This window comes from Sinohyriopsis cumingii, chromosome 17, assembly GCF_028554795.1.
Source record: "Sinohyriopsis cumingii isolate HCF-2022 chromosome 17, ASM2855479v2, whole genome shotgun sequence".
Taxonomy (NCBI): Eukaryota; Metazoa; Mollusca; class Bivalvia; order Unionida; family Unionidae; genus Sinohyriopsis; species Sinohyriopsis cumingii.
The window spans coordinates 2,560,093-2,632,181 of record NC_142977.1 but is presented as its reverse complement, the minus strand read 5'-3'; the positions used below and the strand labels follow the sequence as shown (position 1 = coordinate 2,632,181).

The 72,089-nt window shown below is 39.3% G+C and overlaps 1 protein-coding gene across 2 annotated transcripts; it reads left to right on the top strand.

The window, feature by feature from the left end:
- The first annotated feature begins 40,384 nt into the window (after positions 1-40,384).
- On the top strand, positions 40,385-69,923 carry LOC149777654 (uncharacterized). 2 transcript variants are annotated; one of them, XM_089938714.1, is made up of 9 exons: positions 40,385-40,596; positions 42,228-42,394; positions 47,757-48,832; positions 57,853-59,438; positions 60,537-61,014; positions 63,465-63,577; positions 65,365-65,442; positions 67,329-67,547; positions 69,844-69,923. In XM_089938714.1, exons 2-9 carry the CDS (start codon positions 42,387-42,389, stop codon positions 69,901-69,903), a joined length of 3,618 nt encoding a protein of 1,205 aa, XP_089794840.1. In that variant the 5' UTR covers positions 40,385-40,596; positions 42,228-42,386; the 3' UTR covers positions 69,904-69,923. The 2 variants fall into 2 exon arrangements, with proteins under 2 accessions (XP_089794840.1, XP_089794841.1); XM_089938715.1 differs by lacking the exon at positions 42,228-42,394 and having other exon boundaries at positions 40,386-40,596.
- The last annotated feature ends 2,166 nt before the right edge of the window (positions 69,924-72,089 follow it).

Sequence of the window (72,089 nt, the reverse complement as noted above, 5' to 3'; positions counted from 1 at the left end):
ATTTTAGGCTTCTTTACAAGTAAAGACCGTGTCATTTAAACGTCGAAACATATTATTGGTATCTCTGCTTAGTTTATCAAATATACAAAACTGGGATTTCATGAGCTGCCTCGTGATACAGCTCAAACAATTTGTCTCTGGAAACATTTTGCCGTATTATTTTCGTGATATATTCTGCAATTCAATATTGTCAATTCCGTTAAACAATATAAAACAGCTCGTCTCTCTTCTGATAAAACGATCGACGTTACAAAAACCCTGGGCAAGATAAATTGCGTCACATCTTCGACGAGAATGAAAAATAAGACTTGATCTTATCCATTTCAGCATTGCTCAACGGGATATCATCAGAAACGACAATCTTATTTTCGTCCGAGTCTAGCTTTTCAACAGAAACACGATCTTGAAGTATCCTGATAAATAATCTTCGCCAGGACCAAGTTTATATTTTTTATTTTTCATTGTACTCGTTCAGTAACTCATATTTGTCCTGCTGATGACGGATCGTATAGTTGGGCAACAAGTTCGTGACCAAGTTAATGTTACCAGATCCAGTACGACCAACTATCAGGTAATGACAATACGGTAGCTAGTAGTTGTGTTTATTTTTTTATTATTCGATCGGTATCAAAGTATTTTATGCTCATCAAATAACATTTCCATAAAATGTTGTCAGCAGCAATTATAATAACATGAGCTACTACGTAACATTTGGTACGTTAGTAAGTTGTTCATCTGCTGAAACAACTGCAACAACAACAGATGTTGATCGAACAAACTATCTTAAGACATCCAGTGGAATAATGACCAGCAACCTTATCATGTTAGGACAACGAGCGTTATATCTAGAAACAACATATCCTCCTGTCAACGTAAATAACACACAAGCAGTAAGTTTTGCACAATTACAGCAATTCCATCAGTGATATCAGATCTAACAAATAAAAACTACGTCAAAGATAACATGGTAACGAGTAACAAAATCAGGTGATGACATGACAGGTATGTTGAACATAGGCTCGAATCAAATCGCAATGACTTCAAGTCGCCCCATTTTGATGTTACACGTAAACTGTACTCGGACACTGAAATAAGCTCATCATCAGCGAGTGCAGTTACTTCTATACATGCCAATTATCTAAAAAAAAAAATCCAGCGGTACAGTTACAGTTATAGGTGATATGGTCGATAATAAGATAACGTCCAAGTATGTACCCGTTTCTATATCCTATCTTACCAATAAACAGTGTGTGGATAGTGTTACCCGGTCTCAAGTTATTGGTGGTAGAAACAAATGTGCAACAAAATGTGTCAGTCACATTCCACATCTAACCTGCTGACAACAACATATCTAGTTTTGACGGACTCTCTAACTGGCGATAATGCTGCACTAAACACAGTATCAGAAAATGAGCATAGGACTGAGTTATATGATGATGTCGAACGAGTTCTATTTTATCAAGAGCTTAACTGTGAAATCTGTTATTGACGAAGATCATGAAATAAATAATAGTTCTAAACATATTGCGTTGAAAAACTATACAAAAGAAGTCGTAAGGTTTCTGACAGAATCAAAATACAAAAATATCAAAGAGCTAGATTGCTGGACAACTAAATCTACCCGCCATAGATAAAGGGGAGTCTGATATTCTCGGTCCGTTGAGTTTTGCAATAGTTTGTGCAATTCTCAGGCAGCGTCTAGTACTTAAACATTTTAAACTGGGGCACTTATCTAGTTAGTTATATCGACGAAATAGAAAATATTTATCGTGATAGAGTCAATGATATTACTGAAGCGACCTCCATTTTCAACTTCAGTTGTAACAGATATCAGACATAATGATATCTCATCTAAAGTGTATAATAAATAAAGAGTTTCTTGCCGATCCTGCCAATAAAAAAGTTACTGCTCTGATCGATAATATTTCAGCTGACAAATATTTTTAATACAGCGATTGAAATAATTACAGAAACTGCTTCATAATTAAGAAAAAATAAATAATAGACTTCAATCAAATTTCATCTGGCTTCCAAGACGATCTGGTCAAATACTTCAGGTACTATCGTAAAATACTTTATTGTATCCGATGTGCCAGAAAATATTACAGCATAATTATAAGCGTGTTAAACGACATCCAGATTGTGTCAACAACCGCAGGAATATTATCAGCAGGAGGAACAGCAAATCCATTATTGCTGATAGTGCCAGAAGCAGGTATTGTGTTATCAGCGATCAACAAAAAATACAGCCAAAGTATGAGAGCAAGAACGCGTATTGTACAGCAACAGCGACTTATAATAAATACTGAATAAACTTCGAGCTTATCTCAGACGTGAAAAGGTTAGTTATGTTAGATCTGATACAAGAGCTACGAGTCAAAGACGATTTAATTGTTGATATGATACCACAGAGAGCTGTAAAATATGAAAAACGGTATTCGTTAAATTGTGTGAGAAATATGAAACATAATGGAAGATATTAAGGTAGAGGATACCACGCTAAAGATGAAGATAATTCTCTTCCAGGGTAAGGATATGCCAATTGTGCTTAACAAGGAAAAGTATAGCACGTACTTAACAAATAGAAACAAGATAAAGTTGTATCTTCTTTGTAATGGTTATTCGGAATATTTTGATAAACTTGCTTTGATAAAAAAAGGGCTTGTTAAAACTGTTGATAATCTTTATAATACAATATCGCAAAAATACACACAGTTTTCAGTTGATGATTAGTTAAATAAAATGATACGTTAATAAAACAATAGTTTCTCATGGAAACTTTATCTAAAGGTTAGAACTAGGTTCTCTTATCAGCGATAAAATAAATATGTACTTGTTCATGTCATGATGACGAGAGTTGAAAAAGCTAAAACGTTAAAAATGTATCGATAAATCTCTAGCAATTTTGTGTAAAATATATACTATTCTCTAGCAATTTTGTCTGAAATATATGAGTAGTCTTATATAAGGGGTGTTTCTGGATCAAACCATATTTTTGTTTGACGAAGGCGATGATTTAATGGCATGTCCCCGACGAGTAAACGGTTACGAAATAGACGTTGTTGCCTCAACAAAATTGTTTTCGTAGTTGTTTAGACTAACTTGAGGGGGCCATGGACGGGGTAATCATGCTTTTCGTCCTAATACAAAATAGGGGTTGGGGCCAGAACATCCCTTATATAAGACTACTCCAGCTTCAAAAAGAGGGATGAATGAAATACCAAATGTATCAAAAGTAAAAAGGCTATCGACTCTTTTTATTTCCTTTTTTTAAAAGTGACCTTTGAAAATGACCATGCGGAGGTAGTAGTATTTTATACATTCAGATCTGAAGTAAGGCCAATGTGTATACTCTACAACCCATAGTATACCCATCAATCATATACCAAATTAATGGGTACCAAAAGCTATTTCGCAATACCTGAGATATTTTAAACTAAGTTCATTTTTAAATAGCCATTAGAACCAGAGAGGAAAGCCGGGGAAATCCTCTCTTTCATAATATAACCGCCTATGCAAAATCCGAAACTATAGAGCGCTACCGAAATCAAGAAAGACCCAAAGGATATAACCCGGTGCATAGAAACACCGAAACGCACCGAAACGCCATAACGCATTGAAAGCACCGATACGCAATATTGTATATACCATAGCTGGAAATTGTGACATTTGCGACATTTTTTAAAGAATATTTTTATACTATTTATAGTGTCTAATACATTTTTTACGTAAATTTAATGCTCAAACTATTACTAATAAATGCGTATTAGCAATGATTTATTAATAATGACGGGATGTATGAACTTTGTGAAAATCAGCAATTTCATTTGCCATACAGTGTAAGTGTAACTATCAAGAATTATGCGCTGACAATTAGTTTAATGATAAAAATACAAAGATACATGGAAAATGGCATGTCAAATAATTTCCGTATTTATTTTTGAATTTACATCACAGCAAAAAAAAATGTTGGCCCGTGATTCAAAGTAGTCATATATTCCATATCGATTGTTCAATAATAATAATAAGAAGAAGAAGAAAAGAAAGTACACGCAGGTTTCCTTTTATGACAGCTTTTCTTCAATACCCATATGTATTCCCTTCTTTGTCAATGGCATCATACGATAGTTTTAAACTCACTTTCATAACCACATACCCTGCAAATCCAATGTTTGATTGCTGTGAAAGTAGTATCCTTACATGCCCGCATTTCTCGTTCATATTTTTATCAGTTTTAAATTTCATATTAATAGGACTTATATCATAATTGTTTGATAGGTTATATGACACTTTGGATATAAAAGGTATAAACTAGTAAATTGTCCTTTGGTATATATAGTATGGCAACATGTTAATTACTTGGTATATTGTAATGAACGATACATACATACATATATACATACATACATACATACATACGTACGTACGTCCGTGCATACATACATATGTCTAATTTGTATAATAATTTATAAATCTATTAATAATATCAACAATTATCGATAATACAGGAATATTACATTCTAATATCAAATTCTACACAAATAACTTACACTACAACAATATGTCACATCATGGCTGTCAAATATAGTTAACAGTATAATGTAGTATGCAATTCTAGAATAATAACCGCAAAAAAACACCGAACTATACAAGTATGTATAAATAGATATTCACTTTTCAACAAGAAACCTTACAACACAACACAATTGTTCACAATGGCTTTCAAAGTTAATAGTACCATATAGGATGCAATCCTAGGATAGCAGCAAAAGATAAAAACCAAACTTTAAAAACATACATACTATAAGAATATGTATACATAAATATTCACTTTTCAGCAAGAAACCTTACATCACAACACAAGTGCACACAATCACTACCAAAGTTGATAGTACTGTTATTATATGATTTGTATCATAACCTTCTTCTCATTTCTTGTTATGAAAAGGTATTACTCATAAGTTAAAAAATGTCTTTGCACATGGTGAGAGAGAGAGAGAGAGAGAGAAAGAGAGAGAGAGAACGAGAGAGAGAGAGGGTGGGGAGAAGGAGTTAAGGCTCTCTTAACAAGGGTGTCACCCATAACGGTATAGATACAGCTACATCTTGGGGAATGGCGTACGGAATCGCTGTAAGGAAACGACAGCTGTTCTGACTCGAGGAACGAACTTTTTATTTAAATAATTGATATATAAAATACTACATTCTAGAGATACATCTATAAAGGACAAAGTAGATGTATACCTTTTGAACTCCTTCGTAGTATTGGGGCATCCGCTTAATTGGGCCAAAGTGTTCTAGTCCCGATGTGTCCCAATTAACAGGAATCCACTGTACACGAAATACCTATAAGATTACACTTTCCTTCGAGCTTACCACCTTCATACATTTGTATAATTTCTGCCCTTTAGAATGTAATACAGATAGTTAAATCTCGATTAACTTAATGATAGCCAATGAGTATAAAATTCAATAGTTGCGATCAATGCAACAATCATTTTAAGAAATGTATTTTACTAAATTTAAAATAGAATACTAATTTGGAATAGCTTACTAAACATTATTAATTATTACTTAAAGAATCTTTTATTTCCAAATTAAATCTAAATATGAAGTTGGTAGCAAATTCATCTTTCCAATAATACATACCACAAATACAATCAAACATTCCATTATATAATAATATAAAATATAACGAACTAACAAAATATTGGAAAAATATGAACTTTACCGTTGAAATCTCAAATATTAAAAAGTGCCCATTCTTTAAAGAAGTTTGCGAACACAGACGATTCTTACTGTAAGGAAAAGACATAGCTGTTCTGATTCGAGGAACGAACTAATTCTGCGTAAGTCTGCTCTCTATTTATACGCAGTTTTTGTTTTACTTACATTTTGGATCAGAACAAGGCTCTCGACCTTTCACACGGAAACCGTGTGAATCATCTCGCTTAACTAGTCCATTATTGATTTAATAATTTGCCTGTTCAGCAGCTTCCCACCAAATCTAAATTGCTGACCTTTAGATACAAGAGAAATGTATTTTATGGATTTATGCACCTACTCTTCAAGCGCGATCTTTATTAAATAGCACAAACATATAAAATTAATCTCAATAAATTTTAGTGGAAAATTACTTTCAATATAATTTAATGAAAAATTATTTTTAATACAATTTAGAGAAAATTTCAATCTTAATACTTTTACTCAAAAAGTCTGTCCTAATAGTACCATATATAGGATGCAGTCCTAGAATAGCAGCAGCACATAAACACCGAACTTTAAAAACGTGCATGCTATAAGAACATGTATATATAAATATTCACTTTTCAACAAGAAACCTTATGAAACAACAAAACTGCATACATAAGCTGTAAAAGTTATCAGTAGAATTTAGGATGCATTCCTAGAATAGCAGCACACATTTATTCATAATTTCCATGCCTTTGTTTTCCTAGTGTAGATCACAAGACAACAAAAGGCTGGATAGAAAGGAATGTTGAAACGCAATGTTACAGCTCCTTATTAAACATGTGGCAGTCACCAATCCTCATAAGAACAGGCGATTTTATTGGACATTCAAGTCAAAAAAATAGTCACATAGAAATCGAAAATACATGCTTTAAGACAAGTCCAATTATAGAACTGTACGTGTAACGCAAAGTTCAAACATTTTGATTTAATACTACATATAGGGCCAAATTTTGTGATTTCAGTTGAATATATATTTATATTGTATCGACAACTGTTACATTAATGTTTGGTGCAACTGAACATCTGTAAGAAAATTACATGAAAGCAATCGAGCTTCTTTCCACTGTTGGTCCAAACAAGCTTAAGTTAGTAGACACATAAATGCAACGAGCAGAAGATGTATTTTATTTAAACGACTTGGTGGACCAACATTTCAAAGGCTTGAGACGTCTGTTAATATGGACTGGTGAATACCGACTCGTTGACAGTCACATTCACATTTCAAATTTTAAAGACGGAATTGGTGGCACAAACTACCGAACAAAGTCAAAACTGTACAAAAAATTCAGAAGCTTCATTATTACAGACAGTAAATACGTGAGTAGTGAATAGGGGCACATTAGCGACAATGGGAATTAGCATTACAGACCGCCCCCCCCCCCCCGGGTCAGATTAGCGACAATGGAAATTTAACATGGCGAAAAATCGTGGGTCAGATTAACGACAAGGGAAATTAACATGGGAATAAATCGTGGGTCACTCTAGCGACAAGGGGAATTTAACATGGAACTATAGTGTGGGTCTGTCTAGCGACAAGGGAAATTAACATGGGGAATAGAGTTTGGGCTTTTGGGATTTTTTTTTTTAAAAAAATTTTAAAAAAGGGGTAGGCAATTGAAAAGTCATTCTCTTTTCGAGAAATACGCATGGCCCTGAAAAGGGTCCTTGGGTTTTTCTTCTTCTTCTAACTTCTTAACTTCTTCCACCATCCTCTTATTTTGTCCATCATTCCTTTCTTCTTCTTCTTTTCTGTTTCCGGCATCCAGTCCGGGTGACCCATGGACCGGAACTTCTCTTGGATTTTCATCCAGTTTGCGTTTAGTTTTTCTAGTTCTTCCTTTTTTTTATTTTCTTCTTCTTTTCTTTCCTTTGACCACTTTTCTTTGATCTTCTTGACCTCTTCGGTCAGCACATTCCTCATTACTTCTTCCGCTTTCTTAAGTTTGTCTAACCCCCACTTCGCGAAAGACCAATCTGTCCATTCTACAATGTCTTCTAGAAAGCACCTTGCACTCGTCACATGAACTATCGCTTCTTTTAACTTACCCACTTTCACATACGGTGGGTTAATTAAACCTCTGATTCTCTTCTCCTCATCCTCTATCATTTCTTTTACAATATTTACGGATAAGTGGAGACTGGTTACTTGTCTTGAGACGAAGTCTTTTGTCACTGCATACCTCCATTCCTGTTCAACCCTTTCTGCTATACTCAATCCATCCACCATCCAATACCAACTTCCCATAAGATCGTTGTATAAAGCTGAAGCTGCTGGCATCTTCTTGTTTGCTTATTCCGTAGAATGGGCTCCAATGGCCAACACTGTTAGTTTTATACTGAAAGCGCGGACGTGATGGAAAACATCCACTAGAAACATAAAATTGATCTTACCTAGATCATGACCAAACAACGCGCGGACGTGAAGGAAAACATCCCTACTTTTCTCATTTCATATAATAAAACCCGAACTATACTCTCCACATACGCTAATAAACATTAAAGAAACCCATAATCTACTATTCACACCAATTTGCATGATCAGTTACAAACACAAACACAAACACACAAACACATACCCTCACACTATTAAAAAAAGAGTTAGTGTTTATATTCACACTACTCTACCTACACACATTGGCAAATAGATAGTTATTTCTTTTCTTGAGTATTGTGTAGCCCTGAAAAGGGCTGTTTTTTTGGAACTTCATGGACACCTGGTTAATGGTGGCACCTTCCAGGCCTGGCGCCACATACACATCTTGTTCCCCAGTTACTTTTTACTTTTTTGGGGGAGAGAGCAGAGGCAGGATATGTGGCTTCAGAATCCCAATTTTCTGTTTCTGGGATTCTGAAATTTCTTCTTCTCTCCTTTTTCTCCTCGTCTTCTTTATATCTTCTCTCCTCCTCTTCTTTATATCTTCTCTCCTCCTCTTCTTTGTTTCTTCTTTCCTCCTCCTCTCTTATCCTTCCTTCTTTCACAATGGCCTCCGCGGCCAGTTCGTTCAACAGGCGCCTGGCATATTCCAGATGCACATGAAGTTCCAACAGTTTCGCCAATCTCGTGTTCATTTTTGGTGTTGATCAATCAACAAGGTAGTTAGACAGCCGAACGAGTTTCAATTTATAGTGAAAGCGCGGACGTGAAGGAAAACATCCCCCATAAAAACATAAAATTGATCTTACCTAGATCATGACCAAAAAAACAATGCGCGGACCTAAAAGAAACACTCACTCACTTTTTAATGCTACCCATCACTATTTTAAAATTTTTATAAATCACTTCAATAGACTATCCACATACGCAAAGCAATCCAATCTAACCCCAAATATACACCTCAAACACCAAAAAAGAAAAGACATCATTTTAATCTACTATCCATACCAACGTACGTGAGCACTTACAAGCACAAACACACAAACACACAAACACATACATTCACATTTTTTAAAAAAAGAGTTAGTGTTTATATTCACACTACTCTACCTACACATTGGCAAATCGATAGTTATTTCTTTTCTAGAGTATTGGGGTAGCCCTGAAAAGGGCTGTTTTTTGTTGTTTTTTTTTTTTGCTATGGCAATCTTTTTTAGTTTCTAAGAATGCGATGTCCTCTGAGGATAGACTTTCTGGCGATAGGTCTGCTTCCTCGGAAAGAGAAGAAGAACTCTTTGGTGTCGATACGGCAATCGACGAAGCCTCTGTTAGGTTCAGGTTCCTGCTGCTGCTGTTGTTGTTGTTGCTGCTGTTGCTGCTGTTGTTGCTGTCTCTGAAGTCTGTACTTCTCTGTCCATTCTTCTTTCTCCCTGTTCACTTCTTCTCTGAAGAGCTCTTCTATCAGGTCTTCAGTGACTTTTAACATTCTCACATTCTCTATTTCTTCTGGCTTCGGTATCAGACTGTGTCTGACCCTATGCAAATTCACGTAGGCTTCGTTTAGCTTAGCTAGTTTGGAGCACATCTTCGTAGGAGGATCAGTCGACAATGGATGGTTAGACTGGAAACAACCCCGGTTCTTAAAGTCAAAGCGCGGACGTGAAGGAAAACAGCCCCCACGGTTTTCGAGCCGCAACGTTCAATGAGTGTCATGAGAGGGATAGAGAAAAGTCAAAGAGCATTAATCAAACATTCTTATAGCTAAACAAAAGACAAAGGCATTTTTCAAAACACAACATTTTTTATTCAAAAATCACTTAACACTAAACAACAACTCTAACATTTTTTAACAATAATCCAAATCATAACATCAAACATTTTCTCAAATTGACAAACATTTTTTTCTCAATTGACAGTCTACTTTGAACAGGGCTGACAACGTTGTGAATGAAATTGTGATTTCCACTGTTGGAAATCATTAGGCCATTGATGGACACTACGTTTCCTAGCTTGAGACAAAAGATAAGCATAATGGTCACAAAACCATCGATCTACTTTCACATCGTTTCTTGAAGAAGAACGAGGATCAAAATGAGTCACTAAATGTTCTAAGGAATAGCCCAGGCTGCGATGATGCAGAAAATACACACAGTACTGTCCACACACCAAGGAAACTGTGCCTTGTAATTTCACATTATTGAATCGGGTGGTTTGAGCATTTCTTCTCATAAAGTCAATGATATCGTCTTCCAAAGGGGGCAATCCATACGAATCGAAATATTCCACACATCCTTCTTGAGGAAAGTAAACGGCTACCCAGTGGGTTCCTGGGAGATGACTGTCGTCCGTGTTGATCACGTAAGCTAGATGGTCTTGAGGTTTGCGATGAGGGAGTTCATCTTTAGCACAGACGACAGGATTCCAAGAAGCCGTATACGAACTGTGGTTCAAAAGGTAATAAAGTTCCCAGGTATCCATTAATTTGTGTGTTTTTTTTCTTCTTCTTCACAGGTAATAATAAGTCGTCAATTCGATCCTGACTTTTTGCTTGAAAATGTCTGACAAATAACCGTTTCTTCGTTTCGTCTCCTCACTTTGATTCAGGAGAGCTTCGATACGATGGATCTCTTGAGTGGTTAATGGTGGACAAGAATGTTCACGCAAGTCTTTATACCACTGGTGCAACACGTCTTTGTCCGAGATGAGACTCCAAGCTTCGTCCAGATACTCGTCCAATTTTTTTTCTTGACTCAACATCAGGCATTTATCGTGTTGAATTTGACTGGGATGATCGTTTTGACATCCATAGCAATTTTTCTTGATCAATTCCGTCATTTTTTCTACCAAGTGTTTGACAAAACAGGAGACTAAATGGGCTTCTTGTTCTGGCCATCTTGACTTCATCATGATCACTTCTTCTTTTTCCACGGTCTCCTCACATTCCATCTCCAAAGTTTCTCCACTAGGTAAAGAGGGATAACAGTCTTCCATGACTTCTAATAGTCTAGAATGACTTCTCTCAAACTGTTGATTTCTATGGTATTATCGAATTCTGCATACAGCAGAACGTTCACCGTCTCTGGTAGAGCACTCGAAAACTGAATTTCCGCACGAATCTGGCCATATTTTATAGGGTGGAAATGTCCCTCGTCGCTGCCTTGGTCTGAAGTGAAATCGAAAGCCCACAAAGCATAGCCTCCTACATAGTCATCGTACGTAATGCCGTGACTGGTGTTGGTTCCTAACTGTCCGGTGGCTTCGTACAGGGACAAGTACGATCTCAAATAATTCTTTGCGGCACCAAAGTTAGGCTCAAAGTGTCGGGTACACAAGGTCTTGCCGTCGCGACTGACTTCGATCTTGGACACATTGTAATGTTGAAACTCAAAAGGATTTTGATCGTGGACTCCATTGAAGGCTGAATTCCTGACGATACTAACAATCAAACGTTTGGGTAACTGTCCTTGGAACAGATGATCTTCGATCATAGATCGCTGTCCAGTGGGAATGGTGAACGTTTTCACTTCCACACGTCTTATCGGATACTTGGCGGTCGTTCTGCTTAACGTCTGACTGACGTAGTTTCCCACTTTAGGTAACACTTCCACACGACGCACGTAAAAACGGGCTTCTTGAATGATAGTTTTGTATTCATTGGCATGGGCCATCAAATGGAAAGCGACACTGCTACGATTCAGTCTCAGGCGGATATCCACCCCGTTGAGCAAATACTTTTCTTGTAACCACATGTCAAAATGCAAACGATCCATCAGTTCTAAACTTCGCCCTTGCAGAATTTTCTGTCGTCGAGCCATATATCCCGCATTGTGAGGATTGTCATCTTCTGGTGCAATAGCTCGGTCGTTAAACTTGTCTATACCTGTCGTGTCAGGTTTCCATACTACGCAAGCATCCAGATGACTGTTCTTGGCTTCTTTTCCATACGTCAAGAGATTTTCCAGGTAGGCGCGATAAGGGTAAGTATCCATGCTGCTGCTGACCAGTTTGTTATTCAAGTACAAGTCCACTTCGCTCAACAAGGAATGCATGAAATTGTTGACAGGAGCTACTCTAGCAACGTCTGCAGGATTAGTGTTGTCCACCGCTTTGACCACTTTGACTTTCAAGTACAGGTAACTGCTATTCAGATCGATGTAATCTTCGGGCTGTCCTTTGATTTCAAACTCGATGGGGGCGGAATCGGTCAATGAGGAGACAGGGTGAAATTCCACCCACTGGGATTCTTGCATCGTCATCATGGTGGGGGGCATGGCAAACAGATCCAGTTCCGTCTTGGAACAAGCGCAAGACTCTCGGTGCATCATTTTTTTGTCTCTTTCTCAATAATCGAAAACGTCTAAGTCTCGAACGGTTCTTCTTTTCTTGGCCTTTCTAGCTTGAAGTCCTGTGAAAGGGTGTTTTCTTCGTCGTCTCTTTCTGCCTTGTCCTTGCTGAATGCCTGACTCGGTAGCGTGCAGGGCATTTATAGGTGTGTCTCGTCGGCCCAAAATGTCTTTGCCCGTTTGCAGCAATACCGTTTTGCCAGCCCTCATGAAGTCTTCTTTAGGGTTTTGTTTGTCGATGATGACATTTTGGAGAAATTCTTTGCCTTGCGTCAGTGCCGCATCTTTCAAGGCGTGCAATCCGCGTGTCACCATCGGTTTCAACACCGGAGCCACCGAACGAAAGGCCGATTTCAGCATATCTCCTAAACCGTGTCCTCGCTGTCGAGCAACCCCTCGGTACACTGGATACATGACTTAATAGTCGTGAGAAAACCGTTTTCGAAAATGGAGTTTCACCGTGACTTTTCCTTTGGTGAATGAAATATTTTGTCCCAAATCTCCTTTTATAGTAATGTTGACCGTGTCCAAATACGACTTGCTGACGGGAAAATAGTGAGGATGGACAAATTCGCGGTGGACATGGTAAGTGTTTCCACCTTCCTCGTCAGCGTTCGTGGCAGAATCCACTTTGAAAGGAGTGACACGCAGTAACGGCACGGAGGTGTGTCCCACCACGTTGTACTCCACCACATCGGAATACACGAACATCAAATTCAGTCCTTGATTCAGTTCTACTGGGGTACGAAATAACTTGCTAAAAGACTCGTTGTCGTAAACGATGGGTAATTCGTTTTTCTTCATCATGGCCATTCTCATGTTCATGTCTCCACCCAACATGTCAAACAATTCAGGACAAAATAAAATGGACATGATTTTACTCCGTTCAAATTTCAACGAGAAGCGACGAGCTGCTTTGTGGTACTCCATGGTGACACTTTTGTTGACATGCTCCAAAGCTTTCCGAAACACGCCATTAAACCTGGTGGCTATGGTGTTGACCAAATGTTGACCACTAAAATAATAGCCTGGGGGAATGAACAAGTGATAGGTGGTGTAATTTTGTATACGAGTTTTCTTGTCATATTTGACATTCTTATCCAACTCCTGTTGCAATTGCTCGTCATGAACTTCCACATCAAAAAAATTTTGATTGGGAAGGACATTGAGGACTTGGGTCGGGTGAATCATTTCTACTAAAGCCACTTCCCAATGGGCTTCGTGATCTAAGGGGATGGCCTGAGGTAATTTGGCCGTGTAACAGCACAACGTGTTGTGGGGAAACACCTCCATGGAACTGTCACTGGGTAAGTTTAAGTAAAATTGGTTTTGGTGACTCATAATTCAAAAGTTCTGTGGCTGTCCGAGGGGTTACTGGACGTTAGAGGCGTGTCTCAGCCCAAAATGGGGTTTTGGTTGTTGTTGTTGAAGTGGTGACTGGCACTGGCACTGGACACAAGGTTCCCGTTGGAAGAGAATTTCAGGCAGGGATTGGGAAGCGGGTAACCGATGCAGCTGCTCAATAAAATGGTCCACAACTGTTTGTCTCCTTGTTGCAAACTCAAATTGGCGATGGCTGCCCCGATGACACAATACACCACGAAGATTTGGCAGAAAAAGACGATTTGCGTTTTAGGCACCCGTTCTCCACACCACACCCACAAGGGTTGTTTTTGTAAATCTTGCACAGAAGAACTAGATGAAGAAGGAGTGGTCGACGTAGCTGCGTCTATGTGAAAGGGCATGATGGTCACTTCTTTTTATAGTCGATGACTTGCGAAGCGTCGATCCAAGAATCAAAACTGGGTGGATATCCTTTCCAACGTACTTTGACTTCTTTGACACGTCGTTTGCCCACTTTACGGGTTCTGCGTTCGAGAATGCTTTCGATGTCGTACACGTCGTCTTCTTTTTTGGTGACACGTTGTAACTCGGGTAAATAAAACGTTCCTTTGAGCACTTCTCCGTTCATGTCTTCCAATTTATAGACGGTAGGATGACGGCCATGCACTCGTCCAGTGACGCGAAACAATTCGGTCGTCCAGTTAGGTAAGTAACCTTTGTCGAAAGTGCGTTTGGTTTTGCCAATGCGCACCCAATCTCCTACGAACAAGTCTCCACTTTTCTTGGGGACAGCTCTCGTCGGGGACGTACCAAACAGGCGCTCAAACACCAACACTTCGTTCTCGGGAGTCACGTCTTGCGGGGCACGTCCGATGCTTTGATGGTAAGATTGGTTGTACGCTTGCACCAGGTGCTGTAAGATGTCGATGTACTTCAGAGTGTGGTGATGCGTAAAATATTTCCACATGCGTTCTTTCAAAGTGCGTTGAAAACGTTCCACGATGCTGGCTTTGGTTTCGGGATTCTCGGTGGTAAAAAAAACGAATGTCACGTTTCTTTAATTCTTTTTGGAAAGCTTGGTTCAGAAATTCGGTGCCTTTGTCCGTTTGCCATCGAAGAGGGTGACGACCGCTTTGTTTCAACACCCGTTGCAGGGCTCGCACTAACTCGCTGCTCGATTTGGAAGTCAAGGGCACGACCCAGGCAAATTTGGAAAAGACGTCGATGACACAAAACAAATATTTGTAGCCACGATTGTAGCTGGCCAAATGAGAGACATCGGCTAAATTGGCTTGCCATTGATGATCGATGCCTTCCACTCGGGTGCGACTTCTGGCAAACTTGCGTCGAATTGGTTTGTGTAAAGTGTAGGTAGAATGTTCTTGTAACCATCGTTGCACTTGAGGTAAACGGAGACTTTTCAGTCGACTTTTGGCAGCACGATACAATTTTTGAACTCCTGCGTAACCTGCAGGATGGGAGGGATCGTAGTAAATGCTGGCTAAGACTTTTTCCATTTTTTTTTATTTTTTTGTGTTGGTTGGTGTGTTAATAAGGCACCCACTCTTGGAAGATGCTACTCTTTTTCTCTTGGGGTATTTTTTTTGGATTCCAATGCTTTGCGTGTGCGACCGGCAATAGGTGTTGAAGAGGAGAAGGATGTCTGAGCGGGGGATATCGGTTCTTGTTTCACTTCTGTCTTCACTTTCTTTCTCTCTTGTGATGAAGAAGGGGTGGCCATCATCTTTTTAATCCATCCAATTCTGGAGGTAGGTGGTGTTGTTAACTTGCGTACTTTTTCTGGTGGAGTTTGAAACCCTTCTTCTTCTTCTTTTCCTTTTTCTGTCTTGGTCACTGGTACTGATGGTACTGGTACTGGTACTGGTGATGGTGCTGGACTTTTCATCAAGGTCTTAAAATCTTTCAAAGTGGGTAGAGCTGATTCGTCTAAAGCTTTCTGGTGAAAGAGTTGCAGTCGTTGCAAAAGTTGACCGTACTTTTGCGATTTTTCTGTTTCGGACAAATCTTGGCGATCCATCAAGGACTGCAATTCGTGTTGTAACTGGGACATCTCGCTCAAACTGGGATTGGGAGGTAAATGCGGGATGCGTTGTTCTTGCCACCGATGGTATTCCATCCATCGTTTGTAAGGTACTAAAGCTAGTTTTCGTCCTTCCATGGGGTTGTCAGGGGTCGATTCTGAGATCTTGGGACTTCCGAGGGCCTTTTTATCTTACTCCCACCAGTCCTCCCAACATGGTTCCCAAGACTCCTTTCAGTATAGGGCCTAACAAGAGGGGTAAAATGCCTCCACGTTGCACTAACATCTTCTTTTTTTTGACGAATGGGAATTTTCTTTCGAACCATTTGGCGAAGAACGTGACGATGTTTGCTTAAACATTGTTTCTGGTGTTTGGACAAAGGGATCGTGCCTTTCAAAACGTTCAAACAACATTCGCACACGGTATCGATGACCTCTTTGGAGGCTGATTGAATGTGTTTTTTTCGTAGAGGTGGAGAAGCTTTGGACAGGACAGATAACATGTCCCCATGTTTGACTAAACGTGGTGGTAGTCCCTTCCTTTTCTTTCCTTGGGGTTTTCTGGAGGGTGACATCTTTGAGTCTTCAGGCGCACCAAAAAACACTGATACCCCCGACTTGGTCACACACCTTTTTTATACTGGAACGCGTCGCCACTGATTGTCTTTACTTCGTATCAGTTTGAGGACAGGCATGACACGTCGTGCAGGGGAACGTAACGGACTAAATCGAGCCAGTTCTTGCTTGGACAAATCCAGTAAACTTTGTAACATGCCCGATCTTTCATGGACTTTGATTTTGGGAGAAGGTACTTTGTGAGCAGCAGCCACTGCCGCTAAATTGGAGGGTCCTGCCACTGGGGAAGTTCTTTTTGGGGTTATCAACGGAGAAGTTCTTGGTGTGATCAGCGTCTCCAAGTACTCTTCAGTTCTTGGTGTCATCAACGGAGAAGTGGATGAACATGAGGCTGCCGGTGACCGTGTCACTGCCGTGGCAGGTCGTGGTTTGCGAGTGTAAGGTTGCGTCCTGGCCGAAGAAGTACCTCTCTTGCGACTAGTTTTCTTCTGTGGACTTTTCTTTTTTTGGGGGCTTCTTTTCTTTTTCCGGGGTGGTGACTGGTCAGAGGAGGGTCCCGCCACTGGAGAAGTTTTTCTTTTTCTTCTTGGGGACCTGGTCTTTTTCTTTTTCTTCTTGGGGCTTCGTTGGACTTTTTTCTTGGGGTTAACTTTGGGGGCATTAGGATCCCATCTTTAGAGAGAGCGAATGATGACCCCTCCTAGAGTACCGCTCCCTCCAGGTTTCAAAATGATTTGTTTTTTGGTTTGAGTGTCGATGCGGAGATCGGCCAGTTGGACCAAAGCGACTTTGTTTCGATCGAAAAAGCGTTTGGTTTGATGAGGAATCTGAATGATTCCTTGGAGTATTTGACGTGCCGTCACCGTGAACCATCGTAAGACTTCTTTGAGACTAACTTCTAAGACACGAGCTCGTATTTGTGGATTTTTTTGTCGACTGAAGCCATACAAGGCACGAATCAATTTGACGGGAAGATGCGACTGAAGGGACGTCATGTTTACACTGTGTGTGTGTGTGTGTGTGTGTGTGTGAGAGAGACAGATGAAAAAGGGTCTGAGGTTTTGGTAGATTTTTTTATGTGGAGTGAAATTAAGTCGAGGACGGAGACGTGTACAGGACAGGCCCTCCGTCTTGGCACCAGTGGTGAAACAAGTGGGTATGAAATCGCAAATCCTCGGGGGTGGTAGGTTTCAAATCGACGAGTAAATAGGCGTTTGGCGTTTGAGTGGCATCGTCGTACGCCTGAGTCAGCCAAGGCGTTCCTAACTGTTTGGCTAAGACTTGCACTTGCGATTTATCTCGAGGGCTTTTAAACAAGACCACGTAATGCGCATTGAGACTGATGGTGCGATGGGCTTTACTTTGTTGGAACAAATTTTGGGTGATGTAAACGACACTGGCATTACGGTGATGCCCTTTACGCGTGAACCACAGTTTAATTTCTTCTTCGTCTTCCCCTAACATGTCGTCGAAAATGACCAAATGGGTTTGACGGGAGTCAGAGACGATGCCGTCGTCTTCTTTAGGAATGCCTTCCACAAACACGATGGAATCGCCTTGACTTTCTCGCAAGAGGCCGTACGCCGATTGCCACTCTTTGTAACACCACACGATCCGTTGAGGTGACCGATCGATCAAATGATGTTTATGTTCGATCAAACTTTTGACGAATTCGGTTTTGCCTGAACCGCTAGGTCCAGCAATGAGCATGTTAAAGGGATGGCGAAGATACAAAGCCTCCCAACTGGCACGATCTAAGTGTTCGTCGATGACTTTGACAGTAGAGGAAGAGGGAGCAGAGACAGCAGAGGTAGCCATAGTGTGAGGAATGTCACTTGTGACACGAAAACAAACAAGACAAGAGTTTATATACTTTTTTCAGAACACGTTTATTGACTGTTTCAAACATGAATACGAAAGACAAAAATACATAAAAGCCAAAGACTTAAGTACAAGAATAAAAGGCACATGATAACCATTAACGTGAAATAAACACAAGTGTATGTACAACAACATGTTTTGGGTAATGTTCTAACCAGTTCTATAGTAGTAGGGGGTAGTAAGGTCACACAAGTGTCCTCCCGAAAGGGTCTTTCAGGCTTGTCCACGACAGTCCCGTCCTGGGTGTCGGGTTCTTCTGGCACCGTCACTAACACAGGTTAAAAAGTAACTTTTTTCCTTGAACAACTCTCGTGCATACTGGGCCACTTCTTGGGTCCAGGCCTCAAAATCCCATTCTTTCCAGGCACGAACATCTGTCCAATGGGGATGTAAGTCTCAAGCTACACACACATCGTCATACACGTCTTGGGTAGCTAAAAGTTGACGAAACCTTTTTTCCTGTTGAGGTCGAGAAGTATCCAGATGAAACCGCAAGGCTTTGAGCAAAAGGAGTTTTTCGTGACCATTTAAGGCCATTGAGGTGGTAAGTACTGATCGTAAAGAGTCCACAAAGAATCGGCTGGTAAACGAAATCCCAGAAAACAAGTCACTAAGACACACACCACTTGTCGACCCAAATTGAATGGATACAGTTCTTGTAATAATCGATGGTAATGATCCACGGTTTGAATATGGTCATTGAGTTCCTTCCACGGAATCTGTTCAATGACATGTGACATAAGTCGTGGCGTGGCAGCCTGTTTTTATATTCTCTTTTTTTCGGATGCAATACACGTACTTTCTAGCCAGAGATCTTCGTTCTCCAGTAGGGAATTTAAATGTTACATACTGTAACCGAAACGTCAGAGTTCGTTTAGAAGTTTCGTCTTCCGCTAAGCAGATTCCACGTAACAAATGTTGGTAATCCTTTAACTCGTCTTCCTCAATACGTTGCAGTAAGTGAATGTCGAAGTAACCAAAATTATGAACATGTACATCATTGGCGACCTCAAAGTTTTGAGCAATGTCTGACCACTGAAACAATTTCTGACGAATCAGTTTTCTTATACCATTCAGGTACCAGTGGTTAAAGATCTGGTGACGTAACGGATGCAATTGTTCTTTACGTTTGACTTGTATTTTCACCAGCTCTCGGTAAATCCTTTCTCTCAACTCCTCAGGCAAGCCCAAAATGTTCTCTTGTAAAGTATCCATAAGTATATACACTGTTTTTGGAATCGTTGGGTGGTGTCTAATAGCCTCGTTTAACTTTGTGCCTAATGTAATATCCACTCATAATCAGTCTTCTTGTACTTTGGAACAGAGCATAATTTAAAAACGGTTGAATAACTTTGCGTTTGCGTTTCACTTGTATTTTGATCAGTTCTCGGTAAATGCGTTCTCTCAACTCCACAGGCAAAGCACGAATGTTCTCTTGTAAAGTATCCATGAATAGGTCATACTAAATCCTCTTTGGTCTGACACAAGACATGTACTGTTTGCACAGACATGGTTTCAATTCATTGTTGAATCTAAATCGTTTAGTCACTAATTTACACGTTACAATTCGTTCAGAAGTTTCCTCTTTCACCAAGTTGACATTGCGTCCAAGATGTTGGTAATTCGTTAACTCTTCCTCTGGAATTCGATGCAGTACGTTTACAATGTAGTAGATAGAATCGTCCATACCAAACCATTCCTTTTTAAAACCAGGGGGTCGTTGATCAATGTCTGTCCAATGGAACACTTTCAACTCAATCAGTCCTTGTATAGCATTCAGGTACCAGTGGTTCAAACACCGCTGACGTAACGGATGCAATTGTTCTTTACGTTTCACTTGTATTTTCACCAGCTCTCGGTAAATGCGTTCTCTCAACTCCACAGGCAAAGCACGAATGTTCTCTTGTAAAGTATCCATGAACAGAATATGGTAAGTTACTTCAATGTCTCAGTCCCATTAAGGGTAAGTAATGACAATTCGGTGACCATCGAGCATGTTCTACGTAGGCCGAATCTTGCGGTTCCCAGTGGTGAAGTGACACACCGCAACTGAAGCACTTGACTTTATCTCCTTCGCCCAAGTAGAACAATCCGGCTCTGGCTAATTCTTCGGGGGTCGGTCCTCCCAGATACTTAGGCCATTTTCCTTTGAACGATTGAAGACGATTTTCAAAGTCGCAGTATTCAGACAAACGCACAGGGAACGAATATTCGTCTTACACAGGTTCGTTTCGATGAGGGTTGGGTGACAAGAACAGGAGTTTGCTCAGGGCTGGATGACATCCGTAGAGGGGTAGACGTGAAGGTGAACATTCCCCTTTAAAACGAAACCCAGTAAAATGTCCAAGAGGACGAGCGGCATCGCTTTCGCATCCCTCAGGTTTGACACGCACAGCATCACTTTCCATGATAGGGGTCGTAAGAACAAAGTTCCCATGATGCTTTACGGCATCGCTAAGGTCACAACGTACAGCATCGTACCCATCGCAAGGCTCACAATCGCATTCCACTTCAGAAGCCTCACACTTGAATTGTGCCTTTCTAAACAACTTGTTTTGTGTTTCTCTGAAAGTATTCATCTTGTTCGCTCGGTCTTGGTAGTCACAATGAACTATCGATCTTGCCTAGGGTTCCTTTTTATATACAGACCAATACCGACGTGTCCATACGGTAATGTGAAATGATTGGGAAGTCGCACTCGCTTCTGGTACACGATTTGATAGACTTTTTCCAAGGGCCGACTGACGATGTGATGAGTGGGTAAACGTACAATCTTGTTCGGTTGATAGGTGGTCACTTTAAAGTTTCCATCCTCTCCCGATTACAAGGCTTCTTTCAATACCCTAAAATTTACCACACGACTGGTACGATAATTCAGAGTCAGTCCTTTCACTTTGCACGTCGTGTGCACTTCTCCTTGTTTGTCCCGGTATTCGTAGCCGTAATTTTTGGGACCGCCACTGACGAAACTTAGAATCTTGTCGTCGGGATGCTCGTCTGTCCAGGCTCCTAAACGATCTCCTTCGATGTCAGGGTGCTGTTGACTCGGGTGATGGATGTAAATGCAACTGTCCGTGTTAAAGTACCGGACGCGTTCTCCTAACAGTTCTAAAGCTTCGTACAATTTTAAGCGAGCATGGGCTGTCACGTAAGCCGCAATGATGACATTTCCAAAAGGGTCGTCTTGTACAAAGTCCAGATCTTCTTCGTAATTCACCAAAATCAAATCCTCTCGAACGACGTCCACGTGTTTCATGTATTTGGTTTTGTAGTGAATCATCTGGAAGTAGCGGGAAGGTTCTGTCAAATATTCCATCTTGGGTAAACACGGTCGTTGTGCCATTTTACCCCACAAGCAATTTAACATCACTTTGGCAAACGATCGCCTGCCTTCGTTTTTCTCGATGTGGTCTAAAGTGATGCCTTCTTGTTCGTAGTATTTCTCTTTGAATTGTATTTGGTCTTCGGGAGTGTGACACCAGGACGGATAGCCGCTGGCTTCTTGCTTCAGTTTCAAAAAGGCATCCACGTAGTCAGCGAAAATGCCTTTCTGACTGGGGTCACCCTTGTGGTATTGTTGTGTCTTGGGAAAGTGGCAAATTTCGTACACTTCTAACAGTTGGTATCCCATGTCCAGAGCTTTGAACAATTCTACGCTGACCCAGGTTCCCGTCAAGACACGTTCTTCCTGGCTGTGATGGCAAGGCTGGTCTTGGTTGCACGTTTCGGCACAAGTACGGCACAAGGGAAACATCAGTTTGCCTTGACAATGGTGAGGTAAGACGGGATGGTATAGGTTCGTGGGAGGCAAAACTTTACACTTGATCAAGCCTTCGTATTGTCGAATGTTTTTCAGGTCGATGTGTTCCGTTAACAATTGCGGGTGCCCTACAGGAAAGCGACAATATTTGCACACTTAGGGATACAGCGAACACACGTCCAAGTATTTGATTTCTTCTCCTTTCTCTTCGTCGGCTTGGTACAGCAAACAGGTGGCATTGGTCCTTCCCCCGTACAAACTATCCCTCGGGTTCAGCGGGTCCATGAACTGGTAACTTTCCACGAGGCGTTTAAACTCGGGATCGGTTTTCATACGGTGATCGTACTCGTGTTCCCACATTTCCACCACTTGGTATCCTTCCTGTTCCAACTTTAGGCGTCGCTGACAAGTGTCCTGGTACAAGTCTTCCATGGTTCGTTGTAAAAACTGATTTTTAGTGCTACGGTCAGGGTAACAGACGGGACATCCGTGAAATAAGCAACCGTTAAACTCGTACACGATCTTAGGGTTTTCTAAGTCCCAGCCATCTACCGAATACGTTCCGATGGCCTTTACACCCCCTCCGTTGCGGCATGCTGAATCCATTTGTCTTTCTTGTCGCACAAGTAATGTAACCAACGTAGGGCATTGACCGAGTATTGACGTTTGACAAAGTTGGTCGTTTGAGGGCTGATGACAGCCACGGTGTTTTCAGGCATGAATCGTTGTCGATACACTAAGGAACACGCTTTGGCAATGGTGCAAGCTTCTTTCAAAGGATCGACCCCTCCGTGTTCCATGAACAGTTCTCGAAATTTTCCACAGCAACGCCGTAAAATGTCCACGTCGGAACGACAATACTTTAGCATTTCTTCCTGAAAGTCGAAAGGGTCCGAGGCGTGAGTCTGGTACCAAGCGTAGAAAGCTTCTCGTTGTTCGGTACGCATGTTGTCGGGGTCGTAATAGTGAGCCTCAGGTAAATGGGGTAGAACGGCGTGTTGATTGGCTTCCGTATTGAAAAAGTGAGGAAAGTAACCTTTAGCCTTTTCTGTCATTCCAAACGTTTTAGGCATTCGACTCAAAGGCATGGCCAAGTAACTCATCGAATCTTTAAACTGCACTTGTCCCACTTGCATGAAAATGATTTTGGCTCCGTTCAAAGTCACTTTAGGACGCTCGGTGCCTTGTTCCGTATAGTATCTCAAAAGAAACTGTCCATCGTATCCGGAGAAATTGTGAGCCATCACCGTGGCATGACGATGACAATCTCCGTAACGTTCGATGTCCTCTTGACTCCACGTCTTGTCGATGGGGTCTAAAACCCATTGGGCAAAATCGGCTAGCGTGTTCGGTCCCCGAAAGATTTTTTCACGTCCTCCGGGAATCTTGCTGCAGTGAGGGCAGTGACTGAAAATAGGTTCTTGAATGCACTTCTCGCACGCTCGATGAGCCACGCAGAAATTAGGAATGTGAATGCCAGTCTCTTGCATGCATTCGAAATCGAAAAAGATGAAATTGCCTTTCTTCTTGTGACCGTCCTCTTTCTCTGGTGGGGGTTGGTATTTTTGCACGTAGCATTGGTGTTCCAAGTCCACGATGTGGTGACAAATGTGACATTTTTTCTTTCCTCGACATACGTGTGCCTTGGCAGCATTGGTACATATGCCTTGTCCACAGGTAGGGCACAATCTCAGCAGTTGACAAGCACATTTCTTCTGTGAACCTTGCGTCTTCAAATGTTGTTGGTAACAGGCAGGGCTGACAAACGTGCGCAGACAAGTTGAACAAGGCACTGGTTCTTCGCTCAGACAGGGTGGAGAGGCCAAACATCCTGGGCATTTCATTCCACAATGCTTGTGTTGCTCTCGATTGTTATGACCATAATCACATTTCTCACAGTAATAACCGTATCCCAGGAATCCGGTGATGGTGGTAATGGTATCGAAATGGTCATCGTGATAATAAACATGAATGTATTTTCCATCCTTAAAATCTTGGCCTCGAAACAACAGAGGCCCGCGCATTTCTTGAGGGTGCACTTTCAAGGTGTATCGTGGAGCTAGGGCATCTTGCAATTTTTGCATCTCAGGAATGCCACAGGGTGTGTCTTTGGACAGGCCAGCTTGTTGCAACAGGAGTTCTGCTTCATTTCGTTGTTTGGCTCGATCGGAATGTTGAATAGTTTTCCAGGTTCTTTTCCATTCTACCGTGTCGTTCTTGTTGGCATAGGTTCGTCCCACCACGATGGCACGGGCTAAACACATCTGGTCATGAGTGTTATTAATTCGGACGAAACTCTTTTTGGTGTTGCGAAGGTCGTCCACCAATAACATCTTTTTGCGTCCAGTCCCTTGAGGAGGAGAGACGTGGGTCATGTCCAGTGTGGCTTTTCCATCGGTGATGTCAAACTGATCATTAGATTGTTGTACGTGTTTTATCTTGTCCATGACTTTGGAAGTGGTCAATTCTGCAGGGGTGCTAAACTCGATCCAAACAGGGGATTTCAAACCGTCGTGTTGTATGGAAAGTCTCAAGCGATCGTCTTCTTTGGGTTGACATTGTCGCTTGAGTGCAGTGAGCAAAGAATCCCACACCCCAGTGATGAACACTTCTGCTTTCTCTAACGGCACTTCAGCCTTTAAATCTTTAAACTTCACCGTGTATTTGTAAGCCGTGGTTCTAAATTTTCTAGAGGAGCGCTTTTCCGTCTCTCGAATGGAATAGTATTTTTCAGGGTTGACTAAGGGTGGTGAACTTGGTTTAGAGGGTTTGGATTCTGGTTCACTCATGTCCTCTTCAAAATCACTGGATGAATTTGTGCCAAGATTTCAGCCCTGGTACGAGGCGATAGATCACGTTTCTGCCTCTTACTTTCTTCTTCTTTCTTCTCAAATGAATAGGATCGTTTCATCTTGAGTACAAAACGTCAAATGACTCAAGTTTAAACACCTAGACTAATTTATAGTCATGGCAGACCAGCGTATATAAAAGGGTGTGTGTCTTGTCCTTTTCACTATTCATTTCACTCTCAAGCTGAGCACAACGATGGAAGAGACTAACCAAATCGAACGTTTCGTCAGAGCTTTGCGAGGGGTCATTAGAAAATTCTCTTCAGACCAGCCCACGGACTACTCTCCTTCCTTTCGAGATAAAAGTCAAGATACTTGCTATATCTGTCAGAAGAAAGGGCATTGGTCTTCAGAGTGTCCAGACCGTCAAAAAAGAAAAAAAACAGGGACTAAAAAAGACAAAAGTCAAGATACCTGTTATTATTGTAAAGAAAAAGGACATTGGTCTCCAGATTGCCCAAAAAAGAAACAAGAGGAGTCAGAAGAAAAGAAGGATTCTTCGGAAGAAAAGAGGGATTCTTCAGAGGAAGAAGAGGAAGAAAGAAGACAATTCTATTTACAAGAGGCAAAGAAACAGGAGAAGAAAAGAAGAAGGGAAGAAAATGAGGAAAAGACGGTGAAGAAATTTAAAAAACAGAGAGACTAAACAAGGAGAAAGAAGAAGTCAATGAACATTTTTAAAGTGTTATGTTGTGAATTTTGAACTGGATTGTAACAATGGATAAAAGAATAAATTAATGATATAAGGTAAGTGTCTTTGAGTTTTGATTTTAAAATAAGAAGCTACACTCACGCACTCATACAAAGACACGTACTATAGGGGTAAAATGGGTGGGGTTTTTTTTGAGTTATTGGCAAATTGAAATTGTATTTCTTTTCGATAAATGTGGGTGGCCCTGAAAAGGGCCTTTTTATTTTGGTGTAAGGGGTGAGTTTAAGCAATCAACTTTAACTGCCTTAAGCCTTTGCCACGGCCAAGGCCTACTTCTGGACTGCGTAATGTTGATGATGATGATGATTGGGTTGAAATCACTAAGGGTGGTACGGTAGGTTTGGTTACAGGGTTAACGTGTTTAGCTCGGGAAGGTCGTATTCTCTTCGGTCGTAATAAAGAAGTCTGATACATTTGTTTCAGACTTCTTAACTCCGCTAAAATGTCCAAGAGTACCGTGACCGTTTGATTTTCACCCTCTTGTTTCTTTGCTGCAACTTCTTCTTGCTGTTGCTGCTGTTGTTTTTTTTCTTACCTCTTCTTGCTGCTGTTGCTGTAGGAGAAAAGCTTGTTCCGCTTCCTTTTGTCGTTGTATAAATTTCTCCAATTCTTCTTTCTGTCTCTGTCTAAAATTCTCCACTTGCGGTAATGAAGAAGGTAAGTAGTATATGGGGCCACCCTAGCGACAATGGGAATTAGCATTACAAAACCCCTTGGGCCACTCTAGCGACAAGGGAAATTTAACATGGAGAAAAACCCTGGGTCACTCTAGTGACAAGGGGAATTGAACATGGAAATTGAACATGGGAATGTCACCTGGGGATCAGTGGGAATTAAACATTGGTAACGTCATAGGTTTATAGGGTCAAAACCTTTTATAGGGTGAAATGTATTTGTAGGGACAAAGGGTTGATAGGGACAAACATAGACATACAGAAACAAACAAATACACATTGAAACACACAGAAAAGAGGACAGAAATATTCTAAAGAAAGACTCACAGATAGAATAGAGACTCGATAAAGAAAAGTCTGTTGTATGGGTTCAAAACATTTATTCAAGTACATATATACATGGGCTCTCTGGCCTGTGCTTTGGTCTAAGCACTATCCATTAAATACATAAACATTTGAACATAAAAGAAACATATTTACGAGTTGTTTAGTTATTGACTCTAGTAAACTAATGTTTAAAATTAACGTTCACTCCTTTCTAAAATCACCTCATATGCAACGAATTTACATTAAATGTTCGTTTATAAGAACAAGTCAAAACAAAACAAGTAACAAACAATCAAATAAGAGAAAGTTCGTGTTTGTCTCTCTATCCGTTACACACGTTGTTTAATATCTGGTCAGCTACCACTTGTGTCCCAGCATAGATGTTTCCGATCTCGTATTCCCTGTCAGTCGTAAATCTGCTGTTACGTCCATCGTGCTAGGTACACTTATCGGTAAGCAGATCAAGAGCAGTGATCGTCTTCTTCCCATGGAGGTGCAACATATGCCATATGAATAGTCACTTTTCCATCGGTGATGTCAATTTTTTCTCTCACCGACCGCACGTCTTCAATAGCCCTCAAAAGTTTGGAAGAAGTTATTTCTGCAGGTGTGATAATTCCGAGACATACAGGCGAGTTCAAACTGTCGTGATACATAGATAGGCTCAAACGACCTTCATCTTTGACTTGGCAATGACATTTGAATTCCTCTAACAGTGAGTCAAGTAGATCCGTAATGAAACCTGATACTTCCTCGGCTGGAACGTCAGACGCGAAGTCTTTAAATTTCATCGTGTAGGTGTAAGTTGTCGTTCTAAATTTTCTCGAGGTCGCTGTCTGGGTCATTTGGATGCTAAAATACTCCTTTAGGTCTATTGAATCCTTTCCCTTCTTGAACGCACTTTGCTGTGACGGTATGGTGGTGAAAGAGGTCAATGATGTTTGTTCCTTCTCTTTTTTATTCTGCGTAGAGTTATTCATCTTTCTCGTCGCTTGTCCTCGCAATGAAGTGTCGTTCTTGGAAGTAGTCCCTTTTTATACTGGGTGATATCAGCATGTCCATAAGGTAAAGTTTTGTGGTCTGGAAGTTTCACTGGTTGCACGTAGTTTGTCATGGCATTAGTACATAACAACTAAGATGTGGTATTGCATTGGTGATGTGATCGTGAGGCATTGGTAGTGACAATGAACTATTGGTCTTGGACGTTGTCCCTTTTTATATGCTGACCAATATCGATGTGACCGTACGGCAACGTAAAGTGATTGGGAAGTCTCACTCGCTTCTGGTACACGATTTGATAGATTTTTTTCCAGGGGTCGACTGACGATGTGGTGAGTGGGTAAACGTACAATCTTGTTCGGTTGGTGAGTGGTCACTTTAAAGTTTCCATCCTCTCCCGATTGCAAGGCTTCTTTCAATACCCCAAAGTTGACCACTCGACTGGTACGATAATTCAGAGTCAGTCCTTTCACTTTGCACTCCGTGTGCACTTCTCCTTGTTTGTCCCGGTATTCGTAGCCGTAATTTTTAGGACCTCCACTCGCGAAACTTAGAATCTTGTCGTCGGGATGTTCGTCTGTCCAGGCTCCTAAACGGTTTTCTTCGATGTTAGGGTGTTGCTGACCCGGTCGATCGATGTAGATGCAGCTGTCCGTGTCAAAGTACAGGACGCGTTCCCCTAACAGTTCTAAAGCTTCGTACAATTTTAAGCGAGCATGAGCTGTCACGTAAGCCGCAATGATGACATTTCCAAAAGGGTCGTCTTGTACAAAGTCCAGATCTTCTTCGTAATTGACCAAGATCAAATTCTCTCGAACGACGTCCACGTGTTTCATGTATTTGGTTTTGTCGTGAATCATCTGGAAGTAGCGGGAAGGTTCTGTCAAATATTCCGTCTTGGGTAAACACGGTCGTTGTGCCATTTTACCCCACAAGCAATTTAACATCACTTTGGCAAACGATCGCCTGCCTTCGTTTTTCTCGATGTGGTCTAAAGAGATGCCTTCTTGTTCATAGTATTTCTCTTTGAATTGTATTTGGTCTTCGGGAGTGTGACACCAGGAAGGATAGCCGCTGGCTTCTTGTTTCAGTTTCAAAAAGGCATCCACGTAGTCAGCGAAAATGCCTTTCTGACTGGGATCACCCTTGTGGTATTGTTGTGTCTTGGGAAAGTGGCAAATTTCGTACACTTCTAACAGTTGGTATCCCATGTCCAGAGCTTTGAACAATTCTACGCTGACCCAGGTTCCCGTCAAGGCACGTTCTTCCTGGGTGTGCTGACAAGGTTGGTCTTGGTTGCACGTTTCGGCACAAGTACGGCACAATGGAAACATCAGTTTGCCTTGACAATGGTGAGGTAAGACGGGATGGTATAGGTTCGTGGGAGGCAAAACTTTACACTTGATCAAGCCTTCGTATTGTCGAATGTTTTTCAGGTCGATGTGTTCCGTTAACAATTGCGGGTGCCCTACAGGAAAGCGACAATATTTGCACACTTAGGGATACAGCGAACACACGTCCAAGTATTTGATTTCTTCTCCTTTCTCTTCGTCGGCTTGGTACAGCAAACAGGTGACATTGGTCCTTCCTCCGTACAAACTATCCCTCGGGTTCAGCGGGTCCATGAACTGGTAACTTTCCACGAGGCGTTTAAACTCGGGATCGGTTTTCATACGGTGATCGTACTCGTGTTCCCACATTTCCACCACTTGGTATCCTTCCTGTTCCAACTTTAGGCGTCGCTGACAAGTGTCCTGGTACAAGTCTTCCATGGTTCGTTGTAAAAACTGATTTTTAGTGCTACGGTCAGGGTAACAGACGGGACATCCGTGAAATAAGCAACCGTTAAACTCGTACACGATCTTAGGGTTTTCTAAGTCCCAGCCATCTACGGAATACGTTCCGATGGTCTTTTCACCCCCTCCGTTGCGGCATGCTGAATCCATTTGTCTTTCTTGTCGCACAAGTAATGTAACCAACGTAGGGCATTGACCGAGTATTGACGTTTGACAAAGTTGGTCGTTTGAGGGCTGATGACAGCCACGGTGTTTTCAGGCATGAATCGTTGTCGATACACTAAGGAACACGCTTTGGCAATGGTGCAAGCTTCTTTCAAAGGATCGACCCCTCCGTGTTCCATGAACAGTTCTCGAAATTTTCCACAGCAACGCCGTAAAATGTCCACGTCGGAACGACAATACTTTAGCATTTCTTCCTGAAAGTCGAAAGGGTCTGAGGCGTGAGCCTGGTACCAAGCGTAGAAATCTTCTCGTTGTTCGGTACGCATGTTGTCGGGGTCATAATAGTGAGCCTCAGGTAAATGGGGTAGAACGGCGTGTTGATTGGCTTCCGTATTGAAAAAGTGTGGAAAGTACCCTTTAGCAATTTCTGTCATTCCAAACGTTTTAGGCATTCGACTCAAAGGCATGGCCAAATAGCTCATCGAATCTTTAAACTGTACTTGTCCCACTTGCTTGAAAATGATTTTGGCTCCGTTCAAAGTCACTTTAGGACGTTCGGTGCCATGTTCCGTATAGTATCTGAGAAGAAACTGTCCATCGTATCCGGAGAAATTGTGAGCCATCACCGTGGCATGACGATGACAATCTCCGTAACGTTCGATGTCCTCTTGGCTCCACGTCTTGTCGATGGGGTCTAAGACCCATCGAGCGAAATCGGCTAGCGTGTTCGGTCCCCGAAAGATTTTTTCACGTCCTCCAGGAATCTTGCTGCAGTGAGGGCAATGACTGAAGATAGGTTCTTGAATGCACTTCTCGCACGCTCGATGAGCCACGAAGAAATTAGGAATGTGAATGCCAGTCTCTTGCATGCATTCGAAATCGAAAAAGATGAAATTGCTTTTCTTCTTGTGACCATCCTCTTTCTCTGGTTGGGGTTGGTATTTTTGCACGTAGCATTGGTGTTTCAAGTCCACGATGTGATGACAAATGTGACATTTCTTTTTTCCTGAACATACGTGTGCCTTGGTACTATTGGTACGTATGCCTTGTCCACACGTAGGGCACAATCTCAGGAGTTGACAAGCACATTTCTGCTGTGAACCTTGCGTCTTCAGATGTTGTTGGTAACAGGCAGGGCTGAAAAACGTGCGCAGACAAGCAGGACAATGCAATGGTTTTTGCCCTTCGCTCAGACAGGGTGGAGAGGCCAAACATCCTCGGCATTTCGATCCACAATGTTTGTGTTGCTCTCGATTATTATAACCACGGTCACATTTCTCACAGTAATATCTGTATCCCAGGAATCCGGGGATGGCGGTAATGGTATCGAAATGTTCATCGTGATAATAGACATGAATGTATTTTCCGTCCTTAAAGTCTTGGCCTCGAAACAACAGAGGTCCGCGCACTTCTTGAGGGTGCACTTTCAAGGTGTATCGTGGAGCTAGGGCATCTTGCAATTTTTGCATCTCAGGAATGCCACAGGGTGTGTCTTTGGACAGTCCGGCTTGTTGTAACAGGAGTTCTGCTTCATTTCGTTGTTTGGCTCGATCGCATCGTTGAATAGTTTTCCAGGTTCTTTTCCATTCTACCGTGTCGTTCTTGTTGGCATAGGTTCGTCCCACCACGATGGCACGGACTAAACACATCTGGTCTTGAGGGTTGTTAATTCGGACGAGACTTGTTTTGGTGTTGCGAAGGTCGTCCACCAATAAGACCTTTTTGCGTCCAGTCCCTTGAGGAGGAGAGACGTGGGCCATTTTCAGTGTGGCTTTACCATCGGTGATGTCAAACTGATCATTAGATTGTTGTACGTGTTGAATCTTGTCCATGACTTTGGAAGGGGTTAGTTCTGCGGGTCTGCTAAACTCGATCCAAACAGGGGATTTCAAGCTGTCGTGATCTATGGATAGTGTCAAGAAATCGTCTTCTTTGGGTTGACGTTGTTGCTTTAGTGTGGTGAGCAAAGAATCCCACATCTCGGTGATAAACCCTTCTGCTTTCTCCAATGGTACGTCGGACTTGAAATCTTTAAACTTCACCGTGTAGGTGTAAGTCGTGGTTCTAAATTTTCTAGAGGGTCGCTTTTCCGTCTCTCGAATGTGATAGTACTTTTCAGGGTTAACTGGTGGACTTTGGTTTGGAGTGGGCTCTCTATGTCTGGTCGCAGACGTGGAAGGTGTTGGTTCAGGTTTGCTCATGTCTTCGTTTTGAGCGAACACTTCTTTTCGTGTGTGAGGCGATACGTCACTTCGCTGCCTCTTACGTTCTTCTTCTCTCTCACTGAAATCGTGCGATCGTTTCATCTCGATTTCTGATTCAGAAATGATTTAACCAAGTTCATTCTCTCCATATATACCCTCTCTACCTCTTGTTGTCACAATGACTTGGTATATTTCACAAGGGCAAGTGAAAGCCAAGGATATAGGAGCCCAACGACAGCGGTGCGTCTTAAACACCTCATGCATCTTGATGACCCTTCGATTCAAACCCTACCACGAAAGAAAAAAGTTGCAAGAAAAAAACCCAGACAGTTGGTGTCTTCAAGAGAGCTAGAGACGCCGGCACTGTGTCGCTGGGACACGTACGTACTCCAGAAAACTACGCCACTCGACAACGTTGTCTCCTTCTCTCAGTCACTTCTACTTTGTCGCTGAATACATTCTACCAACCCTGTTTTAACACACGTTTCTTCATCTGATATTTTTAAAAAATATACTAAACGCATTTTTAAAAGAACTACCCTTTTTCGACAGCAGTGACGGCGTCTCCTGCTGCTGTTACCACTGTTGCTGCACAAAGATGATCTTTCCTTAAGATCAAAATATGAGACAGAGCAAGTAAGTTGTGAAATTGAGCGGAGGTGTCTAAACAACAACTGTCAAGCCCCTATGTTCCATTTCTGTTTGTGATAATAACTTGTGATACTTCACATTTTCTAAAGTGGAAATCTTTACAAACCGTACAAAAGTTATGTGACTTTGGCTTCTGACAGTTGTACAGACTCTTCACTTTATGAGTGTCACGAGAAAATAGTGTATCCAAGTTTTACCATTTTCCAAAACACCCACACACTTGCAACGTGACCAGAATCTGTACTTCTTTATTTGTGGATATCCAACAGACCCGTCCCAGCATATATAGCTGGTTAAGAACTGTAGGAATATCACCTCATTTTTATCAGAAATATCAAAGCTTTTATGTGTATCTTCCCTGTTCCACCCTTTATTAGTGCTTAGGTATATTCCCTAAACAACACAAACAATTTGGAACAAAATTAAATTTTGAATTAAGGTTTCTCTCTGTTTATACATTTTTTTTTCAAGTTGTTGGTACATGGCATATGACATCCAAATAGTTTCTCAAACTGAGAGGCATTTCTACACATGTCATTGCCTTTGTTAAATTCGGTTTTGTTGGTTAGTCATCGTTAATCTTTAATTCTATTTTTATGATGTATTTCTTTTTTGCTAGAAGATTTAATTTATTTATGTTGTTTAGTCTGCTGCTGCAAAAAAGAAAATGCATGTATCTATAGCAAAGTGTTTCAGTTTGTTCAGTTTTTTATTTCAAGCTCTACAAAAGGTACCAAGTTTGTCTTGCAAGGGGATTGAAACTTTAAGTTACGCGGACGTGAAGGAAAACATACCTTTGTTACTACAATTTGCTGTCTTTGTGTTCGTTCTAATCATGCTTGCCTTATATCTTTTTGTTTTAGGATCATATTTCTTCTGATGTAAATACATACATCAATGGATAGACAGCTTGGGTTATCATCCTTGAGGTTCACTGTACTTTTAGTTTCTTTACTTCATACAAACCCCAAAATCACAAGCTTGAAGGGAAAAAAATAACAAAAAACTGACACCTGGTACTGTAACACATCTGTCTCTGTTGATGTGAGTGTGCTTGACAAAATGTTTGAGTAAGATTAAAAATGTTTGTCAGTTTCAAAACTCGAACCAGTACTGTGGCCGTTTAATATTTTCATGTGGCAAGAAGAAATGGTACAATACGCAACAAAGGGATTGTACATTTACACTCCAATCTGTCTGCACTGCAATGGTAACAACGCTCTTGCGTTGACATTATTTTGCCACACTACCTAAGAAAAAACAATTCATCACTCATCATAAACGATTTCATTGGCTATGCATACTTTCTTACCACTTTCGCTTCGAATTGACTTCAGTACCTTTTCGCACAGTGACAAGATCGGACGTGTTTTTTGCTTTTTTTTTTATTCTGCGGCTGGTCGCTACACTACTTGCTCTGAATTTACAACCAAACATTGTGTTACGCATTGTAAGTGACTTCATTGGGCCAACCGATATTTTACACTTCTGTCTCAATTCATATGAGTGTGCTTGTCAAAATGTTTGAGTAAGATTAAAAATGTTTGTCAGTTTCAAAACGCGAACCAGTACTGTGGCCGTTTAGTATTTGATCTGGCAAGAAGAAATGGTACAATACGCAGCAAAGGGTTTGTACGTTTACACTCTCCAATCTGTCTGCACTGCAATGGTAACAACGCTCTTGCGTTGGCATTATTTTGCCACACTACCTAAGAAAAAAAAACAATGCATCACTCATCATAAACGATTTCATTGGCTATACTTATTTTCTTACCGCTTTCGCTTCGAATTGACTTCAGTACCGTTTCGCACAGTGACAAGATCGGACGTGTTTTTTTTTTTTTTATTCTGCGGCTGGTCGCTACTCTACTTGCCCTGAATTTACAACCAAACAATGTGTTGCACATTGTAAGTGACTTCATTGGTCAGTCGATATTTTCCACTGCCTTAGCTTCAAATTGGTTTCACTTGTTATTCGCACCGCGAGATAATCAGACGCGTATTTTTTTCCCTTCAAGCTAGTGATTTTGGGGTTTGTATGAAGTAAAGAAACTAAAAGTACAGTGAACCTCAAGGATGATAACCCAAGCTGTCTGTCCATTGATGTATGTATTTACATCAGAAGAAATATGATCCTAAAACAAAAAGATATAAGGCAAGCATGATTAGAACGAACACAAAGACAGCAAATTGTAGTAACAAAGGTATGTTTTCCTTCACGTCCGCGTAACTTAAAGTTTCAATCCCCTTGCAATACAAACTTGGTACTTTTTGTAGAGCTTGAAATAAAAAACTGAACAAACTTAAACACTTTGCTATAGATACATGTATTTTCTTTTGCAGCAACAGACTAAACAACATAAATAAATTAAATCTTCTAGAAAAAAAGAAATACATCATAAAAATAGAATTAAAGATTAACGCCCTAACATCGAAGAAGACCGTTTAGGAGCCTGGACAGACGAACACCTCAACGACAAGATTTTAAGTTTCGCGAGTGGCGGTCCTAAAGCTTACGGCTACCAATACCGGGACAAACAAGGAGAAGTGCACACGGAGTGCAAAGTGAAAGGATTGACTCTGAATTATCGTACCAGTCGTGTGGTCAACTTTGGCGTATTGAAAGAAGCCTTGCAGTCTGGAGAGGATGCAAACTTTAAAGTGACCACCTACCAGCCGAACAAGATTGTACGTTTACCCACTCACCACATCGTCAGTCGACCCTTGGAAAAAGTCTATCAAATCGTGTACCAGAAGCGAGTGCGACTTCCCAACCACTTTACTTTGCCGTACGGTCACATCAATATTGGTCAGCATATAAAAAAGGACAACGTCCAAGACCAACAGTTCATTGTCACTACTAAGACCAATTGAGAAAAAATGAATCCCTTCAAACAGCAAGTATAGAGCGTAAGACTCAAGTCCAACGAGAAACTCGGGTGTGATTCTTTGCCTCACTATCACATCACCAATGCAGTAACACATCTTAGTTATTTATGTACTAACGCCATGACAAACTACGTGCAGCTAGTGAAACTTCCAGACCACAAAACTTTACCTTATGGACATACTGATATCACCCAGTATAAAAAGGGACGACTTCCAAGAACGACACTTCATTGCGAGGACAAGCAACGAGAAAGATGAATCACTCTACGCAGATGAAAAAAGAGAAGGAACAAACATCACTGACCTCTTTCACTACCATACCGTCACAGCAAAGTGCGTCCAAGAAGGGAAAGGATTCAGTAGACCTACAGGAGTATTTTAGCATCCAAATGACTCAGACAGCGACCTCAAGAAAATTTAGAACGACAACTTACACCTACACGGTGAAATTTAGAGACTTCGCGTCTGACATTTCAGCCGAGGAAGTAGCAGGTTTCATTACGGACCTACTTGACTCACTGTTAGAGGAACTCAAATGTCATTGCCAAGTCAAAGATCGAGGTCGTTTGAGCCTATCTATGTATCGCGACAGTTTGAACTCACCTGTATGTCTCGGATTTAGCACACCTGCAGAAGTAACTTCGTCCAAACTTTTTAGGGCTATTGAAGACGTGCAGTCGATGAGAGGAAAATTTGACATCAACGAAGGAAAAGTAACCATTCATATGGTATACATTGTACCTCCATGGGAAGAAGACGATGACTGCACTTGATCTGCTTACTGATAAGTGTACCTAGCACGATGGATATAACAGCCGATTTACGAATGAAACGGATTAAGTGATGGGAAATATCTACGCTGGGACACAAGTGCTAGCTGACCAGATTTTTAACAACGTGTGAGACGAATAGAGAGAGAGAAACATGAACTTTGTCCTATCTGATTGCATGTTACTTGTTTTGTTTTAGCTTTTTATTATAAATGAACATTAAATGTAAACAGGTTTACTAGAGCCAAGAACTAAATAACTAGTAAATAGGTTTGTTTGATGTAGAAATGTTTATGTATTAAATGGATAGTGCTTAGACCAAAGCACAGGCCAGAGAGCCCATGTATATACTTGAATAAATGTTTTGAACCCATACAATAGACTTTTCTTTTTTGAGCCTCTATTCTCTCTGTGAGGTTTGTTTTAGAACATTTCTGTCGTCTTTTCTGTGTGTTTAAATGTGTATTTGTATGTTTGTCCCTATCTACCCTTTGTCCTTACAAATACATTAAAATCCCTATAAAATGTTTTGACCCTATAAACCTCATGACGTCACCCAAAGTTCAATTCCCATTGACATCCAGGTGACATTCCCATGTTCAATTTCCATTTACGACAAAGTGCAAACCCCATATTTTAACGTTAAAGTCCCATTGACGTTAAAGTACCGGTCCTGTTCAATTTCCATGTTCAATTCCTCTTGACGCTCTACAGTTCCATCCATGTTAAAATTTCCCATGTTAAATTCCCCTTGACGCCAGAGTGAATCGACTGTTTTTGCATGGTAAGTCCACTTGACGCTAGGGTGACCCCATATACTACTAAAGTAACGAAGGTTCCGGAACAAATTCTTGCGAGGAGAGAAAATCCACAAAATCCCAATTCACCTCTTCTGAAAGTAAGTCCGGGTTCCCTTGGGCAGTCTCCCCTGTTGGTGCACCCCAATGGATCGTTTTCTGAACTTCCGTCATGTTGAATCACTGCCATATAGATTGACTGCACACAAGCGGTAGCGAATCTATATAGACCAACTGTCGTCACAGACTGCTCTCTTCGGATTGGATGCGAGCTGACTGAATTTTGTAACTCGAGTTCGGATTGGTGAATGAACTCAATCCGTTTCAATCCTGCCTCTACCTATAAATAAGCGCAGTTCACTGCATTGATTCACCTGTTCTCGTCGCTTCAAGATGTGGACCACAGTCGAATCATCCACCCTTGTGTCTTCCATGATGTTTAGGACGGACATGCTCATGTATGTCCGATCCAAGTGGACCGTTGTCCACAGGACAAACACCAGTCTGTGGATACGTAGGATCTACGTAGAAAGACAAGGATGCCTCAAAAGAGTGCTGATTTACGGACCAACAGTGAGACGCAGCCTAAGGACAAGAAGAAGACCAATGCGGTGCCCTTTATGTTAATGGATACATTAACATAAACCCAAAGGCCCTTTTCAGGGCCACGCATATTTCTCGAAAAGAGAATGACTTTTCAATTGCCTACCCCTTTTTTTAATTTTTTTTTAAAAAAAAAAATCCCAAAAGCCCAAACTCTATTCCCCATGTTAATTTCCCTTGTCGCTAGACAGACCCACACTATAGTTCCATGTTAAATTCCCCTTGTCGCTAGAGTGACCCACGATTTATTCCCATGTTAATTTCCCTTGTCGCTAATCTGACCCACGATTTTTCGCCATGTTAAATTTCCATTGTCGCTAATCTAACCCAGGGGGGTCTGTAATGCTAATTCCCACTGTCGCTAATATGCCCCTATTCACTACTTACGTGACATCGTCAGAAGGACAGTCAGAAATTGTGGTTCCGAGGATACACGGAAAGAACCAGGACAAAGAAAACGGAAAATAAACTGTGGCAAATAAAAAGAATTAAACAAACAGCAAAATTTTTTATATGGTATATTGCAACAAACGAAATTCTTGTCGCATAGTAATTTCTGCGAAGCCGTGTATAAACCTATATCTACTATTAATTTGTTTTAATCAGCTCTCTATTGTCAAAATTGTTTTTAAAACCTCGTACGCCGCGAATCAGCTGTTTAATTGCTAATAAGTTGACATCTCTAAATGCCCTCATTTATTGTACATATTTTCGTATCATGTTCAGATTTCATATTAATAATGTTTATATTATAATGTTATTACTGATTATGTGATGCAGTATATATAAACGTGTATATATTAGAACAAGAACCAAAATTGTAAAAATTCTTTGGCAATGCATGATGATTTACATTATAATTATAGAACTAATTTCGTATGAGCCCGGGTCATCTCTCTCTCTCTCTCTCTCTCTCTCTCTCTCTCGCTCTCTCTCTCTCTCTCTGTATGATGTAGTCATTACTGTGCTTATCTACAATTCCTTGTAGAAATATAAATAATGACACTCCGGTGTTGGAAATCCGAATAAAATTTTGATAAACTGTCATTGTCCAAGAATTTTGTATGAGCACATCAAACATTTCCAGAGAAATGAACTAATCTTTTAAAATCCAAATGATGTGAAGAAAAATTAACATAACTCGAAACTAGCTACAACAGACAATTTCCAGTGTAAAGTGAAAGCACAAAACTGAGAATATTTCTCAAAAACAAAAGTTATATTGTATTCCAAAACGCAGTTTCGAAAATCCCCACGTTGCGAAATCGAAGGGGGGGGGGGTCGTAATCGTGTTTATATCACATACGCCTAACATTACCCTGACCAAAACAAATCATTTTTCTCTAAGAATAAAAATTAAAAATGTGTTTACATCTTAAACTACGTAGTCCCATCATGATCTTGACAAAAACCAATCATTTTAAAATAAAAAAAGAACTTATTTACATGGCTGCTACTAATTTTGATTAAAGGTCAGGATTTAGGTCAACATTTGGTGTTTACGAAAGAATGATTCAGGTCAACTGATTTTCTGGAAAAAAATATCATTTCGAGTGAATAAATTTACATTGCAATTGCATGTAATAAAAAAATTAAAAAAATAAAACTGACAAACAAATAATTATTTTATAATAATTAAAAAGTCACAGATACGTAACAATATATATATATATATATATATATATATATATATATATATATATATATATATATATATATATATATATATATATATATTGTTCATGAGGTTGTGTATGCTGAGGCCATAGTCCTATCAGTTTAATTGATATAACTTGGGATGTGTTTATTCCTGTTGTTGCTGTATTATATTGCTGTAATATTTTTTTAACATTTGTGTGTTATATGAAACAAAAAAAATTTGAAATATGTTCCAAAAATTGTCTTTGTGTATTAAGCTCATTTCTGCCACTATTCAGTATCCCATACTTTTCTTCCAATAGCAGAATATGTTTAAATAACGGTCAACTATGGACGGAAATTATTTGACACGCCATTCTCGCATGTTTTTTTTTTTTTCTTCATACAGACCTTTATCACGCATAATTCGTGATAGTGACACATAAACTGTACAACTGTTTCACCTGCTGGGTTACGCAAATCTCACACATCCCGGAACGTACGATAAGAAAAATGTAATTATTAATAAGTACAATATAATTATCAAAATAATTAATATGTGCTGATTATTAATAGCTGAAGCATGTTTAAATTGCAATACACGATATTAATATTTTAAAAAAATTACTTTCCAAACTGTCGCTAAAATGCAGTTTCCAGCTTCTTTTTAATTTGATGTTGCATCACTTACAGAAAAGAATGATCAAATTAATTTATTAAATAAGTAATATTAAATTTCACAGATATGAATTATACATACACAACCAATATACATCATGGCATACACGATATGGTATCACGGTACCAATTGTTTTTTCCATATACCTCAATGCTAATGTTTTGTGAAATAAATATACTTTCTGTCCTACTTGGGCATGCATGTCACACACTGTCATATAGAACAATGCTAGATTGTCAATTTGACAATGACATAATCAGGTACTCCATTGCATTTAAGAGAGATAACTCTACTGGAACTAGACAGGGGTAAGAGTTATCTAGTCACAACAAGGACATTTTCAGCCATGTGTACCATATTTTAAAAAAATCATAAAATATACAGCATATGATCTAGATAGAAATTAACACAAACTCACATGTTGCCAAGAGGCTCAACTTTCTTTTAAGCCAAACAGAAAGTACAACTCTTACATAATGCACCAATCACAGCTAGTGTTGTTCTTTAATTCTGAATACACCTTAAGCTCCGCCCACCTGGACTTGCGCAATTGGTACCGTTATACCATAACTGGAGTGCGTTTCGTGTTTTTATTACGTTCCGGCGTTTCGGTGCGTTCCGGTAATTAGTACGGGTTTTTCCATCGTGCGTAAATTGGAAAAACCAGTCCTTTTTGTGTCATTACTTCATAAAGTTTAAGACAGCTTCTACTGGAGAATACCAGTGTGGCTGGAGAATCTTAGAGTATGTAACACAGCAGTGAAAATAAGGTAGGCTACACGAAGGTCTAGTATTCAAGAAGAGGGGTGAGGGTGAGGGTCCTACCTGTAACATTATATTGTTACGGTTGGGCCCACCTTACCTCTACTTATTTGTAACAAAAACACTTCCCCGATTTTAATAACAAAAAGCATAAAGGATATATATATATATATATATATATATATATATATATATATATATATATACAGTCGAACCCACTTATCTCGACCTCGGTTAACTCGCCAACCCTATTAAGTCGACGTTTTAGAAGTGGAACCGGCAAATTCTCTCTTTGTCTTAGCATTTTCTCATCAGTTATGTCGATTCTTTTATGTCGCCGAACCCTAATATCTCGAGCACAAAAGAGGGCCAAATTTGCCACTTAACGTCGGTTATCTCGATCCCCATGACCAATCGCCGGCTTTTGAAAATGTTAGTTAATGATGCCACTTCACCATCTCACTACCATATTTTCGCGTATATAAGACGCGTCTTATACAAAGTTTTACGTACCCCTAACCCAGGGTGCGTCTTATATTAGTGGGCGTCTTATCTAAGTATTTTTTAACACGAACGAACGGTACAGTGTGTGATATTGAAGGACGATTATTGCGGTCGATATTCACATTTCACGATTTTCATTCCTAGTTGTAAAAACAATTTGGTAAGTGTTCAGTAATTACCACGTGTACCAATCCAATGCAGGGCCTGGGATCGTTCTGGGCTTCGCCAATGTCGCAAATTGCGGATGAAGATTTGGAACCAATTCCCTCAGCTGGTGAGGTGGTAGAAATGCTACAGAAAATTCGACGGTATGGTTCTTTTGTAGGAGATGAAACTGTTTTAGACAACATAAATAATATTGAAGCATTTGTTTTCAAGCAGACTGTTAAAGGCAAAAAGCAACAAAGCATTTTAGACTTTGTAAAGAAACCATAGTAACCGCATGTACGATACTTTTCACAGCTGTGTCAGAGTGAAATGACTCGCGAATTTAATTTTGACACTGGTTAGCTTTTTGTAAAAACGAACTACACCCCACACATTTTTTGTGATTTTGTGAGCGATCTTTGTGTTTGCAATGTTGGAGAATATAATAAAGGTTTGTATCGAGAATCGACGGTGGTTTGTATTGTATACTGGTAAATCTCTGCTGTTAGTTGGTGCACATATGCCTTTTGTTGTTAGCAAACATGTATGTACATTTTTATAGCATGCCGATCGCTTCATCAAACAAATCGCGACAACGCTGTTGTGTAAAAAACACTCCAAAAACACGTACATGTACATTCTCATTTATTAACGCACATCATGTACATAAAGAAATTTCAAGCACATGTTAATATATTGTCGCCATATTGGTTTTCGTTTATCTCGATCATCGGTTATCTCGACACTTTTTGGCAAACCCCTAGGCCGGCGACATAACCGGGTTCAACTGTATATATATATATATATATATATATATCATTGCGTAATTACATTTGTTTTAATTATTTCCAGTAAATATAGATACTTCTACCATGACGGATAAAAAATTTCCGTAATGCTTAATTTTCAGTTTGATTTACCTACATATCAAACAACGACTGTTTCATAATTCTGTTGATCCAATTTAAATTTTCTTATTTGCTGTCAGTGACCTAAGTGATTAGAGTGTCTGCCTCTGATACGGGAGACTGTGGGTTGTGGGTTTGAACCCCAAGCGAGCCATAAAAGAAACTTATAAAAATGATACCAACGGCTGCCTCACTAAGTGCTGAGCAAGAAGAAGTTGGTGTTAGGACTGGTCATCCTGATGTCAGGGTAATGTGACTGGGTGGGACATGATGCTAAATGTCTGCATCATGATACCACAGTCCATTGTAGACTGCCACACTGTATACTTCATAGCGATATGACTGAAAAATTGTTAACGATACATTAAAAACCCAAAAAACAAAATCCAGTTTACCATTAATTAATCAATATAACATGCATCCAAGTATAACACACACTCATGTATTATGTGCAGTTTTTCTATTGTGTATTTAAAAAAAATAAGATTACCCGCAGATGTTCATAACATCTGGGTCAATTCAATTCAAAATTAGTTTTTTCACTGTGAGCCTTCTCAACCCAACTGGGTCAATTCAATTCAAAAATATTTTTTTCACTGTGAGCCTTCTCAACCCAGCTGGGTCAATTCAGTTCAAAATTAGTCTTTTTTACTGTTAGCCATCTCAATTATTCCACAATGACATATGCTTTCTTACAATTCCATGCCTTTCCGTTAATTCCAAATCAATGAAATAAGCACGAACCCATGAGGCAAAAAAAAAAAAAATGGTTGCCAATCTTAAGTACTTAAATTGCTTACATAATAAGTCACATGATGTGTGATTTGTCTCGTTTTATTTATGACTATGCAGTGTTTCTATGTCTAGTAAGTATGTCTGTTTAATGTCTTTATTATTGTTATGTGATATTGGTAAAAAGTTCATTAGATCTTGTGTTTAGTTGATGCTTTAATCAAGTAGGCTATAAATAAATCTTATCTCAATGAGTCAGTACATTTATGGCAATGCAAGTGTCCCGTGATTGATACTACTGCAGGGGGTTGTTTTAGAAAAGTACGTAGTTGGATTAAAGTTGTTTGTCAGCAGGTACTGCCATTTATGACTATCAGAAAGGTAATTGGCGAACAATATATTTATTATCTCCTAGACCAATAAAGGTTTTAAGACTTTGCTCCCTTTGGAATCTCATTATCTGGACCTGAGCCATTATTTATCTGAATCTTGTAGATATACATTTTCCCTACAAGGTTGTAAGATAAAAAGCCCTTCTTGGCAATAACGATAGCTACATGAACAGAAATAATGAATTTTTATATTCACTAGTGAAGAAGATAAAAGTGAAATTATTTTGAAAAAATATATGGAAGTTAGTTAGATTTACCATAATGAAGTCCTTTTCATTTTCCGTTAATGCAGTCTTTATACCCATAAAATGGACTTTCTTTTTTCATGCTTGGATCTTTACTTTTCCTATCAAGCATCAGTTTCTGGATATTTAGGGGACTGGACTCTCAGAATCCAATGGAACTGAGAGCTTTTCTTATGATGACTATATGCTGACTGACTTGGACAGTAACTATTGTTGTTTTTATCCAAGTCGGCTATGTGATTCTCTTTCTCTATCCCACTTTGTGTTCCCCAGATTTTATTAAATCTGTGAACACTACCTCACATGTTAATATTAAAGTTGAACCCTACTAAACAAATAATAATAATAATAATAATAATAATCAGGGATCGTCCTGGGCTTCGCCAATGTCGCAAATTGCGATTTTTTTTCCTTATTGGCGACAAAAATATCCCATCTGGCGATCTTGTTGGCGACATACTTTTTGGTTATTTAATTTGTACATACAATCATGGATTTGGACTGAATAAATTTAAAGCCAGAACGAAAGGAAGCCACAAACTTGACTAAGCAATGCATTGGAATCAATCTGTTAAACAAATGATCCTTTGTTCTTATTGACAACCCTATTAAACAGTGCATTGTTACATCATAATCTGCTTATGCTGACATCTGGGCTGAGTACTGTACGCTGCGATACAGTCAATCATGCTACCACACTATACCTACAACTGACCGACTTCTGAAGACGCGAATAGAACAGATACAGTTAATTGTATGGCTAATCCTTCTGTTTTTTTTATACGTATACCAATACAATAGTTTTGCTGAACCTTCATAGAAAATTGATAACCTTTGGAGTGCCGACTACTGTGTATAAATACAAAGCAAATGGAAAAAATCTCAATCACAATTACATCTGTCGCCAGTGCAGCATTTTACTCATTGATCTTTTCCTTTTGCCATCAGTCCCGTGTTACGGCTGCAGAGACTTAAACTCCGCAACAAGAAATAGCAAAAAAAAAAAAAACAGTTTTGCATAATTAATAATAATTATTTATTTCTCAAAATACAGGAGTGAAAGAATCCCTAAATTGGGTGTGAATTTACGCTTATATATTTTGGCATCCGTCCGTCTACGAGAGAAGATGGCATAGCTCCAAAGTACGCTTTTGCTTATCCTTCTTTTTAGCTCTCTTTTCAGCTTGCTTTATTCTTCTCTTTTCCTCTGCGTTTTGAACTCCCTGCCTGACAGCTAGACGCCAGCTGGAACGGTTGTTTGCACAGCTCTCCCAGTCGTTGACATTGATGTTTGCTGTCTTCATATCCTTCTTGCAAACATCTTTGTAGCGCAGATGTGGTCGTCCAGTTGGTCGTGCACCTTCTGCTAACTCCCCATATAACAGGTCCTTGGGAATGCGACCTGGGTCCATTCTCTTGACATGGCCGAGCCAGCGAAGGCGCCTCTCGCTGAGTATGGAGAACATGCTGTTCATGTTGGCGCGTTCTAGAACCTCTGTGTTGGGTACTTTGTCCTGCCACTGGATGTGCAGAATGCGCCGCAGACATCTCAGGTGGAAGCTGTTGAGTTTCCTCTCGTGTCTTGCATAGGTGGTCCATGTTTCGCTGCTGTAGAGAAGTGAGCTGAGCACGCACGCTTGGTAGACACGCAGTTTGGTCTTCTCTGTGAGGTTGGGGTTGTTCCAGACCCTCTGGTTAAGTCTGGCCGCTTATATATACGGTCCAATATTGCCAGGTGTTGACTCGTGTAAGTTTCATTCGTGGGAATGGAGATCCTATTTTTCTTGTCGAGAAAATTTATACAGCATTCAGTGATCATTCTTGGGATTTAGGAAGCAGTTCGCTACAAGCTTTGTGAAGCTAGCCATAAAGGGGGGGGGGGGGCTGCTGAGAGACTACTGGTGTCACCTGTCAGCACTGAGGACTGTGAACGTGGATTCAGTAAGATGAACCTCATTAAAACTGACATCAGAAATAAGCTCTGCATCTCATCCCTCGAGAATTTAATGAGAATCAGCATGTACAGATGTGAAAAATTAGACTTTGAAACTGCATTCAACAAGTGGGCAGCCCTAAAATCACGACGGATCTTAATGTAACACTTTGTAACATTTTGTTAATGCTTGTTGTAATTAAAGTATTAACTAATCCATCTTTTGTAATTTTCATTGCCTGTTACATTAATAGACTAAATTAACACTTGGAAAAATGTACACTACTTTTTTTGGCGACACTTTTTGAAAATTGGCGACGAAATATTGAGGTTGGCGATTTTTTTGGCGACAGCTTTTTAAAAGCCAGGACCATCCCTGATAATTAATAATAATAATAATAATTATGCTAAGTAGTAATAGTTAGATAATGTTTAAAATTAGTAACAAGTAAATAATACTAATAATAACAGTAACATCTAGTGTGATATCAGCTATATAGATCCTCATTATTAATATTATTATTAGTAGTAGTAGTATTATTATTAATATTATTATTATTAGTAGTATTATTATTATTATTATTATTAGTAGTAGTAGTAGTAGTAGTATTATCAGCTATATCTGAATGTCAGTGGAATGAGGAACAAAACCACAAATTATGTGTTTTCAAAGTGTGGGGTACCGCCACTATCAAACTTATATGAGACGTATGTCAGACAGAATTTATTCTTGTTTGGCAGGCATGTTTTTGACACAGATGCAGTTATAATAGAGACTATTAAGAATCCGGATAAGCTGACTGAATGGATTGAAAAGAAGATTCTAGATAATATAATTGAGAAGCAATTGAAACATTTCATCACAGAAATTATGCTTAAATCTACCAGAGATCAAGTTTCAATGAGGCTTACTGACAACATTGAAGAAGGAAAAAGAAATAGTGAAGAGTTTGAGTGCCTAAAAGAATCAACTCTATGTAACAAACAAAAAAATGAATAATTGAAACAGAGACTATACATATTAGAACTTGAGTGCTGCACTAGCTTAGGCATTATGAAGGTCCTGGACTGCTCCGGTGGCCTAGTGGTTACAGTGTCCACCTCAGATGTGGGGGGTCGTGGGTTTGAACCCTGGCCGAGCATTACAAAAAAATTGTACTGTCAGCTGCTTCTCTAGGCGCTCAGCATTAAGGATAATGCTACATGTCTGCAGCATGATGTCACAGTGCTAGACATCACTATAAACTGCCACCCTGCAAACATAATAGTGATATGACTGAAAAATTGTTAAAGCTGTGTTAAAATCCAAAACACACACACACACACAGGTCCTGCAAGCTAAGAATTAGTCTCGGTGCCCTTGAACAATACACAAGGAGAAATAACAATACTGTACATGAAATGGAGTAAGAAATATATAGAATCCAGTTTGTTGAGGGTTGTCAGTCTGTAAAAGTAAAGATTCGGTTAACAGAAGCAAATATTTTCATCGTCCATTGCCTTGGATGGTATGCAGATAAATAAAGTTTATAAGTCAATTTGTGTCAGATAGATAAAGGTTGAATGTAGTTCTAAATAGAAAAACTTAAGAGATCCAGAATTGTAATGAAGGAAGAGGTTTCATGAGACAAACATTTGAATTCCTGGTAATTTAAGATGCTGAAAGTTATAGAGGTAATTTGAATCTTCAGGGTAGAATTAAGGCAGCATGGATTTTCGATGGTAAAATGTTTGCAAACCTGAAAAAATTAGAATGATCAGAGTAAAAATGGTAAAGGACATTCTGAAGGTCAATAACTTAAACAGGTGCTACTATTCATAATTCTTGTGCCATTGATGCTTTTGAAAAGAAAAAAAAAGCCATTAGCATAACAAATAAAACAAGAAAAAGGAAACAAAATTGAGCGTAAATTAATGTAATTTCCCATTCTATTACTCTTGTTTCCTTCATTTATAATAGTTTTTAATTGTTAGTTGCAAATTAGGCACAGTTGAACATTATGAATTCACTATATTTCTTTAAATACTAGTTTTCATAGATTTCATGCAGCTACAAGCTAGAAAATTCCTGACACAATGAGCAAGAATCCATTTGTGGAAAGAATATGATTCTGTCCCCAACCTGTGAACTTATATGTGGACAAATACATTATTTTAACAAAATGATTAGGAACCAGAAAAAATTAATGATTTCACATTTTGGTTCATGAAATTAGCTAAAAGAAGTAGAACTGATTATGCTATAATTTCCCCATTTATCACAGTTGTTTTTTGTTTTTTTCATTCACTCCTGTTTTTAATTTTTAGTTCTCTGAATGACTGGATGCCAGGCATGTCTGATGGAGATTCCGTTTCCAGTATTCCAGATTACATGTTGTTTGGATCTGGATCTTTTCAAACCAGCAACACAGAATATGGAGGCCATACAGGGTGCAGTAGTCAGCAAGAAATTTTGTGTACTTACGTACACAAAGAGCCTCAGCAAGGTCCTGTTTTCCGTACACGTAGTAGTTCTGGACCTTGCTACATCAAAATGCATGACAAAAATGAGGTGCCAATTATTCCATTGAATAGAGTAAAGTCTGATTCAGAAATCTGTTCAAGATCCTGTCAGCATTTGATCAGAAAAAATGAAGCGATGGATATAGATACCATGCATATTAAAAGAAGGAAGTGTGATTTAGCTCGTGAAGTCACCAAGGAAGGACAGTTCATTGTTAACCTGACAGATGCAACAGTTAAGTGTAATTTGAGGACAGAAAAGTATGCAGACTCTGACAAATCTGTACAACATGACTTAAGCAAAGAATACATGCAAACAAATAAGTTAACTTCTGATTCACCAAAAGAACCTTGTCAGACATGGGTGGAGATTGAAAACTATAAAGCTGGGCAAACAAGGGAGACAATCAAATGTTCACAGGGAGAGTTGCTAAACAGTGGTTACAGGCTTCATGCTACCCATGAGAGATCAAACGAGGGGGAGCCTCCATCTGGCCACAGTTACTATACAAGTCACTTTGACTTACAAAATGGAGATCAGATCATGCCAAATAATAGTTATGAAACTGGCTTAGATGAATTTTTCTCAGTGGTTGAAGAGCCACATAAAGAAAATGTAGGTCCTGAAGTCACGAAAGCATCCAATTATGCTGCCCATATTACCCCAGAACTAAAGGACAAAAGCGTTTTTGCACATGTTGATAGTCACTGTGATCAGAATTTGTTTGAATCACAAGAGGATAATTATGTGAAGGCTGAATCTAGTGAGGTGATAAATTCTGCAAAAAGCACGGATATGCTTCTAGACTCATTGAATACTGCCTCCTTTGATGAAGATGACCTTGAGCAAGACACAGGAAATTTAGTAGATGTGTCAGCAGGTAATGTGTTTTGGCACTAATGGTTATAAACCAGAGGATCTTTTGGGAGGCCTGATGTCCATCATCCATCTGCCTGTTAGCACGTGTGATATTGCTACTTTTCCTTAACTACTTGGAGGTTTAGCATGAAAATTGACACACGCATTTATTCCATTGTCTAGTTGGTCCTCAATGAAAATGGGACATACATTATGGACACCACAAAAGCCAGATTGAAAATAGTATTGCTACTTATGAATCAATCGTCATATAAGCATAGGTTATTCCATATCAAATCACCCACAATCTCAGATTTCTATGACATTTGTGTCCGATGTACATCCATATAAAATGATGGCTGCATGTAAACTCTCAGTACAAAATTATGATTATTATGAAAGTTTGACAGATTGAGGTGTGTAAGGGTAGTGAGGTTTTTTAAACTTCCAAATTCGTCAACTAACAGCAGATAAGTGTTTTCAAATGCTTGTCACTTTTTATTAAACATATAGCATGCTTGAATTTATTATGCTACATATCTGTGACCAGGAAAATTTGAATTTGATTTTACATTTTCAATATCTCTGACATTTGTTGAGATATACAACCTTAAAGTTGGTTATTGTTCATTATGTATTTTTTTGTTATGATTAGAGGGTGAAAGCACTGAAAAAAATAGTTGAAATTTGGCATAAGTACAGCTAATATATGTCTTGATCACATGATGTCTTGTTGACGCATAATGAAAATAGATGTCCAATATCACATTCCTTGAAAATCTTGTGTCCCTACTCCCCCCCCCCCCAAAAAAAACCCAGTCATATTATACACTGGGTTTTCACCAAAAAACATATCATGTCAAGTTGGTGCCAAATGATTATGGTGCCGGACTGGTGTCCAGTATGGCCACCATAGCAGACAGCTTGAAAATCTTATCAATATTCCTTCAGACTGGATGTTCATATCATTGTGGATTTCACTCTAAAAGACTTCTTACAATGTCTTAATGAAAACGGTACCTATCTCATGTTCAGTATGGCCATGTTGAAAATCTCTTGAATGAAAAGTAATATTTTTTCATTTTCGAAAGTCTGGACTTCACTTGTATAGTTGGAAAATTGGAAGTACATGTACCATTCCTTAAGTCAGGAAGTCCAGTAGTTGTACTTACAAGATGACTGCTATACATTTTATAAAATGTCTCGTATTTATGTTAGAAAAGAAAAAGTATTATGATATGAAATGTAAAAAAGGATTTAAAATAACATCTGAATTGAAAATATATATTTTTATATAGATTTTTAGCAATAATTTTTAGAAGTTTCAAAAATTGTTATGCTTAACAGAATGCCAGACCAAATATTAATTGTATAGCATTTACAACTTCCATAATTTTTCAATCATTAGGCAAAAACAGTTGTTTTTCCTAGTGCTATGGTTTTTAAATTAGGGTAGGCAGGTTGTTTTTTTAAAATAAAAAACAGGATATATATTCTTTGTATTTTTTTTAACCATGGGGGAAAAAAGTTTTATGTCAGCCTTAAGAAACGGATGGTCGGCTGACTGGAAACATTTTTTTGATTGGCTTCAATGCAAATCATGAATTTTAATTTATTGATTTACATATATATTGAATACAGAGGTCTCGCTAGGATTTTAAAACTTCCCAGTTTTGGTAAAAATAGGAGTCCCACCATCAAAAGTTGCAGTCCCTTCTTTCCTACAGAATCAACACAGACATGAGTGCATCTATTTTTTGATGGAGAGGTTTTCATAATGTAATCACTCATTATAATATAGCTTCATTACAACAGTCCATTGACAGGATTGCAAATTTGTTTTATTTCCCATTAGGCCTACTGGTTCACTTACAGTTTCAAACTAATTTTATGATGAAATGGTGTATAAGAGGCATTTATTTTATATCCATGTCTCCGATTCTGATCTTAAAACACAAGTTTATATGTTTTATCATCAAAGGATCATCATCATCATCATCATCATTGGCGACTCGGTCTCGAAAGACCATGCGAATAGCGCCCTTGGGGTGTTGTCTGTCTCTGTTGGCATCGTCTGCTGTGGCTGTGCAGGCCTATACGTGAGTGACAGTCCCTACTGCAGATGGTGCAGACATACTGGGAAGTCTGCGTTACTGTGATTGCTGTTTCGTTCTTCTTTCTCTTACGTTTCTCTGCCGCCAACTGGCCTCTCCTCGCATCAGCGACTGATATGCCATTGTTTACCACCAGTCTCCAGGTGCCTCGGTCCTCAGCCAGCTCTTCCCAGCCATCGGGTGAAATGTTGCATGCCTTCATGTCCCTTTTGCACACATCTTTGAAACGGAGTGAGGGGCGTCCGACTCTTCTCATGCCAGTGGCCAGCTGTCCATATAAGATGTCCTTTGGCAGCCTTCCATCCTCCATGCGTCGGACGTGACCCAGCCATCGAAGGCGGCGTTTAATTAGCAGGGAGTACATGCTGGGGGTACTTGCACGCTGCAGGATCTCGCTGTGTGGAACACGGTCTTGCCAGCTGATTTTCAGGATGCGTTTTAGGCACCGTATATGGAAGGAGTTGAGCCGGCGTTCTTGCCTCATGTAGGTACTCCACGTCTCACTTCCATATAGAAGGGTGCTAAGAACGCAGGCCTGGTAGACTTGGACCTTGGTGTGCTCTGTCAGCATGTTGTTTTCCCACACCCTCTTTGTTAATCGAGCCATGATGGTGTTTGCCTTTCCAAGCCTTCTGTCCAGCTCCATATCAGTCGAGAGAGTGTTGCTGATGGTTGACCCTAGGTAGGTAAAGTTGTTGACTGCTTCCAGGGTGACACCATTGATTTTGATTGAAGGGGCAATGGTGGTATCTTGCACGCTGACATTTGTTTTTTCCAAGCTGATTGTGAGACCAAACTGCGTGCAGGCAACAGCAAAACGGTCTCCCAGTCTCTGGAGGGCTTCCTCGGTGTGGGCCACAAGAGCTGCATCATCTGCAAAAAGCATCTCCCTGATGAGCACAGCTCTCACTTTGGTCTTTGAGCGCAGTCGTGCCAGGTTGAACAGCCTCCCATCGGACCTGGTGTGTAGATATATGCCATCCGTGGACGTGTCGAAGGCGTAGGACAGGAGCAGGGAGAAGAAGATCCCAAAAAGTGTTGGTGCCAGCACGCAGCCCTGCTTCACACCACTGTTAATTGGGAAGGAAATTGAGGATGATCCATCATACAGGACTGTTCCCTTCATATCTGCATGGAAAGAGATTATCATGCTGAGGAGTTTTGGGGGGCAACCGATCTTACTCAGAAGTTCAAAAAGGCCCTTCCTGCTGACCAAGTCAAAGGCCTTGGTGAGGTCGATGAACATCATGTAGAGTGGTTGACCTTGCTCTCTGCTCTTCTCTTGGAGTTGTCGTAGGGAGAAGATCATGTCTGTCGTCGACCTGCCTGCTCTGAAGCCACATTGTGATTCCGGGTACACACGGTCTGCCAGCAACTGCAGCCTGTTGAGTATGATGCGGGCGTACACTTTACCAACAATACTCAAGAGCGAGATCCCTCTGTAATTATTACAGTCACTGCGGTCGCCCTTGTTTTTGTAAAGGGTCACAATTGTGGCATCACGCATGTCTTGGGGGACTACTCCTTCCTCCCAGCAGCGGCAAAGTAGCTCGTGCAGTGGTTTAATCAATGCTGGTTTTCCACGTTTGATAGCTTCGGGCGGGATGCTGTCACTACCTGGTGCTTTGTCGTTTGGAAGGCAGTCGATTGCTTTGCTGAGCTCCTCTAAGGTTGGCACTTTGTCGAGCTCTTCCATGGTGGGCAGATTCTTTATGCTGCTGAGGGCTGCATCAGTGACTGATGTTTCTCGGGAGTATAGTTCTGAGTAGTGCTCCACCCATCTGGCCATCTGTTGCCCACGGTCTGTGATCTTCTCTCCCATCAGGGATTTCAGGGGAGCGACCCCTTTCACTGTGGGGCCTAGAGCCTTCTTGATGCCACTGTACATGCCTTGGATGTGTCCGGACTCGGCACTGCGCTGGATCCCTTCACACAGTTGTTGCCAGTACTCATTCGCACACTGTCTAGCAATGCGTTGGGTGTTACTTCGGGCACTTCTGAGAGCAGCAAGCGTCCGTTCATTAGGGCATTTTTTGTAAGCTATGAAGGCTTTTCGTTTCTCCTCGATTTGTGGTTCCATCCTTGACAGGTGTGCATTGAACCAGTCCTGGCTGGGTCGTTCCTTCTTGCCAAACGTTGACATAGCCGTACTGTAGATGGCACCCTTCATGGCATTCCACTTGGCTGTAGCGTCATACTCAGGCAGGTCCTGGAGAGCCTTGTTCAGGGCAGACACATACTCCTCCACCTTGGCAGGGACTGACATCTGTGCAGTGTTTATGCGAGGACGTCCTTTTGGTTTTGAGCGGTGTAGCGCGTGTGGCTGTAGTCGCACTCTGCTGCTCACAAGGGCATGGTCGGAGTCACAGTCTGCACTGTGGTAGGTTCTGGTGGAGAGGACGCTGTTGAGGGCAGAGCGCCTGGTGATGACCAAGTCGAGTTGGTACCAGTTATGAGATCTGGGGTGTTTCCATGACACTTTGTGTTGTGGCTTACACTTGAAGAAGGTGTTTGTGATGCACAGGCCATGGTAGGTGCATAGCTCCAGCAGTCTCTGGCCGTTTTCGTTGGTCTTTCCAGTGCCATGATACCCGAGGCAGGTAGGCCATGACTCGTGGTCCGCACCTACTCTGGCATTAAAGTCGCCGAGGAGGAATAGTGGTTCATTTTTGGGGCATCCTTTGATCTGTTCGTCCAGCTGCCCATAGAACTGATCCTTCACGTCTTCTGATGACGTGAGGGTTGGGGCATAGACACTGATGATGTTGACAGGACCTGAAGTAGTGGTGAGGCGGATGGACAAGAGACGCTCAGTGCCCCCTGTGGGAGGTTCAACCGAGGCCAGGAGATTGTTTTTGATGGCAAATCCCACTCCGTGCTGACGGGGCTCCTCAGGTTCTCGACCCTTCCAGAAGAAGGTGTAGTTTTCCTCTCTGAGGGAGCCACTAGAGGCGAGCCTGGTTTCCTGGAGGGCAGCTATGCTGATATTTAGTCTGGTGAGTTCTCTATCGATGATGGCCGTCTTCCTGGTGTCATCCACTTCTCTGAGGTCGTCGGAGATGCCTGTACACATGGTGCGCACATTCCAGCTTGCAAATCGAAGAGCTGGAGTCTTCTTTATTGGTTTCTTGTTTCTTTTGTCTGGTGTGGAATTACCGTCTGCTTGTCATGCTGAACAACACACTGAGCTCCAGACACCCACTGGAGCAGGCAGACGATGGCGGGTCAACACCTTATTGACCGGGGGCTGCCCGGCTTGAGGCGGGCGATAGTTGGCCAGTGGGACACGATGATCCCTCCCACTGTCAAAGCTGACCCGTGGCGCCCCTTCCCTACGCCAATCAGGTGGGACTTATAACCCGTAAACTGTCAGCTTCCGTGTTGTTTCCTCACTCAGTAGCGAGACTGGAGTGTCCTCTCCAGGGCGCAAGCCTGGGCGTGGAGTATGGAGATCCTGGTCTGCCCAGACGTCAGGATCCCCCTCTCGTCCTTGCTGGTGGGGTCCAAAGGAATGCTGAGCATGACATTTGGCACCAGTTTGGATGCAGGAGCTGCCGGAAGGAGGTCGTAGTCGACCCCCAGCCGCCTTAGGGGCTCCACTCCTGGTGTATAAGAGGCATTTATTTTATATCCATGTCTCCGATTCTGATCTTAAAACACAAGTTTATATGTTTTATCATCAAAGGATAGCATACAGGAAATTGATATTTGCTACCTTACTTGGAAAAGGGTTAATTGTCAATCAGCTATCAAAACAAGGCTTGTGAATGGGCAAAAACTAGGCCTATCTACTGATGCCTTGATGAATACATTTCGCTACAAAACTAGAACTAACCAAGCTAAGGCGAGGGGCATTTTAAAAAAAATACGGTCAGTCAATGTACCTCTTAAATAACCACAAAGCAAAGTCATTTTCCCTTTCCTAACAGAAGAAGGCAAAGTTTACATTTTTAGGCAACTTGTCACCCATTTACGAATGGCATTTTGCCTAAGTCTCAACATGTTTTTATTCTGAGGTCACGTGCACTGCTTATTCCGCTACATTTGGAAATAAACACAATAACGAAAGCTAAAATTGTTCATTTGATTTACTTTTATAAATGACCATTTGTACATCTCTGGGTCTTTCTGCCTCTGAATTCAATCACTGTAAATATCAGTGCATTTTACCACCCGACTGCCAGTCAAAGCCTTTGAACTTGCCGCCCAGCTATTGCATAATGTTCACTTGGGTATATATGGTCTTAGCAGTACTAGTGTGTCTTTGAAGTCGGACACCCAGTAATGTTGTAATGGTCTTTAGCAGTGATCTGTATGTCTTTAAAGTCTGCCACCCAGTAATTTGTATATATGGTCTTAACAGTGACTAGTGTGTCTTTGAAGTCTGCCACCCAGTAATGTGTATATATGGTCTTAACAGTGACTGGTGTGTCTTTGAAGTCAGTTACCCAGTAATGTGTATAGTGGTCTTAGCAGTGACTAGTATGTCTTTGAAGTCTGCCATCCAGTAATGTGTATATATGGTCTTAACAGTGACTAGTATATCTTTGAAGTCTGCCATGGTCTTAGCAGTGACTACAGGGCTGAGCAAATCCCATAGCCCGACGTCCTGGACTAGTAATTTTTTAAGTCAGGCAAGTAAAATTTTCCAAGTTGCTAGAATGGGACAAGTGCTTTTTAAAAAAGTCGGACTAGTCCTTATTTTCATGCTTTAATCACTATATCTACCTTTATTTGGCCAATCATGCCCTCCGGGCATACTGAATACTTGATTCTACCCTTCTTCGTGTATACATTTACATCTGTTATCGCTTGACTGCATATTTGGCTAAGTGACCAAATTATTGGCAAATCAAAACACATCAAACAAAAGAAAGCCAGTATGATCAGTTAGCAGTGTTGTAAACGGTTTTGTTGCAATGAGTTTACTCAATCTAGATCATAACCAGCAGATAACTGTCATTTTAATCCAGTGAATCAGTGTAATTAAATTAATGAAAGGTACTTTACTGACGTCAGTGTTGGTTTCCTTTATGAACTGATTAAATGACAGTACTGATTCTTAAATTTATAATTGATTGTAAAGATGATTATGTTCCACGTGTGATATTGTGTTTGAAGCAAAACAATTACACTAACTAATGAGCTGTTTCAGTTCGTATTTAAAAGCAAAAATTGATCTTATGATCACTTTAGAAGTAGTTGTCAAGCAAGCTGATAGTTACTCTGCGGATGAAATGAGTTTGCTAAATTATTTTCGCAAGAAAGGTAATAACGGCGATTCGGAGAAGGTAAATTTGTTTGAAAATGGAGGGATAAAATGTAAGACAGATACTGAGTGTACTTGTTGTCCCTGGCTTGAATATATGACTCGGAAGGTGGCAGACATCTGCACTGAAAACCCTGCAATAGCTTTAATTTGACAACCTGTTACCAGTTAATATCCCAGATCTTATATAAACATGATTTGCTTAAACAGAACAAATAAGAGATGAGGTGGTATGGTGCCACAAGGGTATAAAACAAGTTTACTCAGTGACCCACAGCTAGAGTGAATACAATTTTAGTGCAATGCATTCTTGTCAAGTGCATAGACTTCTTCCTATGAGACAAAAGAATTTTATATGAATTGGATTAAGGAACATTATCTTGGATTTGTTGAGAGAATTTGGTTGGTCCTAAATGAAAAATGTGCCAATACGATATCCAGTTTGGCAGGCAACAAAGCCATCTTGAAAATCTTGTTATCACTACTGCTATAAACAGAAACTCATGTTGTCATGGGATGTTCACTGGAATACTTCTTATGATGTCTAGTTGATTCACACATCCGATATGGCAGGGGCCCCAAGTGGCCAAGTGGTCTAAAGGGCTGTCCATTACGGATCACTGCAATTTCACCTCTGTCTGCGTGGGTTCGAGTCATGGATTCGGCCAATGTGGGTATGTGAGAAAGCTTGCCAGTAGTTTCTTGTGGGTTGGTGGTTCTTTCTTTCTAGGGTTTTCCCAGGTTCTTCCTCCACCAATAATACTGTCCGCCATGTATAGCCTATCGTGTGCTGAAAAATGGCGTTAAACCCTACAACAACAACAATAACATCCGATATGGCCACTACAGTGGTCATCTTGAGAATCATTATGGCAGAACAAATGGTCATATCAACATGGGGTTTTAAGACTTATAATGTTTAATTGAGATGGTCATATTAACATGTGGTTTTCACCTGTAGACTTCTTGTGATACCTGGCTGGTCTGAAATGATGGTGCCAATCATGCATCCAATAAGGCTGCCACACTTGCTGTCTTGAATATCATCTTGTTATTCTTCCCCTAGAATGGATGATCATATTGACAATGGGATTTCCCAAAAATACTTCCAATGATGTCTTCATAGTTATTTTAGTCCGAAATTGGTGCCAATCTGACATCCAGTATGTGCACCACAGCAGCAGATTTGAAAATCTTGTTATGGCTGAAGAATATGATATGGTTTCATCACACAGCAGGTAAAATGAATAAATGTTCTTATCTTGTATTCATGGAAATTCTTCAAAGACAGTAGAGTGTGAGTCCCTTTGAGAGATCCTTGTTATAGTCAGTTTGCTAAATTTAGCAATCACACAAGTTTTAGTTTATTTCCAAACTAGTTAATATTCTTGTAAGTGTAACATATACTGGTATGCTATAGAAGGTGTCAACATTATGTAGGGTTGACTCCCTTTGTATTTGTTGTGAAATGTTTACTAATGTGAGGTAGAAATTTGTTTAAAGACTTTATTAGAAATGCATAATTTATTTCAAACAGACATGAAAAGAAACTTCAGTTGAAAAGAGCAATGCCTAATTTTGTCCAGAGATTTTCACCAAGTAGTTTTTTTTAAATGTATTCTTTTCGTTTTAACTTTTTTATGTGTTTAAACTTTTCAGATTGTAATGCCTGTGATAACATGACAAAGGAGAACACCACGCATGAGGATGCATCAAGGGATTTTGATAAAGGGAGAACTAATAAAGAATTACAGAGACTGGATCTTTCAATAGATGATCAGAATCAACAGGAGATGAAAAATATTTTTTTTTCAGATAAAAGTAATGAAATATTGGAGGTTGCTTCCTTAGACATTATGACTAATACAACCAGTGACTTACATTTGGACCTGTCTATTACATCAGATAATGCTGTGTCAACGTCATATGAAACAGAAACAAGAGTGAAAGAGTTGAATGAGGATTTTAAACTTTCTATGCTTAATGAAGACTATATTCAGCAAATGAATAGAACTAAAAACCAGTCTGATCATCAGCATGTATCGACAGATCCAAAAAGTTTATTAGATTTAAGAGATCTTCATCCAGACGTACCTGGTGTTTCTGTGGTTTACAGACTACGTGATGATATCAGAAATATCAGGATGGAAGGCAGTCATTCTCAGCATCACCCAAGAAATGAAAGTGAACATGTTCACACGAATGGAGTAAATGTGTGTAGTTATGCAAGTCAAAGAACTATACCAGGTCATCCAGTACAATTACAGGAAATAAATGACAACTATCCACAGCATGAAAATTATATTTTCTCTTCACCTGAACATTCAGGAATATATTTTCAACAAGGAGCCAATAGAATTTTAGTTGGAGACATTGAAAGAAGTATGGCCGTCCCATTTGAGAGCAATGCTGAGGTTCCAAGGAATGGCAGAAGCGAGGGCTCTATAACATATGGACTTAATGCTAATGAGTTCAGAGATGTCAAAGTTGAGGCTTTTAACACACATCACAGAGAGACACTTTTCCCAGTTAATCACAATGAACCATCACATTCTGATCATGACCTGTTTGGAGGACCTGATGAAAGTAGTTTCCCTCAGACTCATGCTTCAGAAGATGCCAGTTCTACTGGACACCAAGATAGCTTAGAGAATAGTTCAGTGTTTCCTCAGAATGAGAAAACAAGGGAGATCATTCCATCAGCAGAGGTGACACTCCCAGTACACACAGCAAATTCTTTTTTATCTCATCAGAGTATAAATGAGACTCCAGAAATTCTTGATGCACACTCGTCTTATTGGGCAAATGACGTTTCAGGGGAGATAAGTGTTCCAGTTCAAGAAGCTCTAAGTCGAAGCCTGAGTTATGAGTCATTGCATAGGAACCAGGAAAGACAAAGACCCTTAGTTTGCAGACAGACATCCTGTCCATCAACAGACTCAAGAACTAACAGTATTAGTTTTGATGAAGAGCAACAGAGAGACCTTGAGTATGCACTGGAATTACAGCGCCAGCTCAATCATGAAATTTTGATGGAAGATGAAGTTTTCGCTAGACATCTGGACAATAGCCAACGTCAGATGTTAAGTCCACCTAGATATGGCTCTAGGAGAACAGAGTTCTTTGGCCCAAGGGCCGAGGAGATGATCAGTCTGAATCCTCAGAGAAGGCAACAAAGACAACAGCACAGCAACAGGCATCTGGGAAGACACAGAAGAGAGACTGCTGCCAACAGCGATGGACAGGTTAGTAATAACATTTATGTGTGTATCTCTTGGATAAATGGTTAGGGCATAATAAAGAGCTGCAGTAAAAGTACAGAAGACAAAGTTAGTCAGCTACCAAGATGAATGGACAGGATAGTACTATCATGTATGTTTGTATCATTTGATGGATGTATAATGGTTAAGGCATACAAGGTCCCAGCATGATTACCAGGAGTTGAGTTGACATGGAAGCAAGTTAGTTGCTAATACCAATGGATAGTTTAGGATTAATATTGATAGATGTATATGGTTAATATGTAACATTATATGTATGTATTATGGTTGATATTATTTATATGTAAAGGGGGTAACTTTCGATGTTGTATAATGATTGAGGCATTGATGGAAAACTACTTTTTCCATAAACCGAGAAACACGAGATCAGAGGTGGGGAACATCAGTCTGTTTCTATCTGGCTGGAGTACTGGCCGTAATTGGATGAGTAGATGGGTGGATGGTTGAATTGATGTGTCATCACTTGCATCCTTGGATTTACACATGCAAACATTTAAAAGGAGATTTTTGTTTTTCTTTCTCTCTCTCTCTCTCTCTTTATATAGTCATTGATGATGCTTGTAAAGATTGTAGTGAGATTTTCATAGAGGATGAACATATGCACTGTAACCTGCCTATACAGGACACTCAGGGGACTACAGTTGTCCTTCTTGGACTTGAATCTTTTATGTAGATGTTAAACTGATCAGAAATTTTTAAAAGATATGGGATCCATGTGTCTTTTGCATAGACGTGTCCAATGAGACAGGTTTCATGGTACTTAAGTATTGTGGGGCCCCGAGTGGCCGAGAGGTCTAAAGCGCTGTCCGTCACGGATCACTGCCATCTCACCTCTGTCTGCGTAGGTTCAAGTCCAAGGCTCGGCAAATGTGGATATGTGAGAAAGCTTGCCGGTAGCTTCTTGTGGGTCGGTGGTTCTTTCCGGGGTTTTCCCGGTTCTTCCTCCACCATTAATACTGGCCACCATGTATAGCCTATCTTGTGCTGAAAAATGGCGTTAAACCCTATAACAACAACAACAACAACCTAAGTATTGTACAAATATATTTTGTCATGTTTCAGAGGAATATGGACCAGAGCCCTGAAGATATGATTTCACTCCATGAAAATAATAGTGGGCATACACTCCACAGTCATGAAACTTCCCAGGGAAATTTGCAAGGTGTAATGCAACAAAGAGGTGCTGGTGCCAATGTTCCCCAAGGGAATCCTCAAGATGTAATGCAGCAAAGAGGTGTTGTAGCTGGTGCCAATGTTGCTGACTCTAGAATACCATTTGATTCAGACTTTCAAAGTGTGAGACAAAGTAGTGGAAGGGCCACAATTAGGGACAGACCTGTGCCCCACAGGTTTGAACCAGTTCCAGTAGAGAGAGTTGAAAGGATCCCTGGACAGTCTGCACAAATTGACCCCAATGTCATAATCCCATTGACCCAGACTTATCAAGAGGAAAGGAGGCGACGTGAAGAACAGAGGAGGCAGTTGGAGGCAAGACACTGGGAACATCAACACCGTTATCAATGGCAAAACTGGAGAACAGGTATTCAGAAGGAGAAGAGTTCAGTAAAACCTCTCAGCACAAAAAATTCTCAGTACAGTAAAACCTCTCAGCACAAAAAAATCTCAGTACAGTAAAACCTCTCAGCACAAAAAAGTCTCACTACAGTAAAACCTCTCAGCACAAAAAATCTCAGTACAGTAAAACCTATTAATAACCTTGGTACAGTAAAGCCACTAAGCACTGAAAACCACAGTACAGTAAAACGTACCAAAAAGCATGATACAATAAAACCACTCAGCACTGAGAATCTAAGTATAGTAAAACCTACAGAAAAGCATGGTACAGTAAAGCCACTAAGCACTGAATACCTCAGTACAGTAAAACCTACCAAAAAGCTTGGTACAGTAAAGACACTAAGCACTGAGAATCTAAGTACAGTAAAACCTGCCATCCCCAAAAACTTATGTATCTGTACCAAAAGCTTAATTATTGAAACCTGTCATCCTAAGTAAAAAGTAATGTATTTTGTTCAGTGATATTAATATGACTGTGGTTCATCAATACAGATTTAAATACCTCTTATTTGCTTAACTGATAAAATATTTGTATAAAACTGTGTTGCAAAAGAACCATGGGAAAATGCCAATTGCCAGGTGACAGAATAATGAGGAAAATAAGCAAAATTGAGATTGATAATAATGCATAACCACAATCAATGCTAATAAAATAATCATTTTAAGAAGATGTGGTGTCAGAGCCTTGAGCAGGAGACACTGTAAGGCTGCTTGCTGTATATGTGCTAAAATATTCTAAATAATATACAGATTCACTTCTCCTGTCAAAAAATGTGTTATATATGTCACAGCATGTGTGTAGTATTCATGTTTTGTTAAATGGATATATTGTGCTTGTTATATTTTAGATCTGACTATGCATAATGTTGGACATGTCAGTCATCACTGGTATCATTGTGTCAGCTACGCTACCGTAACCTGTCTTATTAGTCTTCTGTTTCATGCTCTTCTCTTCATACTGTATCATTTGTAGTACTCTGTGATAGTTTGTTACAAACCACTTTCTGATATTTTATTTAGCCATAAATTAAGTCTGCCTTCCTTGCTTCATTAATACCATGTGATTGACACTCCTGATCCTGATCAATTGTAATTGATAGGAAGCAGATTGAACAGTTATGGTTATCATTGATTTAAATTGAATCTTGTGAATGCAAAATGCTTTCAGTGATGCAAGAACAGAAAAAGCAAGTGTCTGTATGAAGTGAAAGAAGATGTTAATCTTAATTAGATGAATTTGCTCTAATGGAACATGGCAGTGATTTATAAAACTTCTTTAACTTATTTTGAATATGCTGGAATAATAGGCTGTACAGATGTATGGCAGGCAATCGTCGCCAGCTACAGGCATCTTTTGAAACCCCTGTAATTAGACTGTGACATGTACCATAGCCATGCCTTCTGCATCAAGGTCAAGGTCATTGCAAATGAAAATGTAATTTTCTGACATTTTTCTTTGTCTGGATTTTAGAACCGTTTAAGATATTTTAATGAAACTTTGCCCAAATATATATGATGGCAAGATGGTGTGTCACATACCATAGCCAGGCCCTCTGCCTCAAGGTCAAGGTCATGGTAAGTGAAAGTTTTTTCTATGACTTGTCTACTTGTACAGTGAGAACTTTTGAGCCACTACAGGTTTTATAATGAAACTTTAAGTAGTTATAGGTCAAATGAAGATGACATGTTGCAACCCTTGCCTCAGTATGAAGGTCACAGCAAAGGAAAATTTGACTTGACTTGTATCCTTGTTCCAAGTATAACTATTTAACCACTGATGATTTTATAATTAAACCTTAACCAATCATGTATCAAGACTAGAAAGTGTGACAGATCAATAGTCAAAAAACACCTGCCTCAAGGTCATGATCATGGGTAGGAAAGATATACACCAGTGACGTCTTCTATGTACAGATATAACTTTTAAAACATTTAAGATATTTTAATGAAATTATGGCCTGGTATATATCTTGACTTGACAGTTTCTTGCATATTTAATCATACTCCCTGCCCTCAAGGTCAAGGTCACAATAAGGATTAATGTTAAGTGTTTGTCCTGTTGCCATATCCTTGCTGTCACCTTTTAACTTCTACAGATATTTTGATGAAACTTAAATGAGGTCCACACAATGCAGATACTATAGTCAGATACAATAGTCAATAGTCAATGCAGATACAATAGTCAAGTCAAAAATGAAGTTCTTAAAGTCAGAAGGTAAAGGTCACAAGATGGTCATATCACTTGCTGTTTGGTGTACTGTTCTTTATGGAATGTGTTTCGTCGTTAACTTTAGTGCATATAATTGCAAATTTAAGTTGTTTTTTTATACATAAAACTTGTAAAAATGTTCTTGTCATTAAAATTGTATTGTTTGCAGTAAACAGAGATAACAATGTTAATGTCATACCTTTCAGGTCTTGACCTACTTCCTAATGAAGATTATCCTTCCCTTGATGTCCACCCCTCATATTATGATCCTGATGAAGTTTTTGAAATTGAGAATGGAGAACAGTATGTCAGTATTACTGTAAGTTGTCAGTATTATTAGTCATTGGGGAGAAGAATATGTCAGTATTACTGTAAGTTGTCAGTATTGTTAACCATTGGGGAGAACAATATGTCAGTATTACTGTAAGTTGTCGGTATTGTTAGCCATTTTGGGGAGAACAGTATGTCAGTATTACTGTAAGTTGTCAGTATTGTTAACCATTGGGGAGAACAGTATGTCAGTATTACTGTAAGTTGTCAGTATTGTTAGCCATTTGGGAGAAGAGTATGTCAGTATTACTGTAAGTTGTCAGTATTGTTAGCCATTGGGGAGAACAGTATGTCAGTATTACTTTAAGTTGTCAGTATTATTAGCCATTGGGGAGAACAGTATGTCAGTATTACTGTAAGTTGTCAGTATTGTTAGCCGTTTGGGAGAACAGTATGTCAGTATTACTGTAAGTTGTCAGTATTATTAGCCATTTGGGAGAACAGTATGTCAGTATTACTGTAAGTTGTCAGTATTGTTAGCCATTGGGGAGAACAGTATGTCAGTATTAAGTTGTCAGTGTTGTTTGCCATTGGGGAGAACAGTATGTCAGTATTACTGTAATTTGTCAGTATTGTTAGCCATTTGGGAGAACAGTATGTCAGTATTACTGTAAGTTGTCAGTATTATTAGCCTTTGGGGAGAAGAGTATGTCAGTATTACTGTAAGTTGTCAGTATTGTTAGCCATTTGGGAGAAGAGTATGTCATTATTACTGTAAGTTGTCAGTATTGTTAGCCATTTTGGGGGCTTCATAAATCTGTATCGTTTCATGCTTTGTGATGTCTGAGTAAAATTAGTTGACCAATCTAGTTGTGACTGAAATCAGGACTCAGATAAATAAATCATAGTATTTTTTTAGCTATACCTCTTTACTTGTTTATAAGTTGAGTTCAGTTGCAAACAGCATTAACTCATATCTGCAGTCACATAAAGCACCAACAGATCAGGATCTACATTCTATTGATTACTCCTAACAAACTGTATAGACCCAGATTGACAGCACATTGATATGGGTCTCTGCATTTTTCAGTTGGACTAAACTTATTAGTAAAAATCTATATGGAAGGGGAGAACATTGCTTTTCCTTTATGTATCATGAGTAGGAAAGGATTATGGAAAGAAAAAAAGGTCCTTATCTCCTACAGAAAAGTGTATTAGATACATATAAGTAATTAGAAACCATGATTTGTCTGTCTTTACATGAATAATAATTATATGCATATCTATCTTTATGCTTATTTATCTATATTTCTTTGTACAACCTGTCAAAAAATGCTTACTTTATCTGCATGTTTGTACATGTAACTGCCTGCCTGCATTGATGTTGATGTCTTTTCCAGGACTACATTTTAAAGGCTTTGCAAATTTCTTATTTCTAGCTACTCAGAATTTTTGCAAGGCTTGATTTTTGTTGAAAATTTTGTTTTGTTTTAAGTTCAAGTACCGTACATGAAAGGAAAAAACTAGGTTCTATCTTGCTTGTAATTCAAGTCCAACTGCAAACAGCACAGACCCAGATCTGCCATCGCTTGATATGCCAGCAGATCTGGGTTTATTAGGAGTAGAATGGACAACATAAACCCTGATCTGCGCTGGCAAATCAGGGTCTTTGGTATTTGCATCCAGAGTTGACTTAAAGCCAAGTATAGCTGGTACCATGTATATTCTGTGGAAATAGAAACTGGATGAAGGTTTTGCCACTTTTTTCGGTCTTAAAATATTCTTGGCATAAAATAAATATACTTGAAAAAATTAATTTTGTTCTGTTGCTTTTAGCAAGATCCATTTATATTGAGAAGGTTCCTAAGGACACGAAGACCTACCTTTGAAATGCCTGACCGAGACAGCTATAATGTAAGTCATAATTTTTTTAAATCTCAATTGTAATGGCCCCCTTTACGAGACATAAAATCAGTTGTCCAGCTTGTCTATTTGTCTTTCAGTCACTCTCCCTGTCTGTCCATCCAGATTAACCTTAAACCAGCCTAATTTGTTAACTGACCAAGCCATAAGGCCAGGTTAACTTACGATATAGGACAGTATCCATTGTAAACATTTGTCATCCATCAACAGTTGCTATTTTAAGGTGAAAATCCACTTGGTCAGTTTTAGTCAAACATGGTAGGAATGTTTCATAGCACGTAATCTATCAAAATTACACCCAGGCTTTTCCCTCTAGTAATAGTGTGGAATCCATAGCAACTATGTGGTAAACCTATTTTCAACCTCTTTTTGAATAACTGAGCCAGTTTTGATCATTAAATTTGTCCAGCATGGATCAGTTAGCAGTGATGTGGTTTCTGTATCAACCAAGTGGAAAACTATTTAGACTGTGCTTGTTTTAGTCACACTTGTTAGGAATATTCAGTAGGACATGCGCTGCCAGAATTTGGTTAGGAAGGCTCCCCTAGTAAAGGACTGGCTTCCATAGCAACCATATGGAAAACATATTTTCACCTTCTCCAGAATGACTGAACTATTTTGATGATTTTGATAGGAATATCCCTTAGCATGTGTGTATGGGGTGGCTTCCCTAGCAACATTGTAGCTTTCATAGCAACCAGATGGAAAATATACAAATGATACTTATCTGCTGTCATATATGGTTGTTGTTACTAATATATATATATATATATATATATATATTTTAAAACTATCATAGAGGAACCTTATATTCAAAACAGCCTGACCATATTAGACAACAAAATTTGATAGGTTGAGCCCTGACATGAACATGTTCCACAGTCCTATAACAGATGACACCGATTTCAATGAAACATTATCCCAGGGTGCAAGCAGTTTTAACCATTACATTTGTCTTTTAGACCAATGTGTACTAGTTGAGCAATATCAGTCGCACTTGGGACTCTTGTAAAAGATTCTATTCTCCAATTAGAGATGTGGTTTCTGGGTTCATGTTAAAAAGAAATAGCATCTTAAATTATAGATGCCAAAGCTTTGTGTTGGATAGGGTCTTTAATACATTTGTAATTGTTAGTGACCTTGTGTTTTAAATGGTCATTCTTGAGCTTCCGAACATGACTTGACAACTGGTGGAAGGATATTGTTTACATTAGGAGTGTTTTGGCTTAATAGACTTAAATGTGGGATTTATGAATCTAGGCTTTGTATGTTACCAAAACAGTGTTGTTGTGATTCCAAAACTGGAAACTTGGTGTGATGTGATACCAAAACTGTGGAAGGTTTTGGAATAATGCAGTGGTATATTACGAGACCTACATGTAAATAGATGAACACTCAAAGATTTGGTGACAGGAATTTAGTATTCAAGTGATCTATTGAAACAGACAAAGAGACATGCAGTAATGACAATATAAAGTCTTTCCTAGAAAAAAGTTTTAAAAACTTTGAAATTTCTCTCTCAAGTAGATCCACTTATAATATATATTTAATGTGTGTTTAATCATGGCTTTGTTAATTTTAGCTTTAAGTAGAATTTATACATGATCAAATAAGTATGACTCCAATTTATATGTAAATTGACAATTATCTGCAACTGTGTATTGTATCTGCAATTACATACTTGCTTATAATTTTGTAAGTTGAGTCCAAACTACACAGAGTCTGACATAATCATTGTCTATCTTGTTTTGTTCAACTGATTACTTCATAACAAACTGCACAGACCCAGTACATTTTGCAACAGCTGATATTGCTCTGTGCAGTATGCAGCTGGACTGAACATATAAGCAAGTATATATGGTCTGTGTTGTTTTCAGGAGTTATGGAACTTGGTAGAAATGTTGGGAGAGGTACGACAGCAAGGATTGGATCAGACACACATTGAAATGTTACCTGTACACACATTCAATGAAGCAAACTCCGGAGAAAGTAAAGAGTGTAATATATGCCTCAGTGCATACAATGATGGAGATGAAATACGGACTCTAACTTGTCTGCATATGTTCCATACGACGTGTATTGATGAATGGCTAAATGTAAGTAAGAAATTTGAGAAATATTTTGTATAAGATACTTGTGATAGTGAGTAATAATGATAATGGTAATGATACGAATGAAAAACTCTAAATAGGTTAAGATAGTTTGGATTTGTTTCAACTGCAAAATGACCAATCATTTTATTTTATGTGCACAATGTTTGTAAAGTCATGGATAGTAACCAGCTGTGCTGAAAGAGTTTGCCTCCATAGAATACATTCTTCATTTTGATCTGGTTTGTGAAAGCCTTAAATGGGAAGTGTCAAACTTTACAATGAAATTTTGAATTGGCATTTGTACTTGATGAAGTTTTTGAGCATTCACAATTTTGACTGCATCTGTAGAAGAGCTATCAGCTAAAATTGACTACATTATGCTGCCATTGATGCAGGGGTGAGTTTTGAAGTATACTCCTCTTGCAGAAATGCCAGACATCCAGTTAGGCACTTGTGATATCTATCTTTGCATATGATAAATCAAGTGAGACCCTTTTTTAAATGTTAATCAGTTTTGAATCAGATTTAAATCTGTAAGCTAACAAGTCCAAATATACTATGTAATTACTGAGATTGAGAGAAGGAAATTATTGACAGGTGTAAAATAACTTAGGAATGCATGTTCTATGAACTGAAGTTTATCTATCCCCAGATTATGGCTTTATTAACTGCATAGGTCTGAAAGCTTCACTGGGGTATGGTTTATGAATAAACTCTTTACATTTAACTTTACAAAATTTAGATTTGCTCTGTGCAGGGTTACCATTGGACCAGATAATTACTGAAATTAAAGGGGGAAATGAAGTCATTAGGGGTTTCTGTTTTAAGTGTATTAGAACAAGGCACCCAAAAAGCAGTCATTGATTTTATCATGTGGCTAATAAAGTAAGAATTCTTAGTCAGTGAATAAACAATGAGCATGGGGCTGTCTGATGACAGTGTCAAGGGGAAGTATGATTACAGTGTCAGGGGGAAGTATGATCCATCTTATAAAGACTGGGGCACTGTGATTACATTGTCAAGGGGAAGTATGATCCATGTTATAAAGACTGGGGCACTGTGATTACAGTGTCAAGTAGAAGTATGATCCATGTTATAAAGACTGGGGCACTGTGATTACAGTGTCAAGGGGAAGTATGATCCATGTTATAAAGACTGGGTGAAGTGCTTCAAGAGAGGTGAAATGAAAGCGGTGTAATACACATGTGAGAGTTATTGATGTCTCAGGCATGGGAAAAATTGTTTTATGTATTATGGACTTTATAAAACTAATCAGAGATCACCATTTGTATCATTTAACATAGGAACTGTCATAACAGATGGTGATGTTGTGAAATTGGAAATAGTATGGACTTGAATAACAGATTACAATTCTTATCAATCTTCAGAAATACTAATTAACTTTTTCAGGCCATGTTTCCAGACAGTTTGATAACAAAACAGTTTCCATGTGGCAAGAATGTAGACTGTTTGGCTTAGATTCTGGAAAGATTTGCATTAGTTTTGGAATGATGAATCCTAAAAAGTATAAACCAGATATTTTATGTGTTTCTTGATAAGTACTGCTGAGAGTAAAAGAAGCCCCCAAATTTACAACAAAGGGGTAGAAAGTCTGTTGTGATTAAGAATCAAACTCTGTTCATTAGTTTCACTTAGGTGCACCTCACTAAACCAACAGATGCAAACCTGCATTCTGATTAGTATGTAACCTCATTACATTTATCTTGTCTATATTTGAAGACATTTTGGAAAACATCTGGGAGGTAAGACTAATAATTGAGTTGAGAGGGGGGTGGGGGCTCTTTGAACTTTTTATATGCCAGCCATAAGGGAACAACCATCTAATTTTGGGGGTGGTAGGAGCCTGGCATTTATTTTTACACAGACAGAACAAACATACTCCTGATCAACTAGTAGAAAATACCTGTTCATCAAAATAGTTGCAGAAAAAAATTATAATATGGCTGGAAAGGATTTCTCATTCCCTCAGCTTTCCCCCACTCCCCTAATTAAGTGTCAGTCACTAAGGAAGGAGTGTATTGTGATGTTGTCCATCCATCTGTATGTTGCCAGTTTCATTTCTGCATGATAACTCAAGCTGTTCATGATCTACACTTGCCAAACATTTTTGGATGGCTTGAACAAGGGGTAATGATAATGTGGCAGTTAGGGTTATCTGAACCCTAACCCATTGCATTTGTTCATTTATCTTTGTAACCGTAACCTTAACCCATTCATGGCAGTTTTGTTTCATGCTGGAAAATATGATGTTCAGTCTAAGACATTTTCTTTATTTCAGAGGAATGCAGCTTGTCCAGTATGCAGAAGAAGAATTGAAATTGAAGACTCCTCACAATAAATCATTAAATTTAAATTTTATTTGCTTCATGTTTTGTTTTCTCTTGTATGTAATTAGTGACCTAAAAAATGTAAGATGTAGAACGACAACATGGGTGCAGTGAAATGGTCAGCCAATGCTGCATGTGCAAGACGACACAAATTCAGTACCAGGAACTTAAGTGAGCATGTGAGTTCCTTACTGACCAAGAAGTGTCCTTCAAGATGGTGACCATTATGCTAGAGTATCAACTGAATTTGTTTGCAATCACAGCATATTTTTTTTCTGGCACAAATTTTAACCAGGCTACATTTGCAAATACACAAATAGCATTGGTACTCTTGATAATTTTGAATGATAAGTATTTTACTGATTATTTTATACATATACCAGGAATGTTTATTTCAAGTCTTCCTGAACGAGACAGTACAATCAAAATACCGCATATGCTCACTTATAAGTCAAGTCCAACTTCAAACTCTTTATAGAAGGATTATATTGATTTTTGAAAAGAATAATTTAGTTCCCAAGTATCTTAGTGTTTTTAAATTTGATAAAAATATTGGTACAAGGCATACACAATTGAGTATAAACCGTGAGCTATGTATACCAAATGTTTGACATCTTTTCCTTTTGCTGATATATGTTTATCGAATAGTTTGCAGCATGATATTAAATAAACGCATCATGCTTCAGCTTTTAAAAATCTATACTTCTGTTGATATTTTAATGAGCAATTCTGATTTTTTGACTACGTAATGGAAGCTGTGATATATCTTTGTACTAAAAGTAAGCTACTCTAGTGTAATTTGTATTTTGTTATTTTTTAATTGTATGCAATAGATGTTAACCTCATAGACTTTTACTAATTACACCTTATTTTTGTATATTTTTTTTAAATTGCAGTACCATAATACAAATAGCCTGTTAGCTAATTGTGTCACCCTAGATAAATAATGAATAATAATAATAATATTATTATTATTATCTAAAGTTTGAAAAATTCTACACTTTCTTTTACATTTGTCTGTCTTTGTTTTATAATATATATATATATATATATATATATATATATATATATATATATATATATATATATATATATATATATATATATATTGCATCAAACAATTCAGATCTTCTGCCTATCACCCTGAGAGCCAAGGGGCATTAGAAAGATTCCATCAGACTTTTAAAAACAATGATTTAATAAAGATTGAGATGAAGGCATTCATTTACTATTGTTTGCTGTTATGGAATCAGTTCAGGAATCTTTAGACTTCAGTCCCTTTGAACTGGTTTTTGGACACACTGTGCATGGACCATTGAAGTTGTTGAAAGAGAAACTTTTTTCTAATGAAGATACTGAAATTAATCTTCTTGATTATGTTTCCAATTTTAAGTATAAGTTATCAAAGGCTTGTGGGGTTGCAAGAGGGAATCTGCACTCTACTCAGTCAGAAATGAAACTAAGATAATAAAAACTCGAAGGAAAGGAGCTTTCAGCCTGGTGATAGAATTCTGGCTCTCGCCCATACCACAAAATCCTCTTCAGGCCAAGTATTATGGTCCCCACAAAGTTGAAAAAAAAGTAAATGATTTAAATTACATTATAAATACTCCTGGGAGGCAAAAACAAAAACAACTTTGCCACATAAACATGTTAAAGGAGTATATTGAGAGAGATAGCCAGGTTAAACATGCAATTAATTTAGTTGTACCTGTCCCACTCAGTAAGATTTAAGTGAAGGAATATCATCAGACTCTACTGATATTCAGAAATTATGAATGATCTAGAACAAAAACTGTAACATTTGCAGCAACAAGAAAGGAATGAACTTAAACAGTTATTATTTGAATAAGAGCACTTATCTCCAGATGCCCCTACAAGACCAAACAAAATTTTCCATGATGTTCAAATTGTAAATTCCAAATCTGTGAAACAACACCTGTACAGGATGAACCCTCTCAAACAGGAATACTTGAAAAAAGAAATTCAGTATTTGCTGGAGAATGATTTCATAGAGCCTAATAAAAGTGATTGGAGTTCACCATGCATATTTGTTCCGAAACCAGATAAAACTTTCCATATGTGCACTGATTATAGGAAGGTGAACATTGTGACAAAAACAGATTCATTTCTATTACCAAGAATCGATCACTGTATTGATAAGATCAGAAATGCCAAATATGTCACCAAATTTTAC

Excerpts from the sequence above, each read along its gene's own strand:
- LOC149777654 (XM_089938714.1), top strand. Across the intron at positions 63,578-65,364 it reads AACAGTATGTCAGTATTACT|CAAGATCCATTTATATTGAG; the intron begins GTAAGTTGTCAG and ends TGTTGCTTTTAG. Across the intron at positions 67,548-69,843 it reads GTATTGATGAATGGCTAAAT|AGGAATGCAGCTTGTCCAGT; the intron begins GTAAGTAAGAAA and ends TCTTTATTTCAG.